Source organism: Primulina huaijiensis, chromosome 16 (genome assembly GCF_012295235.1).
Source record: "Primulina huaijiensis isolate GDHJ02 chromosome 16, ASM1229523v2, whole genome shotgun sequence".
Taxonomy (NCBI): domain Eukaryota; kingdom Viridiplantae; phylum Streptophyta; class Magnoliopsida; order Lamiales; family Gesneriaceae; genus Primulina; species Primulina huaijiensis.
Window position 1 is genome coordinate 12179457 of NC_133321.1, and position 63166 is coordinate 12242622.

Consider the following 63166-nt stretch of genomic DNA (forward strand, 5'->3'; position numbering starts at 1 on the left):
AGCTGGTCATTGGTAACCCAACCACCCCTCCTAAAACTAGAAGACAAATATTAGACGAGTTTTTGCATTTTTACATTCATTTCTCATGAACTATAACCTAAGAAATTAGGCGATGTCTTAACTGATTTTAGTTGGATAGATGCTATGCAAGAATAACCTAACCAGTTTGAACGCAATAAAGTTTGGTATTTAGTTCCAAAAGGGATAGTCAACATGTTATTGGAACTAGATTGGTTTTTAGAAACAAACTGGATGAGAGTGACTTGGTAGTATGAAATAAATTCAGATTTTTCGCTCAAGGTTACTGACAAGAAAAGGGCATAGAATTTGATGAATCATTTGCTCTCGTTGCTAGACTCGAGGCTATTATAATTTTATTTGCATTTTTCGTATTTAAAGACTTTAAAGGTCTATTAAATGAATGTTAAATTTGCATTATTGACTGGTTTAATTGCACGAAGAAATATATGTTGAACCATACATAGATTTATAAATCATGCATGACCTAGCTTTGTGTATAAAGTGGACAAAGTCTCATACGTCTTGAAAAGAGATCCCCGAGTTTTATCATCACTAAATATCTTCTTTCTTTCGCCTGTTTCTCAGACTCTTCAAGCCCTTTCAATCTTTTACACAATTCATTACTCCAGCCGCCAGTCGCTTTTTTTCCTTTGCACAAGATTCTGACTGCGAAACCGAGAAAAACTGCATCACCCACCATTCACCTATTCAAGTATTGAAGAATTTTAACGAAATCAAGCTCCAATGAGTTACACTTCCGAGTGGGGAGTTGGTAGTTGGGGATAGACACAAGTGTTTTTCTCAAGTGGAGGGGGTCAACGCTCGATAATTGTGTTATTCTTGGCGCTTCCAATGTCATTTCATCGACCAATTCTCAAATTTTTAAAAACACGTAAATATCAAAATTTAAGGGAAAGATTTTGATGGGAAATGATGGCCATGAGTTTCTTTTATTTTGAAGAATTGTTTTTTTTTTTTTTGAGTTTTTAATTGATGGAAATTGAAAGGTTTTAATTTTAAGTAAGTTAACTTTAAATTTGAAAGAAAAAAAAATCGTGTTTAATAACAATTAAGCATGTTTAATGACGTTTAATATGGTCAACATATTGTTGATCGTTTTTCCATTTTTTTGCTGAATCATAGCATTTTCGTCACGTTTCACATTTAATCCCGTTTAATCTGCGTTTTAGAACATTGATGACGACACCCTCTCGTACAACCGAGCCTAAACCAAAAACACCACAGATAAACTAATCGAAAAAATGATATCATAATAACTAATAATACTAAAATACTTACTATCAACCCAATTGTGCAGTCATCCAAGTAAGTTTTATTTCTTTGATTCTGTAATTTTCGACGAAGAAATCGAAAGACGTAATCTCCTCAAGAAAATTTAAAAATGTGTTAAGATAATTCACATAAGAAAGATTAAGCCATGAGTAATATAATTACAAGTGGATAATATTATACAATTGAATGTCAACAAGATAAAAATCGAACAAAATCATCAATGTCAGCCTCTACATCACTATTTACAAGTGAAATGAGTTTCTTCTCAATAGCAACCCACTTAGAATAGCTTACTTTTTCTCTAAAATGTCGAGCCAAGAATCTTGAATCCATCTTAAAGTCAAAATCAACTTGTTGACCTATATGATGTAAGCCAAAAACGATAGAGAAATCGCTTGAAGCGAAATGAATGACAATATCGACACCAACAATCAAAGAGCATGAACGAGTCTCAAATATTTTAAATAAGTAGTCTTTTTTGCCACTGCTGATAAGAAAAATTGACACGTCTATCAATTTAGAAATAGGAATATCTTTATCCTAATAATTTGTTGCTTCACTACCATTTGCGTAAACTCTTCCATCATTTTTTACAATAGGGAGATAGATGAACATCGTGAAAAAATTACCTTCCCATTATTTATAAACTATTTCCTTTTCCGCAGCTATTACTAATATTTCAAAAATATATAAAAAGATTAACATTAAAACAATATCAAATATACATTAAGAATAACAAAAGCATCAAATTTGGGAATAATAGAATGACATGGAGCACTATATTAAAAAAATCCCGACCTTTATGATAATATATAACCATTTCGAAAAATTGATCCAATGCAACCACGAAATACATCAACAAGCAATTTCAGAACAATTTCAAGAATCAAAAGAAATTTTAGGCAAAAAGGGATTTACCATACTCATTGAATACTTTCTAATGTATAATAAAAAAAACTAGACTTGTCAAATTGGGTCAGGTCCATCGGGCAGGCCCTCCCCGCTGTAAAAATTGAGCGGGTTGGATTGATAAAATAGCAAACCGTTTGGAGACGGGCTATACAGGCTCAGCCAGTTTGGGTTGCGGGCCAAGGCAGGGCGGGCCTAAATGGGCGAGCCAGAGTCGAATTTTATATTTTTAAGTTTTATATAAAAATTGGAAGCGCCTTTATCATTCTCTTATCTTATTTCTTCTTTATTTTTCTCCCGCGTCTCGCCTCCATCACTCACTCTGATAAAATCTGAATCTCTATGTTAATGTAGAAGATCAAGATTGAATGGAATTTAATGAGAATTGACTTTATAGTATTTGTTTAATTTTTTATGTTTGGTTTAAGAACTTTAACTTTTATGCATTATGTTGTATGCTTTTTTAACTTCTTATTTCAATGTTTTTAAGTATTTTATGAAACTATTTGACTGAAATATATTTTTCTTCTATTTTTATTGTGATACTGTGTAACATTTTTTTCTTAAAAAAATTTGCGGTTGGACTGGGTTGGCCATTTAAAGGCCCGCCAAAATGGCGGGTTGGCCTAATGGCGAGTTGCGGCTGGTGTCAACCCGTTTTGACATGTCTATCAAAAACCACACAACAATTTCAAGGACCACCACCTAAAAATTGGGATAAACACATGGAAACCAAGAACTAAAAACAAATCTATGAACTTTAAAATACTTTTGAAGTATTTCAAATAGATACTCCACTGCGACAATCAGATAAATAAATAAATAAATAAACAAGTTAATTATTATCAAATCAAGGAACAAAACCTACCAATAGGTAATAAACAAATTTAAGCCAAGCATTATAACAAAAAAAGAACTTTAGCACAATCATTCAATAATTTTGAATGAATAATTAATCAAAGAAAACAAACAAATAATATAAACAAGAAAAGTAGCAACACAATCAACATCAGAACTCTAAAATTTTGGGCAAGATTTAGAAAAATGACAAAAAAAAAACACTAAAACAATAAAACCCTTCAATACTTGCGAAAACAATGACATTTTGGTCCATTTTCAAAATGGAACAGATTTTGAAGAAATAAAGCTTCAATACTTTTATGGATTTCATTCCTTTCTTCACTTTTGTCGATTTCTTCTATTCAGTAATGTTTGTCACTTTCTCTCTTACAAAAAATTTATTCGTTTCGTCATCAATGATAACGCCTGTATTATGAAACTTTTCAATGGAGATCACTGTTGTTTTCCTCATCCAAAGAGAAGAAAATTAACCATAACGATTATTTACGCTCTTTTATTTATAATTGAAAAACAAAAAAGAGGTATTAATGAGATTCCATATTATTTGAGGAAAAATTCGTATTTAGCCCTTGATTATGGAACTCAAACAAATGACAGAGTTTGCTTAGAGGGTGAGAACAAACAAAATTTAAATTGGGACTGGAAAATAAAATTGTTGCTAGAATGATTTATTGATCATTTCTCTTTTATTTAATTAATTTAAAAAATGTAAATAAAAAATTATAAATTTTCTCTCTCTAAGATCCAAATACTGGCCGGCAAGAAGGAAAAAAAATTTCATTTCATTTCATTTCATATCATATAACTACTTGTAAGAAAGAGACGAAGCTGGGAAATAAATTTTTAAAAAATATTCTCGTGACTCCATCCCACCATATCCTCTTTCTCCCTCCACACTCTGTCTGGGTCGGGGGATCGACTTTGCTTTGACATTATTCGTGAATTATTGTGATATGTATATTTGATTTACTCTCCGTTTGCTTTTTATTATTGTTCGCAGATTGATGAAATGTATTTTTGTACAGTTTCTTGTATGTGGTTCTCTCTCTCATCATTTCCTCTCTAGTATACCTCTCTATCTATAACCAGATCTCAAACCCTTGTTGCCACCTTCGACGCCTGAGTTTGCTGCCGTTTTGCGAAATGGGTGGAGGGTTTTGAAGCCCACGTCATAAACTCCAAAATCTTGACCTGTCACCCCCTGTTTCGCGTCGGAATCTGCGCGGTTACCGTCGCTGGAAACCTCCATTGTAGGCAGTGGATAGCTCGATTTATGCTTGGACAGAAAGTTGCAAGCTTCGCTACCACCCCTTCTTGTTCCTCGCGCTCGTGGCTTTCCAGTCAAGTCCCGCCGTGCCTAGCCGTTGTCGACTGATTTTTTGAGCTTACTTCGATTTTAAGGTGTAAAGCTCGATCATTCCAGATTATTCTTGACCATTTTTAGGCTGCCCGGAAGTAAGATTTTTTTTCTCTTTAATTTAATTCGGTTTACGTTGGCTTATTAGCTCGTTATTGATGATTTATTGGGTTATTATTATTGGTACCAAAGTTGATTGACCTTGAGGTATATTTCCGTGAATCTATAAATTTTATCGATAAGTTTTGGGAAATATTTCGATACATATTATGGATATTGTTGCTTTGGGAATTATATTGTGAATTATGGAATTAATTCGGCTAGAAATGGGAATTTGTGTTATATTTGAACTAAAATTTTTATTATGGGATTTTAGTTCGAAATTATATGATTATGATGGAATCTTGGAAATATTAGTTCGACACTTGAAAACTAGTTTTGACAATTTGAGAATTTTGGATAACTAGTTTAAATTCTAGCCTGACATTTGAAATTGAAAATGATGATTTTGGGAATCTTGTTTATAAGTCGCCAACTTGTGGGAATTTAAAAGCCTAAATTGTTATTTCTGGAATTTTAGGCTTAATAGGCGAATTACTGTAAAATGATTAACTCAAATTAATAAGTTAAATTAAATTGTGAAAAAGTAAGAGTTTAATGTTATAATTATTTTATGTCACAAGTTTGGATTATCAAGGAGATATTCAAGGAATTCTGTGGTATTGTAAGTGTTGGATTGAGATACATATGAACTGGTTTCACTGCGACGACTATAATGATGTGTAATGTCGTCAAAGTGTTTTGTGATGAGCTGTGACGTGTCTTATTTTTATTGTGGATGATGTGTTGCATTCACTCATTTATGATGATTGTTAACGTGAAGGGTTGAGAATGGTCCCATTCCCTAGTTTCTTTTATAAAATAAGTCCTTAGTTTTAAATAAATTTTATTGGAAAATTAAGGGATATTCGTTAAATAAGAACATTAACTGTGTTGCATGGCATGTAGAGCCCTGAATTCCATTGATTACTGTTGTTGTTTTCCATTATATCCAATCTGTTGAGATGAATACGAGTCATCGGTGGAGCGAGTGACATAGGATTAGCACACTCCATATGATAACATGAGGCAAGTGTGTAGCTACTGTTCCCTTGATGCTACGTTTAAGGGCAAGCAAATATTTGGACGCTGCATTCTTGGCACGGGTGGCCACTATGATGATACATTATTCTTGGGCTACATTTGGTATCCGTTATTCCAGTGTTATCTTACATGCATTGTATTTCATTGCATCTTACTGGACTTTATTTCATGTTCCTTGTATTCGTCATGATTTTATTGGTTTGTCGTACTACGGTCCCTCCTCTGTTTTCTTATGATGTAGTGGTTGTTGGTTCCATAGCAGGTTTCACGGGTTGATTTTATGTGTGGTGGAGCGTCAACTAGCGTCGCCCAGTGAGTGTGTTGGTCGAGTTTCCCAGATAATATTATTATATTGTTGGGAGTCTGTGCATTTACCAAGGAGATGCCCCTAGTTGCATTCTGATTATATTTTTACTCCTTTGGATTTGAATGATGGTGTGATCAAGCCAGTGCGGTTCTGCATGTGATTTAATTTAATACTGCCAATGCGAATATGCATGCAAACTTGTTTTGTTGTTGGCCAGTCGGCCTTTTTGTTATTGGATTATGATATTGGATTTTATATTTAAGAGCGGATAATTGTTTCGAGGAGTTGTGAGATTTTTAGCATGTCCTAACTACGTGCAGGTTATGCCAAAATTTCTGCAGGTCTAGAAGGAAAATATTTACATGTTTTCGCTGTTTAAACTAATTTATCCCGATTGTTCGATAATTAAATATTAATCAGGACTCGGGCCGTCACATGTTTACTTGTAGCTATTATTACTTTACTATTATTATAAGGATCTCAGGGGTTTGTGGATTTACTTGTGATCTTTCGTGAAAGATTTTGATTGAACCAAAAATGTTTGTGAAATTTCTTGAAAATTTTGTTCTCTGATTGTAGCTTTGATTACTTTTTGTGGATAATACGTCGGATTAAATGATATGGCTTCTCGTGTTTATTACTGTACTTGTCCTGGTGTTTAAAGATTCCCACAACAGTATTTTTTGTCTTCTTTGGACAGAATCTGTACGCAGCATGATTCAAAGCTAAGAGCTGAATTATAGTTGATTGTTGTGATAAAAGGAAAAAAATATTTTCGAATATAGGAAAGTGGATATTGGTGCTTGTTTGGGGAAATGGCATCTGATCTGGCGCAAAGCTTGTTGTCAAGCAGATCTTCATTTGGATCTAGTAATGGCTTTGAAATCCCTTCCAATCACTCCTTGGCCACCTCAAATGGAGAAGATTATGATTCGGATGGTTCCAACTTTGCCCCTCCGTAAGTTTTTCTCCATTCTTTCTCTGAGGCCTGTGAATTGTTGATTTTGTTTTTCATGACAGATACTAGTTCCATTAAATTGAGTTACCTTTTTATTGAGTTTTACCTTATTTGACTTGCAGCACGCCCAATACTCTCACATCAGTTATGTCTCCGGAACTTGCCGGTGCTATACCATTGATTGATAAATTCCAGGTGAAAATCAAAGTTCTTGCCTTTTGACAATTTGTAATTGAGTAATTGACAAAACTTTGTAAGTTTAAATGTGAGTTTTTAAATTGGTTTTGGAGATACTAGACTATATTATGCAAGTTTATATTCAACACATTATTACTTTTGGTTAGTCAGAGTTTGTTATGATTGATTTTCATTTTTTTTTCAGGTCGAAGGATTTTTGAGAGCAATGCAAAAGCAGATTAATTCGGCAGGAAAACGAGGTTTCTTCTCTAAAAAGGCGGTGGGACCGCAAGTTAGAGAGAAATTCACATTTGAGGATATGCTGTGTTTCCAAAAGGTAGTTTAATGTGTTTTTTGTTGGCTTTTTATTTCATTCTTAGTCTTGTATATGCAAGGTGTGCTACCTTTTTGACAGGATCCTATTCCAACCTCGCTGCTAAAAATGAATGGTGATCTTGTGAGCAGAGCGGTTAAGATGTTCCAGATTATCCTGAAGTACACTGGAGTCGATTCCTCTGATCGATTTACACCAACTAGTTTAGAGGATCGCATCGAGCTCGTTTGCAAAATTTACAAGCAGGCTTTGAAGCGTTCTGAACTTCGAGATGAGCTCTTTACCCAAATCTCAAAACAGACTAGAAATAATCCTGATAGGTAAGTAATACGTATTTAGATAAGGTGAGGCTAAAAATTTAATAAATTTTCTTTCGTCATGTGAATTTTTCTCAATAGTTATTTTCTTGGGAATAGATTGAGTCAATTGATTGAGTGCCTTAATTAGGGTTGTACATGTTTCACCCGTTCTATCGTTTCTCGATGATATATTGATTATGCTTCTGTCATCTGTAGGAACTGTTTGATTAAAGCATGGGAGCTAATGTATTTATGCTCAACATGCATGTCTCCTAGCAAGGAAATTGGTGGGTATTTGTCGGAGTATGTGCATACTATTGCACACAGTGTTAGTACTGATTCTGAGGTCCAATTCCTTGCAATGAATACATTAAATGCATTAAAACGGTCTGTCAAGGCTGGACCAAGGCATATTATACCTGGACGCGAGGAGATTGAAGCTCTTTTGACTGGTAAAAAGCTTACAACCATAGTGTTTTTCTTGGATGAAACCTTTGAAGAGATTACATATGACATGGCCACAACTGTAGCTGATGCTGTTGAGGTACTGCTTCAGCTTCTCTTGTGTGTTTATGCATGCATATTAGATCAGATGCATCAAATGACTTTACAAATGATTGTATTATTTTTACGCCTTATCAGCGGAAATATATAACATGGCCGATTTCAAAAAGTTTTTAGTTGTTCTTCATTATATTATCTTTAAAGTTCTTTTTCTTGGGTGGCCAGGAAATTTATTTTTCCATGCCTTCTGAATTTCTTATTTTCATGGATGTTTCAGTTGTGCCATAATCTTTTAACTTTTTCTCGTTGCATTATTGAAAACCTTATCATTGATTGCATGTGTTGGTTTATTCAAACTTCAGGAGCTTGCTGGGATAATCAAGTTATCAGCATATTCTAGCTTTAGTTTGTTCGACTGTCGGAAGGCTGTAATTGGTTCGAAATCTCCAGACCTCGGAAATGGTACTTAGATTAAAATGTCGCAACACTCTTTATTTAGTTACCTTGGTTGGGTTGCAATACTTGGTTATAGTTTCTAATTACCTAAAATTGTCAAGTAACTCTTTGCTCCCTTTTTCCCACATTAGTTTAAGAAATTGTTCTTATTATATGCAGAGGACTACATTGGTTTAGATGATAATAAATATATTGGAGATCTACTCTCTGACTTCAAAGCTTCAAAGGACCGAAGTAAAGGAGAGATTTTGCATTGTAAACTAACATTCAAGAAGAAGCTATTTAGAGAGTCGGATGAAGCTGTTACAGATCCAATGTTTGTGCAATTATCATATGTCCAAGTATGTCTGTTTTGACCTTTTGTTTTGCTTTGTAATTATTTTTGTCGATTTCTATCCCCATTGTTCTAGTTCTAAAATTGGCTTCACACTATTTTCTTGGTTCACTTTTTCTGTCTTTTTCTTGTTACAGCTGCAACATGATTATGTATTAGGCAATTATCCTGTTGGTAAAGATGACGCTGCACAGCTCTCTGGTTTGCAGATTTTGGTTGAAATTGGATATATAGTTTCTCCCGAAACCTGCACGTGAGTCATCTTCCCTGTTTCTTTTTCGTGCTGATGTTTCTTCCAATTGGTCCATGATTTTTGTTTCTTAATTATACATATGTAAGAGTTTCTAATTTGCTGTTACATGGGAATTTGTGCATACTGTTTCTTTTAGAAATAACTTACCATTTTCTTCGTTTATATATGTCTAGAGATTGGACATCTCTTCTGGAAAGATTTCTGCCCAGGCAAATTGCTATTACTCGAGCCAAAAGAGATTGGGAACTAGATATTCTTTCTCGGTATCGTTCGATGGTGAGAACCATTTTTATATTGTTCCAATTTTCTAAAATTTTGAGGATCAAGTAAATTTGATCTATGAAAATGCTTTATTCCAAGTGTTCAAATAACTTAAACACATTTATTTACATGAAAACAATAGGTGAAAGTTTTTGTTTTGTATGTATTCTTCAACGGTTATGCTTCCCTTGCAAAAACTTTTGCGCATGTTTTTGTACCAGTTCCTTTCTAACGTTACCTATAAATATTATGGGAAGTTATGATATTCAATATTCAATATTCAATATTCAATATGCATAATGCTTTCAACTCTCTTCATTGTTTTTTTATACTTTACGAATTAGATATCTGCGGTAACTTCTTTTGATATATCTAAAGATCTATGAAGTAGTCCTTAAAATTATTGAATAAATTCTTGCAGGAAAATTTGACAAAAGATGATGCTCGGCAACAATTTTTACGGATCTTAAGAACACTGCCCTATGGGAACTCAGTTTTCTTTACTGTCCGTAAGATTGACGATCCCATTGGACTCTTGCCAGGAAAACTCATACTAGGCATTAACAAGCGCGGGGTATGAATAATTTTTATCTTTCTGGGTTTGACATTTATAACTACCATAGCAGATAGTAGATGCCTAAGTATGGTATGTTTGTTTATCCAGGTTCATTTTTTCCGTCCTGTTCCTAAGGAATATCTACATTCAGCTGAATTAAGGGACATAATGCAATTTGGCAGCAGTAATACTGCTGTATTTTTTAAGATGAGAGTTGCTGGTGTTTTGCATATATTTCAGTTTGAAACAAAGCAGGTTAAATAATTATTATTCACACGTAGATTCTGCCATTGAATTTGTAGATGTTATTATCCTGTTTTGTAAGAGTTCCTGATCTTGGATGATTTACCTTTCCACTAAACTCAGGGAGAGGAAATATGTGTTGCCCTTCAAACACATATAAATGATGTGATGCTACGGCGTTATTCCAAAGCACGTGCTGCTGCTAATGGTTCAGTTAATGGCCTTTCTTCAGATCATGCTAAACCACCTCCACCTATGGACGTCAATGAGAAGCGTGTGTTGGAATTGTCAAAATTACTTGAAGAATCAGAGAATAAAGCCAATCAAGTAAGTTATTAAATGCTTAGAGAAGGATCCACCCTTTTTTGTTCTTATAATGGCCTGACATTCCTTTGACCTGTCATATTGAGTTTTATATTGAAGAAGAATATGTGATTTACTGATCAGTTTATTGCCCAGATTTCATTCTCAAACCTTTTCTAAATGTTGTTTTATGTTTTCCAAGTTGCAAGAAGATCTGCGTGGAAAGCAAATGCAAGAACTGAAAACGAAAGAAGAATTGGAGAATGTAAAAGGTAGGTTGAGGTCTGAGAAGCAATACTTGGATGAAGTCATCACTGAACGTGATAAACTGCGAACGTTGTGTGATGGAAAAGATTCAGCACTTCAGGTGATTATCTTCGCGAATTCAAATTCAATTTTGATTGGTGTTTGCCTTTTTTTTTATTATCGATTTTCTGTAGGCTACATTATTGGAGAAACAAAGCCTTGAAGTGAGGTTTGCAAAGTTGAACAGCCGAGGGTTGGAAAATAACATCAGAAAAGAGTTGGTTGAAGCTAATAATCAGGTATATAGATGTGAATTTATTAACGTTGGAACTGGTGTTTGGTTTTATTATGTGTCTCTGTCCTTTACACAAGAAGGTTTACCTATATTTTAAACCTGAATAAATAGGTCTTGTGTAAGATTCAAGATGAATTAAAAGTACGCACTGCTGAGTTGCATGCAGTTGAAGAATCAAAAAGGAAACTTGCAAATGAGAAATTATCTATCGAAGAAAGACTTTCAAGGCTTGACAGAAAAAATGCAGATGAGGTAGAAAGACGAGTTTCTTTTTAATTGTTTTTAATTAGCCAATTCTATGATAGTTTACTATCTAATAACTTATTTATGTCATTCTTCAAATGCAGATTGCAATTATGAAGGAAAACTTTGAACACGAATGCAAGACAACGAAGCTTCGTGTTTCTGAACTTGAAAAGAAACTGGAAGAGGCCACACAAAGTTTGATTGTTTCTCAATCAATCATTGCAACTAAGGATGTAGAATTGTCTTCATTGCATAATAATCTGAGGGAATTAGAAGAGTTGAGAGAAATGAAAGAGGTGAAATCTTTATACTATATTTTTATTTTCTAGTGCTTGTAACTCCTATATATCATCATTTGTGCTTTAAAATCAATTGATAGTTACATTCCCAAAATATTAATAAATAGTTCCATACATAGGATATTGACAGAAAGAACGAACAAGCTGCTGCAATTTTGAAGATGCAAGGAGCCCAATTAGCTGAAATGCAGGCACTTTACAAAGAAGAACAAGTTATGAGAAAACGATATTTTAACATGATGGAAGGTTATATTTATGCTTCACAGTATAAATTTATTTATCATTTGAATCTATCATTCTTCGTTTATGAACTAACTATGCATGTCTACCCTATTTATAATTGAATGATTATGCTTTGCAATTTTGATACTTTTCAGACATGAAAGGCAAGATTCGAGTGTATTGTCGATTGCGGCCTCTTAGCGAAAAAGAAATATCAGAGAAGGAAAGAGATGTCTTAGTGAATGTTGATGAGTTTACTGTTGAACACTTGTGGAAAGATGACAAAGTGAAACAACACATGTATGATCGTGTTTTTGATGGCCATGCAACTCAAGATGATGTTTTTGAGGATACCAAGGCAAGTTCAAAGATACTTTATTTATATAGATATATTGAATAATTGTCATTTTTTTGGCACATATTCTCTTTTAACTTTTTTTTTGAGAGAATATTCTCATTTACTTTTGAATCACTTTGGTTGTGATCATTAAAGATTTCACTTGAGTGCAGTACCTGGTGCAATCTGCTGTCGATGGTTACAATGTGTGCATATTTGCTTATGGACAAACTGGATCTGGGAAGACATTTACAATTTATGGATCCGAGAGCAATCATGGTCTCACTCCACGAGCTATATCTGAACTTTTTAAAATCATGAAGCGTGACAATAATAAGTTTTCATTTACATTGAAGGTAATTAATTTTGAATGCTAACAGATCTTCCTGAAAATCATCTTTTTTGTTATGAATTTTATTGGTTATCGATGCCAATACCATTCTTTTTTACACTTGTTGAGTGGCAGATTTTATAGATTAGTCATAATAAATAATTTTGTGAGTATGTGCAGGCGTATATGGTTGAACTATATCAAGATACTTTGCTAGATCTTCTACAGCCTAAGAATGCAAAGCGCTTGAAATTGGACATCAAGAAAGACTCTAAGGTTATTGCCTTTGAATATTTATCAAAGATATATATTTGATTAGAATAAGTCTTTATTTTTTTGTTTCTTCCATAATTTTTTAGTTTATGGAAAGTTGTGTTTTCTCACATCGTTATATGCTTGGCCATTTTGTCTTAGTAGGGAATGGTTGTTGTAGACAATGTGACCGTTGTATCCATTTCAACATATGATGAATTAAGAAGTATTATTGAGAGAGGATCTGAACAACGTCATACGACTGAGACTCTTATGAATGAGCAGAGTTCAAGGTCGCATTTGGTACTCTCTGTTATTATCGAGAGTACTAATCTTCAAACTCAATCTGTTGCCAGAGGAAAGGTGCGTATTGAAAAAAATCGTATTTAACATCGTCATATTTCATTTTATTTGGGTTATAAATGGTTAATTTTTGCAGTTGAGCTTTGTGGATCTCGCTGGATCTGAAAGAGTGAAGAAGTCGGGCTCTTCTGGAAATCAGTTGAAGGAAGCTCAAAGCATTAATAAATCACTTTCCGCTCTGGGTGATGTCATTGGTGCTTTATCTTCAGGCAATCAACACATCCCCTACCGAAATCACAAGCTGACCATGCTGATGAGTGACTCCCTTGGTGGAAATGCTAAAACTTTGATGTTTGTCAACATATCTCCTGCCGAATCAAATTTGGATGAGACTTACAACTCTTTAATGTATGCTTAGACTCCCTTGCACCTATATAATCTGCATACACCACTTTTATAGTTGGTTTTGCATGTTAGTCTTCTCATTTCATCTACTTAGAAAATTACATGTAGGATCAAATGCTCATCGATATTTTGAAAGCTACAGTTGGTAATACAATGGTAGGTGGTAAGCGCTTTGATATCAATGTTAAGATCACATACGTAGTTGTAGGTTGCACGAATGACTGATGGTGGATTGGCCGATGGTATGTCCCTGTCGTGTTATATGGCACTACGATCATGATGTGTTATTTGGGTGGTTATACGATATTAAAATATTTCTTTACATGGTTATAACTGTTAATAGTTTTTGGCATACTGAAAGACGCGAAGTCCATCATCACTTGTCAATGACGTCCACATATTTAGAAAATTGAATGTTTAAGCTCCCAAAAGCATATTTTGTTCATTTTCTTGAAAGCTAGTGTGTTTCGCTTTACAGTTGACAATCTCCACTCCATGAAATCAACAGGTATGCTTCCAGAGTGCGATCTATTGTTAATGATCCCAGTAAAAATGTTTCATCAAAGGAGGTGGCTCGTTTGAAGAAGTTAATAACGTACTGGAAGGAACAGGCAGGACGAAGGGCAGAAGATGATGAGGATCTGGAAGAGATACAAGAAGAACGAATTCAAAGAGAAAAGACCGATACTCGTCATTCAATGTGAGTTTCCTTCCGTGCCTACAAAATCTTCCATATTTGATGTCATTGGCTATTCCGGTATAGTGTAGAAAGGAGGTCTCGTGGCAAAGGAACGACTTGTTTGCTTTGCTTGTTCATCAGAAAACTCGGAGATTTATGTTGTGGCAAGAGTGGTTAGTTGAGAATCTTTTGTACAGTAAAAAATTGTCCAAATATTCAAATCAAAACCAATACTGGTATTGGTTTTCTGATTTCTCCCTTTCTTGGAATCAAAAGTGTGAATCCACTGAAATATTTGTCTTCCAAAATTTTGTGGTCTATACAATTTCAACATGTCTGCTTTATTTATCTAGAATTTGGTTAAGTTGAGCTAGGCAGGTAATGAACATGAAAATTGTTGTAAATCTGACCTAATATCTTATCGCATGCACCAAAATTCTTAACTCTCACATATAATGTAAGAATATTCTGTAGAAACTTATGGACATAGCCTATTCATATTTTCCATTCATCCCTTTATATCAACACAGCACTTGAAAAAAACTACTATAATAGAGAAATATACGTTTGACTTCCCACCAGGCTTAAAATAAACAAGCAAAAATTCAATTCAAGAATTCATTTTGATGATACTTCTTAACATATGAAATTACACCATAGGGTCACCATATCGAATATGGTTCTCCGGCCTACTGTATCCAGTCGAGTCCGCCCTAATCGAGTCCCCATCAGAGTCGTACCGGCAGAATAAATATACCACTGCTGGCTTGGACAAAGGCACTGGAACAGTTTTTGACACGATCATTTGAAGTATTGCCTTTGTTTTCGGCCTCTCCCAGGCAACCATACCTAACAAAAGCAGTCTCTGTGCTGCTTCCATAACATATTCGTTGCCCAACCTCGAATCCAGTGTCTCGAACAACCTTCCAGTTACATATATATATATTTTGAAAAATTATAACTCCAAATAAAGAACCATAAATTTTTGTAACAAAGAAAAACTCATTGGACTTGAATAGTTATTTAAATTAATCGTGAAAAAAACTTAAAACAAAATAATGTTTAATATTTTAATTTTAATATCATCTCTAAATTTTTCACAAAATTTCTTCATTCTGATTGTCAAATAATTAGATTTATTTGATTAATTAATATAAAACTTTATTTTACTCACTAGTCGATAGTTCCCATTAAACTGTGACTGTCTAAATTTCTTTTACAAGGATTAATTAAATATTATCATAAATAAAATATATCGGTGTAATAAATAAAAAAAAATAAACTAATAGAAGTGGATAGTGGCAGACACAATTTAGAAGGTCATGAAATGACTGGTGTTTGACAACCTTTTGAGGATAATGTTGAAGATGATGATGTAAAATGATTGATATGGCAAATGATTTAGTTATGTGTTATAAAAATATGTATTTGACAAATATCGTGATTATAGACGATATAAAATATATATAAGAAATAAAATAACTCAGAAGTATTGAAATATGTGCTGTAAGATCGAGCGGTTGTCGTTTTACCAAAAACTAAGCTCAAAAATGAAATCGGAACGACCCAAACGACTACATGGGCCGATTCCCTTGGCCTAGTGGAGGCAACTGCCACTTACACCGGTCCATAAATTTTTTTTATTAATCAAATTGTATATCTTTATATTCTTCTTGTAAAATTTAATTAAAGTTATTAAAATAGTAAATTATCTTAGTTACGATTAAGTTATTGTAGACTTCTTAAAATTCTTAAACTTAAATATCTAACACCATATTTCATATATTTTCATTTTTTTTATTAAATATGTCATACATTATTATACAATTTACTTTTAAATAAATAATCAAATTGCTAGTGATAATATGTTATATATTAATTCTATTGGTTATGAGTGTGACTGTACATATGGTGTTTTCGATCAAATGTGTGATGATTGGATAAACGATAACCTCATTGTTAGTGTAGAGAAAGAAATATTTCTAACAATTGATAATGAAGTTATTGTATAAATGTTTCAAAATATAAAGACCCCGAAAAAAACTAATTGTAAGAAAATTATTTTGAGAAAGTTGGCACATTTCCTCCCAGTGAAATCGTCTTACAATATTAATTAGTATGCTAAGGAATATATTAAATAAATAGTTCGACTTCACAGGATTCCAGTGAATATGTTCAGATTTTGGAAGACATGTTGAGGTTTTGCGCAATGGATTTTTAGGTCAGTTGGGATATAAAGTTACCATTATCTGAATTTGCTTATAGAAAAATTATCAAGCTATGATGGACATGGCTCGCTATGAAGTTATCTATAGCCAAAAATTCAGATCACCATTACAGTTAGATGGAGTTGGGGAACGGAAATTGTTCTGGCCAGAAATCGTACAACAAATTAACATCAGATTTTTTGGAAAAATTCGAGATGGAATGCAAACAACCAAGTGCAGACAGAATTTTTTGTGTTGTACAAATTGATGTACAAATATGAATGTACACGTAGCATCACCATTGAAATAAATAATTTTTTAAAAATGTTGTAGCCGAAATCGGGTTAAAACTAAAAATCCAACATGATACTCCATACTTGAAAATATTTTCGATCTTCTTCTAAAACGTTGACATGCATGACGTATATTTTACGTTCAAGTTTCGAATTATCTATCCTTACCGATATCGAATAATTAAGTTTAATTTTTGTTTATCAATCTAATAATAGTTAATTTTACATGGTATAAATTTGAGCAAGTGTATAGTAAAATCAACCAGGATTCAAATATAGAATGTGAAATAAGGAAGAAGTAAATTGAAGGAGTGGTCGGAAAAGGCCATCTTTTCATTTTTTACTTGCAAGCAAGAAAGCCACTCTTTACCATTGGATTCTAAATTTTTAATGGCCATCACTAGTAAGCTTCCTTGAATTTCTCCTTACCACAATCCCATTTCACACAAATCAAGAACCCTCCTCTTTATATATATATGTTACGCTTGGTAGCTACATTTCAACATGCATCGTTATCGATTTACTCTCGAAAAAAATTAATTTTCATAGACTAACTGAAAATGGCTTCAAGCAAGGTTGTTTCGATGCTATTCGTGACCATGATCGTGCTGTTTGCAGCCTCGGTGGTGGTGGTTGAGGTTGCAGATGCATCTCAACCCGATACCCTTGAAGAATGTGTTAGCGATGCAATGCTTATGGGTGCAACTCGTGCCAATGCAGAGTCGGTCTGCGAAGCCTCAATGCGGCGAAATCATCCTTGAAAATGTAATAAACACATAGATATTTATATTTATCAGTAATAATAATCGTCTATACATGATGAATATAATTATATTGTGTTACTCACTTATTTTATGAAATTTAGGGTGTTCTTGTGGTAAATTGAAATAAGTATTGGTATGGGATTTCAATACAAGTTATGTTTTATTCTTGAATGTAACTGTTTGTGGGTTGTTATATAAAATAAAAGGAAAAATTTAATTTTATTCTTGTATGTTTACATAGTTTAGATTTTTGATAATATGCTTATTCAAAGTTTGGTCGTTATATGTAGTAACTTGTGTTTTTTGTTTCGGTCTTTTTTTTTTTGAAACCACTAAAACCATTTAATATTACTCATTTGACATCGTTGTTTTTCTACATAACTTATGTGAAAAGAAAAATTAAAATAAAATAAAACGTCAAGATTAATTTTCCTTTGATTTTCTTATATCTAATTTCTCGGTGATATGGAAACCTTCAAATAAAACAAATATAGAGCTCTCAATCCACTATATTATCTTCGGAACCAAGTTGTCAATTCAAGGTCCTTAACCCGACTGTACGTAGAATCGCAAGTGAATTTTGAGTACACGAAAACTCCTGTGAAACGGATATTCTATATCGGTCATCCACGAAAAAGTATTACTTTTTATGTCAAATATATTAATTTTTATTGTAAATATGGACATGAGTGATCCTTCTCACGAATAAAGATCCGTGAGACCATCTTATGAAAGACATACTCTTTTGAGTATTGGTTTTGATGCTTAGGGAGGTACTAAACCCTTGAGCAAATCATAGATTTGTTTAGGAAGCACAATTGAGTATCGATTGCATGATTAAATCTTGGTTAATTTTGAGTGCAAAACTAACAATCTTTCACCCAAAAAGTGCTTCTTCAATTCCTAGTTGTAGAAATGGTTACTGGTTGCGAGAATGGGGAAATAGATCTCTCATTTTGCCTATAGTAGCAAGCAACTTGTGAAGAGGGAAGATTAATATATATTTTCCTCATTAGTGATCTACTTTGAAAACTTGGCAGATTTTGTGTGTTCTTATTAGATTTATGAATAAAATGGAAAATATCTCAATTGATTTCTAGTTGGAAGGGCAAATGTAATGGAGTTTATTTTCTTGTCCACTAAGCTAATATAGATATAGTAGGAAATTACTAATAAATTTAGATATTTCTTTAATGAAATTGTCGGGAAAAAAAGGGATACAAGGGGTGGACGAGCTAAAACATAGGTCACGATCACTTGGTTAATTTTGGATGATAAATCATCTGTTGAATAGTAAATAGATTAGATCATGTCGAATTCTTACATAGGGGAATCTCAATGAAGTGTTTGAAATACAGCAAGAACTAGAAACAAAACAATTAGGTTTGTTGTGGTCAAGTAACACACGACATGTAACAGTATCATTTGATTTACGATTAGCTGATTTATGTGAAATTAAGTGCTTATGATTCCTATATTTGAAGTACGTTGCATACATGACAAGTAAATCGATGTATAAAATAAATATTTTATTAAAACGAAAAATTTATATACACACATCGATGTAATATGCACGTTGAGCTATGATCTTTGAATACTTTGATATCATTGGACTTTGATATTGATTTAGGGGATAGAAAACGATACTCTATCTGGCATTATGTGAACCATAAAAATATACTCATTTGTAACCCCTGTGATTGATAATTTGAGATTTGGTTGATGATGTTTGTCGATGATGTTATAAGAATATTCTCTTATACTTGATTGTGACACATGTGTCTGCTAGGACTTTGATGATTTCATTGCGGTTTGATTGATTCTGATATACATTCAGTGTATGAGTGATTGAATTAATATCATCATGACTTATATACATTGCATATCATATATCATTTTATATATAAATGCTTTATTTAATATGGTTATTCCATTGAAGTCGTTCGCTCATCCATAAGAGAGCTATTATCATCTTTCCTATGTGGACAATGACAAGTACATGTTATCAGTAGACTAGATATGGTACTTTTTGAGAGAATTACATCTGAGTTGATGTTTAAGTCTCATATCCTAATGTGTATATATATACCGGGACATGTCTCGAAAATATAAGTTGTTTATATCTTTATATATGTGTAGTTATTTGTGGACATAGTTTATATTGTGATGTGTGTAGAAGAGATTTTATATTATACTATTTTAAGTATAATAGGCATGCTTGTCGTATTTTGGGCTCAAGATGAAGAAAAAATTAACTCCTTTTTCATTGTCATTAACTAAATATGATCAAATTGCATGTTAATAACGATAAGGAGTAAAAGCCCCGCACCATCTAACCCCGAATTGAATTTTTTTGGGTAAAATACTTTTTCTCCTAAAATACAAACTATATTTTCTAATATTATATGACAGCTGTAGAATATTAATGATCCGTTATATCATGTATGGTCACAAAATGACCATATTACTCATATTTTTTAAAAATTAAAAATTAAAAATTAAAAAACTAGAAATAAAAACCATAAAGTTAAAAAATAAAAAACTAGAAATAAAAACAACAAAATTACTTAAATAATATTTAAATTAACAGTGAAAAAATTAAAAAAATTATTTTTAAAATTTTATATTTTGGTATCATCTCTAATGGTTTGCCTATAATTTCTTGATTCTGATCGCCAATTAATTAGATTGATTTGATTCATTAATTGAAAACTTCAATTTAGCCACTAGGTTATAGGCTCCCATTAAACATTGGCTGCCTAAATTTCTTTTACAATGACTAATTAAATAATATCATCATAAATAAAATATGGATATAACAAATATACAATGATAGGAAAAAAATAAACTAATAGAAGTGGGCAATGACATTACCTTAGAAAGTCGTGAAATTAATGAATCATGTTTGACAATCCCTCTTGAGGATAATGTTGAAGATGATGAGGTAAAACAGTTATTATGTCAAATGATTTAGATACTTGTCATAAAAATATGTATCGACAAATATCGAGAGTATAGTGATAAGCTCGTAATAATTTGCATTTTTGTTGTCGTATCTCTCATTGTTACTACTTTCAACGAGCTTGATTGACACATTTTTGTGTGATTTTATTGTAGGAGAAAGTTTTCTACTATTGGGATAAATTTGGACTAAAAAAAGTGATTTTATATCATAATTAAAGTTGTTGATATGATCTTCGTGGAAGACTTGAAGCAGAAAAAAATTCAGAAGTCGTCTTTCCACAAGGCGTGATCACGCCTTATGACTATTTTTCAGCTGCCGGCACAACTAAATCTGAATTCCGAAAATTGGAAAGATAAAATATCATATTTTAGACTCCTAATTATGGTATTTGATTTGTGGAAAATAATTGGAGAGATATTTTTTTATTGAGAGAAATAAAGATAAGATAGAGTTTATTCAAAAAAACTCTATCATATCTTTGATATGACTTTTTTGGGATTAAGCTTTAGATTAATGGGCTTTCCCGTTGACCAATAAGCACTACACGTACAAAAAGAAGAAGGAGGCTCACTATTGAAAAATATATAGATTTCTCTCATTCTCTCTCTACCATCGTAACTAACGTGAAGAACAAGAACAAGACGAAAGAATTTCTCATCTCCTCTCCACACCTTTAGGCTAAGTTTTATTTCTCATTCAGGAGATATTTTTACTATTTTCAATTTATCACTGTGAGACTTTTTGCATTTTAATTTAATATTCTTGTTAGTCCAAGTATTTGTTGATTTAAGATTTAATTCTCTATGAATGTTGTATATCAATTAATCTGACAATTTAATTCGATATATGATTTTCAACTGCTAATCATGAATTCAGTGATCCGTAATTGTCATGAATGATTGGTATATGAGTAGCATAGATTAGATGTGTTGTGCTATCATAATATATTTAATCTAAATAAATCAATATAACTGAATTTATCAATTGCAGCTATCTCGGTTCTTAGATTTCAGGATTAACTGTTTTCACAAATCTAAAAGTTATCTTTAATTAATATGGAACGCTATCGTGTCCAGTTAGTTATTGATAAGTTTTGACTGAATGCTGTGTTTGGTCAATTAAATTAGAAAAACACAAGGATTTTAGCGGTTATCCCTATAATTCTAAAATTAATTACTTGTAACTGCATGAACAAATAATATGTTAGCCGATGAACAGTGACACAATTATATAGTGAAAATCTCCTTGAATCAGAATTTGGTAATTTAATTCTCGTTTAGATTTATTATTTTTTCTTGCTTTCTAATTTAGTTTTAATATTTTATTTTGTTCTTATCCAACAAAACCTCTTGTTATTAATTTTTCCTAGAAAGAAATCATCTCTCATTCTCTGTGGATTTGTCCCTACTCATCATAACACTCATTTTACTTAGAGAGTAGGAATTTAAGTTTGTTTGGCTCAACGACAACTCACCATATAGACGATATAAAATATATATTAAAATAAAATAAAGAACTAGTATTGAAACATACTGAACATGGTCAATTATACTCACTCGTACTGTGAGGATCTGGCTATTGTGATCCACTAATTAAGTCATCCTAAAAGAGTTTGAAATTTGACATCGACCCAAATACGACATTAACGGAACAAGAAAAGACCAGAATGAACATAGAAACGTCGAAATAGCACCCAGACAGCAGCCCAAGCGCCGAGGCACTATACTTTTATGCTGCGACAGACGTCTCAGCGTTTGCGCACATGTGAAGCAATCACTTTGTCTTGGAACCGAATATGATTTCAGTTGGAAGAATGACTTTCTTATCTTATTTTGCACGAGAGAAAAGAGAAAAATAGAGAGAGAATGAGGTTCTATTGACAATCATTTCTACAAAGTCTACATATTTCTTCCCAAGTGAAATCGACTTACAACATGAATAAAAAAGATGAGGAGTATATTAAAGAAATAGTTTGACTTCACGGGATTCCAATGACTATTGTTTCAAACAGTGATCCTAAATTTATCTTCTTCTAAAATGTTTACATGACAAATATTTCAAGTTTCGAATTATCTATTCTTATCGATATCGAATTATTGAGTTGATTTTTTTATATAAATCAATTTAATTAACAGTTAGTTTTACATGGTATAACTTTGAGCACGTGTATAGTAAAATTTACAAGAATCCAATTTAAGGAGTGGTTGGAAAAGGCCATCTTTTCATTTTTTTACTTGCAAGCAAAAAAGCCACTTTTTACCATTGGATTCTAAATTTCTAATGGCCATCACTAGTAAGTTTCCTTGAATTTCTCCTTACCACAATCCCATTTCACACAAATCAAGAACCCTCCTCTCTATATATATGTTTCACTAGGTAGCTACATTTCAACATGCATCGTTATCGATTTACTCTCTGAAAAAAATAATTTTCATAGACTAACTTAAAATGGCTTCAAGCAAGGTTGTTTCGATGCTATTCATGACCATGATCGTGCTGTTTGCAGCCTCGGTGGTGGTGGTTGAGGTTGCAGATGCATCTCAACCCGATACCCTTGAAGAATGTGTTAGCGATGCAATGCTTATGGGTGCAACTCGTGCCAATGCAGAGTCGGTCTGCGAAGCCTCAATGCGGCGAAATCATCCGTGAAAATGTTATATAAACACATAGATATTTATATATATCAGTAATAATAATCTGTACATGATGAATATAATTAGATTGTGTTACTCACTTATTTTATGAAATTTTCTTGTGGTAAATTGAAATATGTATTGGTATAGGATTTCAATACAAGTTATGTTTTATTCTTGAATGCAAGTGTTTGTGGGTTGTTATATAAAATAGAACGAAATTTTTTTAATTTTAATCTTGTAAGTAGACATGTATTTATTCAAAGTTTATCGTCATATAGTAAATTGCAATTTTTGTTGTCTTTTTTCGTCGAAAGTGACTAAAACTATTGGATATAGCTCATTTTACGGACTCATGTGAAACCTATTCGAAACATATTAAAAAAATTCACCAAAGAAAACATCTAGATTAATGATTCTCTTATAGCTAGTAGAAATTAGCCGGAAATCGGGCGTCGAAATGATTTCGAACAAAGCAAAACTAGTAAGAAGTCACCAAAGGAAACATCAACTATCACGTCAAGGAAATTACCCCAGGACATGATCATAAGAAATTTTAACCGTAAATCGAGCATAGAAACTATTTTGAACAAAGCAAAACTTGTAGAAAGTCACCAAAACGGAAACAACATTTTGGAGTTGAAATAGAATGAACATGTTTTGCCATAAAATTGCCACCTTCGTCACAATTAAGATCACATTTTCAAGTTGAAACACAACCAAACAATACCGAAACAAGATCAAAGGAAATGTTTTTTGAGTCGATACATAACCTGTTAAGATTGAAACTTAGATATGACTCAACCCTAAAGTTAGCTTAAAGGGAAGAATTGTCTAAGTCGATATGTGCAACTCCCAGAGATTTTATCTTTGTGAGACAACTAACACACCCTCTCACGCCAGAGATTTTATCCAACCGATGTGAGACAGCTAACATATCATCTCACATCCAGGAATGAATATAGAGTGTAAGTTTACAAATGATTCAACTATAGGCAATCCAACACATAACGGTGCCACTTGAGCTCTTATACCATGTTAAGATTGAGACTTGGACCTAGCTCAATCTAAAAACTAACTTAAGGAGAGAGGATTGTCCAAGTTTATATTAAACTCTCAAATATTTTATCCAACTCATGTAGAACTCTAGCCAAAAAATACCAATAGTTTCTTGAATTTTAAAATCAGTTTCTGCTCCACATTATTTCATAAAACACCAAGATTTCTGCAATTTATCATTTCAACAAACAACGATAATTATAATTATAAATACAGAAAAATTCATGCTAAGAAAAAGAAGAAAAATAAAAAATTGGAGGCTCGGATCTTCAGAGGAAACACAACCACGCCATGGCTGCAGATCTCCGGTTGCATCACACCGCTGTCCGAGATCGCCTCGCCAAGATACAGGTCGGATAATCCCGTGCCCGACCTATTAACTCAAAAAAATTGGAAAAACTGAAGAAAAAATCATCGTCACAGACTCTCAGGTACTTCTTCGCCACACCAATTAACGAATAAAGTGTTGGGATATCAGAGAAATAAACGAGGTAACATCGCAGCGGAACATCATAAGTGATATAAACAACGAATAAGATGGACACCAATATTTATAGGGGTTCACCCCAAGATTGGGTTACGTCCACTCTAAACCTCTCAATAAGATCACTTCTTTATTAATAACAAAGAAAACAAGAGAATTGAGAATACAAAATATTTCACTCAGAACACTCTGATTTTAACACTCACTTTCTCTCCACTAATCCTATTCCTTCCAAGGATAAACACTCCTCAAGAAATCTCACACTAAATCATTTGTCTCACTTCTACACTTATGATTGTAGATGAGAGGATTTTGTATTTTGGTGTGATTTTGGAATGAAGAATGAATGGGTATTTATTGGTGAAGTTTAGGGAACAAAACAAAAATTAAAACATCATTGCTTATATAATCAAACCAACCATTTTTGACTAACTCAAACTGTCACATCCCGAGACCGGGGTTAGTCGACACCGACGTTGTTCAGCAATCATATAATCGTCAAACAACAAGTCTCATAGTTTAGTATAAACCAAAACCAGTCTATTTCATAATTAACTCAAAATAATCTTGTCTTACAGCGATAAATTCCAAAATGAAATAAAATGTGCGGAAGCGTTGTACAAATTGAATCAAAACTTAGAAAGAACATAAGCAATAAATCTTCATATCTCGAAACTTCATCACCAATCCCGAAGCATGTCTTATTCATCTTCGTCTACTTGATCTTCGTTCTTATCTTGGGAGATACATAAGGAGTGAGCATTTTGGAAAACACTCAGCAAATGGAGGCCGATTGATTATCACAAATACATATAAGTATAATTTAAAACCCATATTGCAAACTGATTTTCAAAACGTAGTATATTATATCAGATCAGAATCGAAATCGAAATGCGAAACAGAGGTTATCAGACAATTCAGAACATAACGAATCAGAACAAACGAAAGCACTGTTATTCATGTCGTTTTCCATGGTCAAATTGTCTCCCATATATTAGTCCTCTAAGGGGTGAGGCCAGAACACAGTTTTATACCCACTGATGGGGGCCAGACAAAACACAGTTTTATACCCACTGATGGGGGCCATGTAGAACTTACAAACATCGTTCCAATGCCCACTCGAATCATAACAGTGCACCACAGAATCAGATGTATCAAACAACACTTATCGGAATTTCGAATGAATTCAGCGGAATCAAATAACATCGAAAATCGAAAGAATTATAGTACTTCGATCGAGATTTTATGAAATATATAATAGCATTTTCGGATATGGTTTGACAAACATACAAGAATGTCATGAAATACTTATACAAAGTTTAATTTACAAAGAAATACATAGCAAAAGCCCACTTACCTGGAAGATTGTTCCCAAAATCTTGAAATGAACAAGTTGGAGCTTGACAATGAAAAACCAGTCACCTTGCAAAAATGTTTGCGTCTAATTGAACCGTTGGATCGATCTGAATTTTGGAGATGTTGTTCAAAACACGTGTAAGTGTATTATAAATGGTGGAGATCGGATTTGAATGTATAAAAAAATGAGCAAAACTTTCTGAAATTGGGCAGAATTTTTGGTACTCGAAAATTGCAACTTTTGGAGAGAACTTTTGAGGTTGTTTTGGTACGATTTCACTCATTCTCTTGCCACTATTTATAGACACCAATGTGACTTTAGGCCTTCCCTCTTCATGTCAAATGTTGCATGATTTATGGCATTAATCACCAATGTGACTTTAAGTATTCCCCCTCCATGCCAAAGGTTGCATGTAATTTATTCTTCTCCATGACATAATTCATCTTCAATGCAAAACTAAAATCAACTTGGTACTTTGTCTCTTAGTATAGTAAAATTTTGGGTCTTCAAAGTTTCATCCTCGAAACTTGAATTAGCTTGGTCTTTAAAAAGGTAGGGGTGATGTCTGCGCATTCTTTCTTCAAGTTCCCAAGTAGCTTCTCTTTCGGTATGATTAAACCATTGTGCTTTGACATATAAAATGGGTCGGTGTTGTAGCACTTGTTCATTGGTGTCGACTGTACGGATAATGACTTCTTCATATCTCAATTCTTCATTCAGGTTGCCGTCAAGTAGTAGAGGTGAGACCTCAAGGAAATGACTCGAGTCGAGAATGTATCTTCTCAGCTGCGAAACGTGGAAAACGTGGTGGATTCTTGACATGTCTGACGGCAAGGCTAGTCGATAAGCTAAGGTTCCAACTCTTTCAAAAATCTCGAAGGGTCTGATGTATCTTGGGTTCAATTTTCCTGATTTGCTGAAGCGGACCACTCCCGTCATAGGTGAAACCTTGACAAAAGCCTTTTCTCCGACTTCAAACTCCAAGGTTTCTCTTCAAGTCAGCCCAGCTCTTTTGTTGATCCTGTGCTGCTTTTAATTTCTCCCTGATAATGGATACCTTTTCAACCGTTGCCTGTACCAGTTCCGGTCCGGTGATAGTTTTCTCCCCGATTTCGTTCCAATACAGCAGAGTTCTACATTTTCGATCGTAGAGCGCTTCATAAGGGGCCATTTCTATGCTACTATGGTAGCTGTTATTGTAAGCGATCTCTACTAGCGGTAGATGCTCACTTCAACTTCATTTGAAATCTAGAGCACACACTCTTAACATATCCTCCAAGGTTTGGATCGTCCTTTTAGTTTGGTTGTCTGTTTGTGGGTGATAGGCCGTGCTGAGGGTGACTTTGGTTCCCATGACTTCTTGGAAACTTTTCCAAAATCGAGACACAAATCTTGGATCCCTATCGGATAAGTATACTTGCTGGAACTCCATGTAATCTTACTATGTTGTCCATGTACAGGATGGCTAGTTTATCTAGGTTGTATTTCATTCGCACCGGTAAAACGTATGCTGATCTGGTTAGTCGGTCGATGATAACCCAGATTCCATCATTGTTTTGTCTTGACTTTGGTAATCATACCACAAAGTCCATGAAAATGTACTCCCACTTCCATGTTGGGATTTCTAGTGGTTGTAAGAGTCCTCCAGGTCGCTGATGTTCGGCTTTGACCTGTTGACAGATTTGGCATTTAGCGACAAAGTCAGCTACATCCTTCTTCATTCCATTCCACCAGTAATTTTTTTTCAAGTCTCGGTACGTTTTTGTGCTTCCAGGATGAACTGAGAATTTTGACTTGTGTGCCTCAGACATTGCTTCTCGTCGAATCTCATCGAGGTCTGGTACACACAAGTGTCCTTTCATCCATAGGACACATTTCTCATCAGTTTGAAATTCTTGGACTTTTCCTTTTGAAGTTGTTCCTTAATCTTTCTTATGAAAGCATCGGGATTTTGCTTCAGCTTGATGGTTTTTTGAAGGCATGGTTGAGCTGAAAGAGCTGATAAATTTTCTATTCCTATGTCTCTTCGACTCAAGGCATCTTCTACATTGTTGGCTTTACCCGGATGGTAGTTGATTGTTAAGTCGTAATCCTTCAAGACTTCAATCCACCTTCTTTGTCTCGTGCTTAATTCTTTTCGAGAGAATATGTATTTGAGGCTCTAGTGATCAGTGAATATCTCGCATTTGACTCCGTAAAGGTAATGTCTCCAGATCTTTATCGCAAATACAATTGCTGCTAACTCAAGATCATTGGTTGGGTAATTTCGCTCATAAGGTTTTAATTTCCTTGATGCGTAGGAAATTACCTGACCTTCCTGCATAAGCACACATCCTAATCCTCCCTTCGATGCAACACTATATATCATGAAGTCTTTGCCATCTTCAAGAAGTACTAACACCGGTGTAGATGCAAGTTTTCTTTTAAGAATCTGAAAACTTTTCTCGCATTCTTTGCTCCAAATCAATCTAAAGTTCTTCTGTGTGAGTTTGGTGAGGGGTATGGCTATTGAAGAAAATTCTTTAACGAATTTCCTATAATATCCAGCTAAACCCAGACAGCTTCGAATCTCAGTTGCTGATTTTGGTCGAGGCCAGTCCAATTGCCTCTACTTTCTTGGGGTCCACTGAGACACCTATTTCAGAGATTATATGTCCCAAGAAGGCGACACTTGTTATCCAAAATTCACATTTCTTAAATTTTGCATACAGTTTTTTCTCCGACTGTCTGTAAGGTGAGACGAAGATGTTTATCATGATCCTCCTTTCTTGGTGAGTACACCAAGATGTCGTCTATGAATACAACCACAAACCTATCGAGGTATGGTTTGAAGACTTTATTCATGAGGTCCATGAATGCTGCTGGAGCATTGGTCAGTCCAAACGGCATTACCGTAAACTCGTAATATCCGTACTTTGTCCTGAAGGCTGTTTTGGGAATATCTTTTGCTTTGACCTTCAGTTGATGGTATCCTGACCTTAGATCGAGTTTTGAAAAGACCTTGGTTCCTTTCAATTTATCGAAAAGATCATCTATCCTCGGGAAAATGTATATATTCTTAATTGTGATCTTGTTCAACCAATCAATTCCCAGATTACACTGAATAAAATCGGCACTGAATATATGCGTATCCATACTTATTTTATTTTATCTTAAAATTATCACGATTACTATCTCAAAAATTAAAACCAATATAGAATCTTAGAACATAACTCCTTATCAGTCTATTGACTCAAGTCCCAATAATTATAACCTAGTGAAAATTTCTTTCAACCTTGTATGGAAGAAACTAATTTATCAAACAATTCTTCTTTTACTAAATTTGTCTTTAATCAAGACTATGAACCCAGCATGCTTTAATACAAACAAGTTACGTTGGATGTCTTTCTCCTCAGATATTCCATTTTTTTTTTGTACAATAAGAAGAGTCAGAACTTATTATGTATGCTACACTTCCTCAATCTCCATCAATATCTTACTTTATTTTTATAAGAAAATGCCCTAAAAATAATATAAATTTCTTACCTTCATAAGATATTACAAAATCCTAAATATTTAAATTTAGCACTTAGTATCCCAAATTTAATGTACGTACCATTAATTTTTGAAACAAAAATCAACTTCTACATTTGAATATCAAAGCTTATATAATTTTTATATCATATTTTCATAAATAATTTATTATCCCCGAGTCAAACATTTCATTTTAAGTCGGAAGCTTATCTTCGAGAGGTAAATTCCCAAAAATTTAAGTCAACTTATATCAGATAGGTGTATTCTAAAAAATATAATTCAATTTATCTTTGTACATTCCCAAAGAAATGTTACACTTCTTTTTTTTTCGTATCATATAACCATAATACCAGTATAGCCTATCTTATCATCTCTCCATCATCACTGCTCTTTTTCCACTACATCCATATGTACTTCTTCTTCTTCTTTCACGTTTTCCACGACAAGGTGCATATAGTTATTTTGTTCTTGCAGTCTATCCATAGCACCATGAAACTTGACAATTTAATTTTCTTGCTTGCTAGCAAGGTCTTCTTGTTGATGATGAGAGCGGTTAGAAAGAACCTTCTCAGTTTCAATCCTTACTATCAACTTTCGGTTAGAGGAAACTAGTTGTACCACGTGAGATAGGTTACGTAGGGTTAGGGCGAGCTGACTCTCTGCTCGATTAAGATGATGGGTGAGACATTGTACATCAATTTGAAGCAGGTTCCTAATCTCCAAGAGTTCTTGTTCATCTTGTTTTCCTCTAGCGAGTTGAGCCTTTAGGGCGGCTTGAGCACAAATACGAGGGGTGGCCATTTCAAATACATATCGAATGAAAAAAGGATCAAAGTTTCATTATCAGATAAGCAATGTATTTGGATCGAACATAATGGGATTTTCCAAAAGTGGAAAGAAGGGGTAATTTCGCACATATTGAAAGCAGTTAAAAAGATTGAGTTTCGAGAATCTATGCGAAAGTATAAGCCGTCTAATTATGGTGACAACTTAAATTTGAAGATTTAAACAAACGGAGATGAGTATGATGTATCAGAATGATTTGGATAGAAATGCATGGGCATTTGCCAAAATTTGACATCGCCAAATTTTTCCTATCAAACTCCCAGTCGGATTGTGAACCTGGCGGTTCTGATACAACTTAAATGTCACGTCTCGAGACATTAGTGGGCACCGACGTTGTTCAACAATCACATAATCGTAAAACAACAAGCCTCGTAGTTTAGTATAAACCAAAACCAGTCTATTTCATAATTAACTCAAAATAATCTTGTCTTACAGCAATAAATTCCAAAACGAAATAAAATGTGCGGAAGCGTTGTACAAAATGAATCAAAACTTAGAAAGAACATAAGCAATAAATCTTCATATCTCGAAACTTCATCACCAATCCCGAAGCATGTTTTATTCATCTTCGTATACCTGATCTTCGTTCTTATCTTGGGAGATACATAAGGGGTGAGCGTTTTGGAAAACACTCAGCAAATGGGGGCTGATTGATTATCACAAATACATATAAGTATAATTTAAAACCCATATTGCAAACTGATTTTCAAAACGTAGTATATTATATCATATCAGAATCGAAATCGAAATGCGAAACAGAGGTTATCAAACAATTCAGAACAAAATAAAGCACTGTTATTCATCTCGTTTTCCATGGTCAAATTGTCTCCCATATGTTAGTCCTCTAAGGGGTGAGGCCATAACACAGTTTTATACCCACTAATGGGGGTCAGACAAAACACAGTTTTATACCCACTGATGGGGGCCATAACGCAGTTTTATACCCACTGATGGGGGCCATGTAGAACTTACAAACATCGTTCCATTTCCCACTCGAATCATAACAGTGCACCACAGAATCAGATGTATCAAACAACATTTATCGGAATTTCGAATGAATTCAGCGGAATCAAATAACATCGAAAATCGAAGGAACATATCGTACTTCGATCGAGATTTTATGAAATATATAATAGCATTTTCGGAAATGGTTTGACAAACATACAAGCATGTCATGAAATACTTATACAAAGTTTAATTTACAAAGAAATACATAGCAAAAGCCCACTTACCTGGAAGATTGTTCCCAAAATCTTGAAATGAACAAGTTGGAGCTTGACAATGAAAAACCAGTCATCTTGCAAAAATGCTTGCGCCAAATTGAACCGTTGGATCGATCTGAATTTTGGATATGTTGTTCAAAACACGTGTAAGTGTATTATAAATGGTGGAGATCGGATTTGAATGTATAAAAAAATGAGCAAAACTTTCTGAAATTGGGCAGAATTTTTGGTACTCGAAAATTGCAACTTTTGGAGAGAACTTTTGATGTTGTTTTGGTGCGATTTCACTTATTCTCTTGCCACTATTTATAGACACCAATGTGGCTTTAGGCCTTCCCTCTCCATGTCAAATGTTGCATGATTTATGGCATTAATCACCAATGTGACTTTAGGTCTTCCCCCTCCATGCCAAATGTTGCATGTAATTTATTCTCCTCCATGACATAATTAATCTTCAATGCAAAACTAAAATCAACTTGGTACTTTATCTCTTAGTATAGTAAAATTTTGGGTCTTCAGACAAACCATGTGTCAATTGTGTTCCCCTCAAGCCCATTTTGTGAATTCGATCAAACCTGCAACAGCTCTACAGTATTCCAACTTCCATTTTGACAATGTCTTGGTCATCATATCAAATCCATTTTCACCTGTGTGAATCTTTTCAAGCTTTAACAATTTCTTCTCCAATACATCCCGTATCCAATGCTAGCGTACTTCAATATGTTTTGATCTTGAATGCATTGAAGGATTCTTTCCAAGATGAATTGCTCTCTGACTGTTACAGAACAACTTGTATTGATCTTGCACAAAACTTAATTCCTCCAAAAACCCTTTCATCCATAACAGCTTTTTGCATGCCTCAGTTACTGCAATGAACTCCGCTTCAGTGGTTGACAATGCTACACATTTTTGCAACTTTGACTGCCATGACACAGCTCCCCCTGCAAATGTAATCAGGTATCCTGATGTAGATTTTTGGGAGTCAACATCTCCTGCCATATCTGCATCTGTGTAGCCTACAAGCTCAAGTTTGGATCCTCCAAAACTCAATCTATGTTTAGAGGTTCCCCGTAGATATCTGAATATCCATTTTAATGCAGTCCAATGTTTCTTTCCTGGTTTTGAAAGGAATCTGCTCACTACTCCTATAGAATGAGCTAAATCTGTCAAGTACATACCTTGGCATACATCAGACTTCCAACAGCTGAAGCATATGGAACACTTTTCATTTTTTCTTCCTCATCCTCTGTAATAGGACTCTGCTTTGAGTTCAACTTGAAGTGGTTGGCAAGAGGACATCCAAACGCTTTGGCATGGTCCATGTTGAACCTATGAAGTACCTTCTCAATATACTTCTCCTGCGACAACCAGGTCTTCCTGGCATACCTGTCTTGATGGATTTCCATGCCAATAATTCTTTTTGCTGGCCCCAAGTCTTTCATTGAAAAATTCTTGCTTAGTTACTTCTTAGGCCTTTGATTTTAGAAGCATCTTTGCCAACAATCAACATGTCATCTACATAGAGTAGAAGCACTATCAAATCATCATCAAAGGTACCTTTGACAAACATACAATGGTCTACAGTAGTTTTCTTGAATCCCTGTTGAGTTATCACCGATTCAAACTTCTTGTACCACTGTCTTGGTGCTTGCTTGAGACCGTACAAACTCTTCTTTAATCTGCAAATGAGGTCCTCTTTCCCCTTTTCTGCAAACTTCTCTGGTTGCTCTATGTAGATTTCTTCCTCCAAATCCCCATGAAGGAATGCGGTCTTGACATCCATTTGTTCCACCTCCAGATCAAGCTCAGCTGTTAACCCTAGTACAATCCGGATGGATGTCATCTACCACAGGTGAAATATTTCGTCAAAGTCGACCCCATGTTTCTGTCCAAAACCTTTGACGACAATCCTAGCTTTGAATCTTGGTTGACTACTTTGTTCTTCGTGCTTCAATCTGGACACCCATTTATTCTTCAAAGCTTTCTTGCCTTTCGGCAACTTCACCAGCTCAAATGTCTCATTCTCATGCAATGATTGCATTTCATCTTGCATAGCCTCCATCCACTTATCCTTATGTTAACTGGTAATAGCTTCCTCGAAGCTCTCTGGTTCTCCCCCTTCAGTTAGCATGATATATTCATTTGAAGAATATCTGGTTGAGGGTCGCACTTCTCTTCCAGAACGTGTGGTCATTGTACCACGAGAACTTTCTGCTGGTGGTTCACTGTGAACACGGATCTCATCATCATCCTCATGATTGTTCTGCAATTCTTCATCTTCAATTGGTTGTGGATTTACCATTGAAGTCCACCATTCCAGATCTTGTTCAGATCCAGAATTCTCCTTGTTTGCAGTCTCTAAGAATTCATTCTCCTGAAATATGGCATCATGACTTCTTATAGGCTTTTTGAGATCTGTATTGTAAAACTTGTAGCCAAGTTGATCCTCTCCATAGCCTATAAATATGCACTTTCTTGTTTTGATATCCAACTTCTGTCTTTCATCTTTTGGTATATGAACATTAGCAACACAGCCAAATACCCGCAAATGATTATAGGAAACTTCTTTGCCTTGCCACACCTGCTCCGGGACATCATAATTGAGAGGAACACAAGGGGAGCGATTCAATATATATGCAGCAGCAACCACGGCCTCACCCCAAAATTCCTTAGTCAGCTTTGCATGTGAAAGCATGCTTCTGACTCTTTCTGCCAAAGTTCTATTCATCCTATCAGCTAATCCGTTGAGTTGTGGTGTCTTTGGTGGTGTTGTTTGATGTCTGATTTCGTTTCTTTTGCATATCTCATCAAAGGTTCCAATGTATTCTCCTCCATTATTCTTTTGAATATATTTGAGTTTAATGGATGTTTTCCATTCAACCAAGTTTAGAAAATTGTTGAATGTTTCCGCTACTTTGTCCTTGGTTTTGAGTGTCCACACCCAAATTTTTCGGGAATGATCATCGATAAAAGTTAACCAGTACATCGCTCCTCCGAGCGACAATGGCATCGAACTTAGACAAGCTTGCTCAAATAGAACAATTTGTTGTTGCCACTTTTGGAGGCATATAGTGTCTCCAACTTCGTCCAAAGCGTACGAGCATGTGTCTCGTTAGAGATATGATTATACACGTTGTCATCAGCAAATTGTCGTATGTACCCACACACTTGCTTGTGCTCGAAGTTCCATTCAGCATCTGACTTATCATCTGGTTTAGACTCGCTGAACAGCGGTAGGTGCATCATAGTGACGAATAGAAGATCTTTCATCTTACTTTTCCAAATTTGATAATTAGAGCCATTAAGGCTAATCATCTTTCTTGTGCATACCTCCATCTTTTATGACTGCTACCAACAAATTAATCATCAAGGCCTGAACACAAAAGAACCTCTTCCCTAATACTGTCTAGAAAGCCTTTTCTGATGTGGAAGTTCAGACTAAGCTGTAACCACAGAGCATACAAGGACTTCCTATAGTATTTGAGAACCTCGCTCTGATACCAGTTTTTGGGATATCAGGGAAATAAACGAGGTAACATCGCAGCGGAACATCATAAGTAATATCAACAATGAATAAGATGGACACCAATATTTATAGTGGTTCACCCCAAGATTGGGCTACGTCCACTCTAAACCTCTCAAGAAGATCACTTCTTTATTAATAACAAAGAAAACAAGATAATTGAGAATACAAAGTATTTCACTCAGAATACTCTGATTTTAACACTCATTTTCTCTCCACTAATCCTATTCCTTCCAAGGATAAACACTCCTCAAGAAATCTCACACTAAATCCTTTGTCTCACTTCTATACTTATGATTGTAGATGAGAGGACTTTGTGTTTTGGTGTGATTTTTGAAAGAAGAATGAATGAATATTTATAGGTGAAGTTTAGGGAACAAAATAAAAATTAAAACATCATTGCTTATATAATCAAACCAACCATTTTTTACTAACTTAAACCATGTGTTAATTGTTTTGTTGAATTCAAAAATGGTGTGTTTTGAACTCAAATTTGGCTTGCTTTGAATTCAATCTTGGCCTGATTACTTAACATAAAGACAGCTCGTGGGAACTCGCAGAAACAGCAAGATTCAGAAGGAAGCAGAGCGCCATGTTCTTTCCATCGCAATCTAAAATATAAACCAGCAAAATCATTTGCAACAAGAAGGTCACGTTCTCTGTTTTTCATTATTTTTAGGAGTCCATCCAACCTCGAATTGATATTTTTTTGGGTAAAAGATTTTTTCTTCTCGACATAAAAATATATATTTATCATCCCAATATTTTATTTATGATACTATTTAGTTATTTGGAACTTATAGTTTTTCTTGTAAACGAAATTTAGGCCACCACAGTTTAACTGGAGCCTATCACTAGTGACTAAAATGAATTTTTAAATTAATTGATCAATAAATCTAATTAATTGAAAATGAAATTTTGCGTAAAAACTTAGATATGATGTCATGCACCGAGTTTGGGATTAATCGACACCGACGTTGACAACCACACAATTGAAAACAACAAGCTTTGTACATGGAAGTCTAGCCAACCAGTTTATAAATCATAATCAACATTGTCGTTACAACGTAAAAATTTTCAAATATAAATAAACTTGTGGAAGCGTCTTACAACTTGAACTAAATAAAATTTAAAAGAAACATAATTAAAATAGACTTCTTGATTCCTCTCTATTACTAGTCCCAAAACTGGTCATATTCTTCTTTTTCGATTTGCTCTTCAGACTTATCTGAGGATGGAGAGTAATGAGTTAGTAATATGGTTGTCACTGAGCAAATGAGAGTCATTCGAGTACATACATAACAAATATACATGATCTTTAAAAAACAGCATATCATGCATAACATTGTTCGTATAACATATATCATGAGCATAAACGTAAACATAAAATTAGACTAGACACTGAGATTTCTCTATATTTCATAGTTTACTGATATCGTTCCCTAATTTTTACTCTTTGAAGGAAGCGATGCAATAGCGGTTGTAATTACACCGTGTAAGAGCCACAAACTTATCGTATGTTAGGATTCTCATCCATATTCAGTTGAATTCCCATAGTGTCAAAACATAGGGTAGCGTATCACAAGAAAGGAGAGAAGAAAAATAATGCCCGACCAAAGCTTTCAAAAACGAATTAAGTAATAAATGGAATTTATAGTTTTAAAACAAGCCCACTTACCATTTGTATTCGTTGAATCATTTCAAACCATAGAAGAATCATGCAAACAACATTTTGAAAACACAGCAACACTTTGGTCGAAAAATCAGCATTTTTGCCAAATTCTTTGTGACTTATTAAACCTTTGTATCATGCTTAAACTTTTACAGCACGTTTTCAAGTAAGCCAACTAAATTTTGCAAAGTGAAGATCGAGTTTGTAAGTTGTTTGTACTATCTTATAGACAAAAAACAATAGGTATATTATTCTCGTTTAAAATATAAGCATTTTTCTTTTGCGGAGGTTGTATACAAAATATTAATCGTTGGATTTTTTTGAATTTTGGATGTAGTTTTCAAAACATTCGATAGGGTATTCAAAATGGTGAAGATTGGACTCTGAGCAATAAAGTGGTCTCAATAATTTTCTGAACATGGACAACACTTCGATACTTGACAGAACGTTGACTCAAAAATTTTACAGCACTTGTTGACATGATTTTTAAAAACATAGAGTGTTGGAATGGTGTATATTTCTAGACCTCTCATATTGTATAATATAATGTAGATAATATATTTTTATGATTAAGAGAACGGAGATTTTACGGAAAAAATGGCAATTCGAGGTTGGATGGAATTTTAAAAATAAACAGTGAAAATGACGTTTTTTTTAGCAAGTGTTTACCACTAGATAAAAAATTATAATGGTTATTAAATATAACTTTATTTTTTATACTTGTGTTGCACCTATTTGGGTTCATATGAGTCTAGTTGTTAGGCCTGTTACTCCAAGTAATGACATGCCTCACATTCTCACATATGCCTACCGTCTACCCTCAATAGACATACTATTACATGTTAAGATCATGCGTCCCTCTTTTACAGCTCATCTAGCCAATTAAATAAAGTGGTACAACATCAACAACTTAACGTACGAGAGCTTCCTAGGAACTCACATATCCTAATATATTATCTCACTCATTCAGGCTTAAACATGAGGGGCTACTATACCTATTTGGATGTCGATGGGTCGGGCAATTAGGCCCATTAATTTAGTAAATGGAAAACCACACTATAAGTGTTATCGCATATTCTCGAGATCAATCTTACTTTTTCTCTACCGTCGACCCTGTTTTTAACACACACAATATCATACATTAAGATTCGGTTTCCCTCCTTTATAGGCTCATGTAAACTTCTTCTAATCAAATGTAAATAAATTTTACAAACTACTTGGGAATCAATATAAAATTAAGCGTCGTTTATTTATTTATTACGTGAATTTTAATATATGTCATAGTTTTTTTTTCTTATCACATGAGTCATATAACAAAGCAATAATGACAGATGAGCAATATCCAATAGTTTAGTGGCTTTTGGCAAAAAAAATAATAATAACAAAAAAATATAAATTGTTGTATGACGATCAAACTTTGATTAAAATGTATGATATATAAATTTACCTTACTAAAATTGAAATTTTCTTTTTTTATTTATATAAAAACCCACAAAACACTTGCATTCAAAAATAAAACATAACTTGTATTGAAATTCTAAACAAAACGATATTTTATCGCTTTTTACCAAAAGAACGCCCTAAAATTTATAAAACAAGTAACCAACACAATCTAACTGCAGACATCATGTATAGATGCTTATTATTACTGATATATATGTGTGTGTATTTATATAACATTTTCAAGGATTATCTCTGTAAGGCCCGAGATTTTGATTACCGTAATATGAGATTAATCTTAAATGATGTAATGATTAATCTCGGTAATTATAGACGGAAAGGATTAGACCGGGAAAGACAAGAAAAGACGTAAAATATGGCGAGGATGAGCCCGCGCGCATATGCGCGGCTTGAAGGCGCGTACATGCGCGAGGTGTCCAGTAGCCAAAGTGAATATCCAGAGAATCTCGCGCACATGCGCGGAAGCGAGGCGCGCTTATGCGCGAGCAGTACGGATAGAAGAATGCCGAGACAGTAGGTCTCGCGCATATGCGCGGTGTTAGTGCGCGCATATGCGCGAGCAGTCCAGTAGTAAAATACCGGATAGACCTTCCGGCGCATATGCGCGGATTTTAAGCGCGCATATGCGCACGACATGCAAAAGGAAAATAAGCCACTTGGTCTTGGAATGCTCGAGGGATATATATATATATGTATATCTCATGAATTCGTTTCAGAATTCAGAAGAAACGAAAAAAAGGAAATTGAGAAAGCTTCTGAAATCCTTACGCCTTTTTATTTCGATCCGTCCGTCAGATTTTGAATCCGACTTTAGTACTGAGTTCCTATCGACGCAGGCTACAACTTGACGTAAGTTTTGCTACGTTGTAATATGTTTTGAAATTATGATATTGTTAGAATTGAACAGAATTCATGTATGATGTTCTTGACATCGTAGAATCGAAACCGGACTGAAGAATAGATACCGTATGGAATTATTATGATTTTCGGAAGGAATTGACTGAGATTTGATATCAGATTTGTATCATTACTGATTATGAATTGAGATTTGATGATTGTTATGTGTTCTGGATTTACTGATCAGTATATAATTGAAGTCAGATCGAAGAACAGACTGTGTATGCAATTGATATGATTTTCAGAACAGTTATGATAGAGATTGTACTGAATTGAGAGTATGATCTATTATTGTTGAGAGTATGAATTATACCGATATTGATTATGAGTTCTGGTAGTATATCTGTGATGTTGAGATTGACGGGGTTATCGAGACTGTAGTGCTATGCCGTCGACACATCCGCAAATTGATATTAATCAGATTCTGTAGTGATTGAGATTGTATCGTTGTATCGTTGATATTGACATATTATATTGTGCGTATTGATCAGAACAGGTCTTAAATTGAGTTATATACTGATATTGTATCTATTCGATATTGTCATTGCCAGATTGGATATGGACAGAGTTGAATTCGAGACTTCGTCTTCGTCAAACGGAGAAGATAAAGGTATAAATTAATGTTGAGTTGGGACTGCACAACTCGAGTGAGGTTTGACTCGAGTTTCCCAAAATCACATACTTTAATTTATTGCATTGATATTTGCAATTAAATGAGATTGATATATTTGAATTATTGAGTTACGTATTGAGTCATAAGCGGATACGCCTAATTGTAAATGAGTAATCTTGTGACAGTAGTGCCGTATAGTGATGGAATCGTCACTGGCACATTGCACATTGTCACAGGATAGGATATTGGTGAAAATGCCAAAGTCTGTGACGGATAGGTCAAGACACCGGATGTTTGGTCATATCGAAGTGGATAGAATTGGAGTTGCTTCTATTACTGATGTTCGATATGGAAAGGGCCAATGTCCGTGAATAAGAACGTACCAACACCCCGATCGGGAGTGTAGGTGGGTGTATGTTCTTACTCAGATCGGGATCCCTAGATTAGGACTGAGTCGAGTCTGAGTCTGAGAATCACGGAGAGGGATTCATTGATTGATATTCCTGGTTTTGGTAAATGTTTAGAATATGACTTTTTATTGATATTGATCCATGTTTCGGATTGTGATACATGCGTCGAATACTTTATTCATGTTTTGATTAGGATGCATGTTATGAATATCTTTTATATGCTTTTACATTTATTATATGATTGCATGTGTACATGGTTTATACTGAGAATATAATTCTCACTGGAGTTATCCGGCTGTTGTCTTGTTTGTATGTGTGTATGACAACAGGTGGGACATGATCAGGGTCAAGAAGAGAACGAGACATGATTAGTTAGCGTGGAGATCCGGGCTCACAAATAAATTAGGATTCATCACTGATATGTAGTTGGACCTAGTCGAATTATTATAGACAATACAAGATTTGTATGTTTATGTTTAATATGTATTTCAGATCGATTTACATTACGTTTCCGCTTTGTATTTTTTTAAAAAAAATTTTAGACCCTGTTTATTATAATTGATTAAATCGTCCCAAATGACGATTAAGAACATGATTAGCGTCCGGGTCCTCACAATCTCCCCGCCGCATTGCGGCTTCGCAGACCGACTCTGCATTGGCACGAGTTGCACCCATAAGCATTGCATCGCGAACGCATTCTTCTAGGGTATCTGGTTGAGATGCATCCACAACCTCAACCATTGAACCTGTGAAGAGCACAATCATGGTCACCAATAGCATTGCGACAACCTTGTTTGAAGCCATTTTACCTTGTTTGAAAATTTAATTTTTTCGAGAGTAAATCGATATCGATATATATTGAAATGTAGATAACTAGTGAAACATTTATATAGAGAGTGTCTTCATTTGTGTGAGATAGGATTGTGGTAAGGATAAATTCAAGGAAATTTACAAGTGATGACCATTTTAGAATCCAATGTTGAAGAGAGGCTTGCTTGCAAGTAAAATTGAGAAAATGATGTTGGCCTCTCCTTTACTTCTTCCTTTATTCCTTTTCATAAAATTTAATACAAATCCACTTCACAAAAACTGAAAACAAAGAAAATAATAATAAAATAGAAAAAAGAAGAAAAAGCACAATCCCCATTTTCTCCACCCTGGATTTGGTAGGAGACCACATGTTTTTAGGCGGGACTCGAGCCTCTCGGCCTATCACTTGAAGTACTTGAGGACTATATTGTATTTGGGGGGAAATTAACAAAATTGGTAAAAAAATAAACTTGATTAATCGATGTCGATTTGAGAATATAATTCGAAACGTGATTTTAAAATGTGTATGATTGAGAGAACAAAGATTTTATCAAAAAAAATTCAATCCGAGGTTGGATGGAATCCTAAAAAGAATAAAATACTGTGAATATGACACTTTTTTAGGATCAATTGCTTACCACTAGGTCAAAAATCAAGATGAAACTTTATTTTCTTATATTTATGACAGCGAAAAGCCCAATACTAAACGACATTTGGACATGAGGGGTTACACTTATTTGGGTGCAGATGAGTCGAGCTGTCAGGCCCATTAGTTCAAGTAATGACACATGTCACTGTTGGTGGCTTGGTGTGTAAGAAAAAATGACACATATCAGAAAGAAAGATAAACGTGTAGGAATTGGCGACGGCCATTGCCTACATAATTTGACGAAACTTGCGTATGCAACCTCAAAATTGAGATGCGTACACGATTCTTCTTTTGACATCCAGACTCCCGATTTTTCTCGTTGATGGTATGAGATGACTATAAATAGCAGCGATTGAGGTCCCTAAGCACACACCTCATAAGAAATATACACCATCTACAGAGAGCGTGAAGTGTTTAGAAGACTTCAACCGAGAGGAAAAACAGAGAAATCAAAAATTTTCAATGGCCAGAGATAATACTCGATCTATTTCCGCATATTGATTATCATGTTTATATATGTGCAGAAACATGATTTTTAAGAAAATTCTAACATTTGGTATTAGAGCAGTGATATCTCTGCCTTGAAAATATTTATTTTCATATCAAGAACTTTAAGAAATTATTTTTGGAAGTTTTACGTAAGAAATTTGAATTTGAAGTTCGAACATAAAAAAATTTACCAGAAAATTTCTTCAGAGAATTTTGTTGTTGGTTGTGCTTGAAGTTCTACTTTGAAGTTTTGAAATTTAAATAAATCTTATGAGGAGAAATGAAATGAGCAATTGAAAGAAAATTCACTGAAAAAGAAAGCTTGAAGAAGATGATAACTTTTCTGAAACAATCATGTATATGCATTGTGATAAATTAATAAGAGGATGGGTTCCCACGTTGAATGACATGCATCCACACATTTAAAACAATGAATGAATTGTCTTTCATTTGCTACCAATAATTTATTGTGTCGGTAATGCATTAATTTTATTTATTTTTTAAAAAAAAAATTAATTAATTATTGTGAGACCCACGATAATAATTTAGTTTATTATTATTATTGTTTTTAAAATAAAAAAATAATAATAATAAATAAATAAATAATAATGTGTTATTAAGTTATATGTATAATTCGGTATATACATATAGCATTTGGTTAAATAATTTGAACACATTAAAATAATTTCAAGTTCGACGTAATTTTAAATACATGTTTAGAAATTATTTTTGCATGTTAGATAAAATGTCAAATATTATGGATAAGTGTTTGATGTGTACATGCAAATTTAATATTATACTTGCATTTATTTTTGAAGTTTTTTAAATGCAAATTGTATTGAAAAATATTTTAGTAAATCAATATTCACATTATGTTCATATTAAATTATATTGAGTTGTTTATAATTTGAAATGAACATATCAAGTAAGATGTGAATATAATATTATAAAATATTTCATATGTTCACAAATGAACAAATAATCCTCACTCTATCACTACTATGTTAAAAGAGAAAAACTGATGAGGAGTCCACATTTTCACGTAAATGTGATCCTCACTTTATCACTACTCTGATTGAAGAGAAAAACTGATGGGGAACATATTTGTTCATATTAAGTAAAAATGTGAATATAAAGTTATTTAATGAAAAAATTTTGGCTTATAAAGATTCACATAAATGTGGATAATTAAAGTGAATAATAATTATAAGGTGACATGAGAAAACATGATCTGAGGGAGTTCTTCATAGATCGGTTTAAACTGCCTTGACTTTCCACTGGTCTCCCTGAGGAATGTTGCTCTGACTAGGAGTTAGGTATTTAAAGGGCCTTAGCACTACATATCTTTCCTCGGAGCACTCTTGGAAAATGTTGATTATGTTACTAAATAATTATTATATAAAGTATTAAAAGTAAAGCCAAAATTTTGTCCGGTGAACCGTATAATTTTAAATAATTGAGAAATAGCCACGGCATCCTTAATTATGAAAAATTATGTATTAAGTAGATTTTGATCACATAATGGACAATAATTGTAATTAATTATATAAACATAATAAATTTTACCCCATAGGGAATTTTATTATATTTATATAACTAATTAGGTTAAAATATCAAATTATATTTTTCTTAATTTACGCACAGGAGTTAAGGAAAATACATTTTGATAGTTTTATCATAAAAGAAAAATCTTATTGAATTAAAATTTTAGCCCACATGCAAATTTTATGTCACTAGATTTTTAAAACATGAATTACATTGGTAAAACATGATATTGTCTCAAAATTTTAAGCATATGATATTTTGTGCGGTTATGCAACCTGCGAGTTTTTTTGATATGAAATGTGACATTCCCGAACTAAAGGGCGATAACTATAAAATATGGAAAGAAAGAATTCTTCTTCAATTAGGGTGGATGGATATTGATTATGCTATACGGAAAGACGAACAATCTGCTATTACTGAAAACAGCATTCCGGATGATGTTGATCTTTATGAAAAAATAGGAGTGATCTAATCGACTCTGCGTAATGTTCATAAAGATCAAAATCTCTGCTGGTATGCGTGGTTCTGTCGATCAGCATAATAATGTCAGAGACTTACTGAAGGCTATTGACGAACAATTTCAGTCTTCAGATAAGGCACTAGCAAGCACCCTAATTATGGAATTCTCTTCATTAAGGCTCATCAGTGTGAGAGGTGTGCGAGAGCACATAATGAAAATGCGGGACATAATGGCTCGGCTCAAGATACTTGAAGTGGAAATGTCTGAAACTTTTCTTGTGCACTACATTTTATGCACTCTTCCACAACAATATGGACCCTTCAAAATTTTCTACAATACACATAAGGACAAATGGTCAATCAATGAATTAATGAACGTGTGTGTTCAAGAGGAATGAAGGCTTTTGATGGAAACAAGTGATAATGTATTTATGACTACACAAGAAAAGTATAAGAAGCAAGCCAAAGTCAAGGGAAAAGGGAAAGGAATAATTCAACCTCAACCTGACGTTAAGAAAGAATCCAAGTGTTTATTCTATAAAAAGACGGGACACATGAAGAAGGATTGCAATAAATTTAAGGACTTGCTTGAAAAGAAAGGTATTCCTACTTCATTTGTCTTTTATGCATCTAATACGATTGATATGATTTATAACACATGGTGGATTGATTCTGGTTCTACAATCCATGTTACAAATACCTTGCAGGGTATGCAAAACCTAAGGAAGCCAATAGAAAATGAACGGAGCATCTATTCAGGAAACAAGATGTCTTCGCATGTGGAGGCTATTGGGACTTGCTGCCTAATGATGAACAATGGTTTTATTTTAAAATTGGAAAAGACCTTTTATGTTCCTAGTTTTTTTAGGAATTTAATTTCAGTTTCAAAACTTGTATCCCTTGGTTATTCATTTCAGTTCTTGGATAAATCAATAAATTTGTTTTATAAATCAAATCTTATTGGAAATAGTACAATGGTTGATGGTCTTTTCTCTATTTCTTTCCAAAATAATAACACCACTATGCATGTTCAAGGAGGTATTAAAAGATGTGTTATAAATGAAGATTCTTCTATACTATGGCATCGGAGATTGGGACACATCTCCATAGAGAGAATTAAACGATTAGTAAATGATGGAGTACTCAGTACTTTAGATTTTACTGATTTTGAGACTTGTGTGGACTGAATTAAGGGAAAGCAGACCAATAAGTCTAAAAAAGGTGCCAAGAGGAGTACAGAAATATTAGAAATCATACATTCAGATATTTGTTGTCCAGATATGGACATGAAAAGTCCGAAATACTTCATCTCCTTCATTGATGATTATTCACGATACATGTATATCTACATGCTTCATAACAAAAACGAAGCACTAGATTCCTTTAAGTTTTTTAAGGCTGAAGTGGAGAAGCAATGTGGAAAACATATTAACATCGTGAGAACTGATAGAGGTGGAGAATATTACGGTAGATACACTGAGAATGGACATGCAACTGGTCCGTTTGCGAAGTTTCTCCAGGAACATGGGATTGTTGCCCAATATATTATGCCTGGTTCTCCGGACCAAAATGGTGTAGATGAGAGGAGAAACCGAACATTATTGGATATGGTGAGGAGCATGATTAGTAGCTCTAAACTTCCTAAATCTTTGTGGACTGAAGCTCTTAAGACAGCTGTGTATATATTAAACCGAGTTCCAACTAAGGCTGTCCCAAAGACGCCATTTGAGTTATTTAAAGGTTGGAAACCGAGTTTGCAACATATACGCGTTTGGGGTTGTCTTTCTGAAATAAGAGTTTACAACCCACATGAAAAGAAACTGGACCCAAGAACTATAAGTGGATATTTCATTGGGTATGCCAAAAAATCCAAAGGGTACAGATTCTATTGTCCATCTCACAACACTAGAATTGTGGAATCAAGAAACGCAAAATCTCTTGAAAATGACTTGATTAGTGGGAGTGATCATGACATAGTTTTTAGAATTATCACATTAATGCACAACCCTCAAATGACAGATTGATTGTTATTCACACCCCTCAAGACCAAATGGGTGTTAGACAACTAGTTACTGATGTTCCACAAATCGCTGATGAAAATCCAGTAGATCAAGTTTTTAATGAAGAACAACAAGAAATTGTTGATCAACTAAACAACCTTATGAAATCTACTAGAATAAGAAGATCAGCTATATCTAGTGATTATGTTGTGTAATTACAAGAATCGGACTTTAAAATCGGAGCCGAAAATGATCCTGAACCGTTTTCACAAGCCATGAGTTGTAATGAGTCAAAACTATGGTTTAATGCTATGAAAGAAGAGATGAATTCTATGGCAGTTAATGGAGTCTGGGATCTTGTTCAGTTGCCTGATGGTGTAAAAGCCATTGGATGTAAATGGGTCTTCAAAAGAAATAAAGACTCGTTAGGCAACATTGAAAGGTATAAAGCAAGACTCGTTGCTAAAGGATTCACTCAGCAGGAAGGAATCGATTATAAGGAGACTTTTTCTCCTGTATCTAAGCAAGATTCTCTCCGTATCATTCTAGCATTGGTTGCATATTTTGACTTCGATTTACAACAAATAGATGTAAGAACAGCTTTTCTCAATGGAGAACTAGAGGAAGAGGTTTATATGAAATAACCTGAAGGATTCTTCTCTAGTAATGATGAGCAATTGGTTTGTAAGCTTAAGAAATCTATATATGAATTGAAAAAAGCTTCCCGTCAATGGTATTTAAAATTTCATGATGTTATCTCTTCATTCGAATTCGTTAAGAACCCGATTGATCAATGTATATACCAAAAGGTCAGTGGAAGCAAGATTTGTTTCCTTATTCTATATGTGGAAGATATATTACTTGCAATTAATGATAAGGGTCTGTTATATGAGGTAAAACAATTCCTCTCTAAACACTTTGATATGAAGGATATGGGCGATGCATTTTATGTCATTGACATTAAGATACATAGAGACAGAATTCGAGGTATTATAGGTTTGTCTCAAGAAACATATATCAACAAAGTTTTAGAGAGATATCGGATGAAAGATTGTTCACCACGTATAGCTCTCGTTGTGAAAGGTGATAAATTCAATTCGAGCCAATGCCTAAAGAATGATCTAGAGCGGGAACAAATGAAAAACATTCCTTATGCTTCTGATGTCGGAAGCTTAATGTATGCTCAGGTTTGCACTAGACCTGACATTGCATTAGTTGTTGGGATTTTGAGAAGATATCAGAGTAATCCAGGTTTAGAACATTGGAAAGCTGCAAAGAAAGTAATGAGATACCTTCAAGGGACCAAAGATTATATGCTTATGTTAAGAGGAATTAAGAATTTGGAAGTAATTGGCTACTCTGATTCAGACTACGCTGGCTGCATTGATTCACGAAAATCCACTTCAGGATATATTTTTATGCTAACTGGTGGAGCTGTATCTTGTAGAAGTGCAAAGCAGACATTGACTGCTACTTCTACTATGGAAGCTGAGTTCGTAACTTATTTTGAGGCAACCTCACATGGTGTATGGTTGAAAAGTTTCATTTCGAGGCTTAGAATCATGGATTCTATATCTAGGCCATTAAGAATATATTGTGACAATTCAGCTGCTGTTTTTTATGGCTAAAAATAACAAAAATGGTAGTTGAAGCAAACACATCGACATTAAGTATTTAGCCATACGAGAACGTGTTAAAGATTAGAAGTTACTTATCGAGCACATTAGCACTGAATTGATGATTGTGGATCCTTTAACTAAGGGCATGCCACCATTGAAATTCAAGGATCATACAGAAAAAATGGGACTTAGTTCCTTTATGTAATTTTGTTGTAAGAACAAATTTAATGAAACTATGATGTGATATTTTCTCATATTTATTGTGCACATATTCATTGATTTGAGATATATCAATAAAGTTGGACCTCGAATAAACATAGGGTTTATTCATTAAGTTATTTGAGAGATATAATACATTATAATACATAGAAGATAATATTCATTTTAAGATGACCTATCGCCAGGATTCATGTATTTTGTTTTCTCCTATGGTAAATGAGATATATGTGTCAAGTGGGAGAATGTAAGAAAAAAAATGACACATATCAGAAAGAAGGATAAACATGTAGGAATTGGCGACGGCCATTGCCTACATAATTTGACGAAACTTGTGTACGTAACCTCAAAATTGAGATGCGTACACGATTCTTCTTTTGACATTCAGACTCCCGATTTTTCTCGTTGATGGTATGAGATACCTATAAATAGCAGCGATTGAGATCCCTAAGCAGGCACCTCATATGAAATATACACCATCTACAGAGAGCGTGAAGTGCTTAGAAGGCTTCAACAGAGAGGAAAAACAGAGAAATCAAAAATTTTCAATGGCCGGAGGTAATACTCGATCTATTTCCGCATATTGATTATCATGTTTATATATGTGCAGAAACATGATTTTTAAGAAAAATTCTAACATGGTGTCGTCTTTTATCCTCGAGATCATTCTCTTCATTTTCGTACCGCCGACTTTATCCTCAGCAGACATAGTAATACTGTTAAGATCTGACATCCCTCTTTTACGACTCACCTAATCAACCATGTAAAATGATGCAATGTCAGCAGCTTAACGTACAAGATGTTTCATGAAGTCACCTATCTTAGTATATTATCTCACTCGTGCAGGCTTAACTCAACCTCCAAGAAGTATATAAATATATTTCTTGGAAAATTCGAACTCATGACCTTGTTGATATGGATTGTTAGGATCAAATATTTGCCAATCGACCAAAAACTATAGCTATTAGTTAAAACGTAATTTTATTTCCTTATACTTGTATCAGCGCTGAGTCTCATACTAAGAGATAAGTAAACATGAGAGGTTGTACCTAGTTTGATGCCGATGAGTCGGGATATTAGGCCCATGATTTTAGGGAATAGAAAACTAAATATTGGTATTGTCTCATATCCTCGAGATCAATCTTACTTTTTTACTATCATCAACCTTGTTTTCATCTTAGCTGAGCCAGTATCATACATTAAGATCAGGAGTCTCTATTTTATAGGCTCATATAACCTTCAATGTAAATAAATTTTACGAACTACACGAGAATTTATGTAAAATTAAGCTTGTCGTTTACCTTATTTTTGCATGTGACTTCTAATGTGTCACATAGTTTTTTTCTTGACACATGAGCCATATAGCAAAGCAATGATGACAACTGAGGAATATCCAATAGCATAGTAGCGTTTGAGGAAAAAAATACGACCGAACTTTGACTAAAATCCATGATATGTAAATTTATCATACTAAAATTAAAATGTTCTTTTTTAAAAAAAATCTAATATCTATTATCTATTATATTATATTATATTATATTATATTATACCTTTATAAAAGAGCCAATATTGATCATTGTGAATTGTCATTTATGTCCTTTGGTGTGGATGTTTTGTACGAGTTAATGTGGATAATGTGTGGACAATATGACTTAAGATTAGGGTTTTTGGTCAAATAAAAATTTCATGATTAATTATTATTATTAATAGCCAAAAGTGTGTGTGTATATATTGATTTTTGGTCAAAGCATGTGTGTTGGTCAAGTCAAAATTTCATGATTTAATTATTAATTACTATTATTAATAGCTAAAAGCGTGTGTGTATATATTTGTTTTTTTGTCAAAACGTGTATATATATTTTGAGAATGTGAATCATCATTAAATTTAATGCGGATAAAAATTGTGAGATTCTCGAGTGTAATTCAAATGAATCCATCTCAAAAATTGAATTTAATTAATTAATGTTCATTTCTTATTCTTATGAACAAAAACCAAGGGACGTTCATCTTATCTAATTAATATCATCATTATTTTGTGTTTTCCCAAGTTAGTGACCGTTGATATTGCTATTATTCATTGTTCTCTTCTATATAAACAATTTGGAGTTTAACATATTATGTATACTAAATATGGCCCATATAAAATGTGTCGGGATGTGGTTGTAATCCGTGACGTCGCATGCATTTTCGAATCACTTGTCGCAAAAGTGAGAGCAATGATATTCTCGATTATTTAGAGCATCATCCAGTTGTCCGAAGTTTTTTTTACAATATCTTAGGCGACGTTGGGCTTGTCCAAGATCCAATTTGTGTTATTACGGTTACGACACACAATAATAATTAAATAAAAGCATGTAGTATGATGTTTATGCAATATGATCCGTATGAGGAAATATGTTTTCTTCTTATTGTTTTTGATCCTGTATGTTCTCGTTTTTTGGTAAAAGGTACAATAACTCGGATTATTACCTATGTGAAAGAGCCAATATTAATCATTGTGAATCGTCATTTATGCCCTTTGGAGTGTGTGTTTTGTATGAGTTAACGTAAATAATGTGTGGACAATATGACTTAAGGTTAGGTGTTTTTGGTCAAATCAAAATTTTATGATTAATTATTATTATTAATAGCCAAAAGCGTATGTGTATATATTGGTTTTTGGTCAAAGCTTGTGTGTTGGTCAAGTCAAAATTTCATGATTTAATTATTAATTAGTATTATTGATAGCCAAAAGTGTGTGTGTCTATATTCATTTTTGGTCAAAGCGTGTATATATATTTTGAGAATGTGAATCATCATTAAATTTAATGATGATAAAAAAATTATGAGATTCTAGAGTATAATTCATATGCAATCCACCTCAAAATTTTAATTTAATTAATTAATGTTCATTTCTTATTCTTTTGAACGCAAACCAAGAGACATTTATCTTATCTAATTAATATCATCATTATTTTGTGTCTTTTCCCAATTTAATGACCGTTGGTATTGCTATTATTCATTGTTCTCTTCTATATAAACAATTCAAAGTCTAACATATTATGTATACTAAATATGGCCCATATAAAATGTGTCGGGATGTGGTTGTACTCCGCGATGTCGCATGCATTTTCGAATCGCTTGTCGCGAAAGTGAGAGCTATGCGATTCTCGAGTATTTAGAGAATCATCCAGTTGTTCGAAGTTTTTTTTTACAGTATCTCAGGTGACGTTGGGCTTCTCCAAGATCCAATTTGTGTTATTACGGTTATGACACACAATAATAATTAAATAAAAACATGTAGTATGATGTTTATGCAATATGATCCATATGAGGAAATATGATTGCTTCTTATTGTGTTTGATCCTGTATGTTCTCGTTTTTTGGAAAAAGTACAATAAATCGGATTATTTTTTAGATTTAGTCGTCGAAACTCAAGAAAACTGCCGAGTTTTGTTTAATTGGCATCGAATGTCACCTATTTGGCACATGTTAACTGTGATATGGTATAAGTTTGTTCCACATAAACAAAATTTGTTTATTTTTTTTTTTAAAAAAAAAAACAAAGATAAACCTAAACAATTTCCGAGGAAAAAGTTCTTTTCCACCAATTCCATCTCCTTCCTAACCATATAACACGCCCCATTCTCCATATTCACTTATCCTCCAACTTTGTACTAAATCTGCTCATCCTCCAACATTTTTTCCACGAAAAACAAAGCTCAAGCAAGATGTCATCAATCTCCGAATCTGGAATTAAAATTCTGTAATTGCGGGAAAGATGCATATACGAGGACTTCTTGGACAAGTGAAATCCCAGGTATAAGAATCTTGTTTGCTAATATTATTTGTTTTGGAATGTTGTCTGGTGTCACAAAGGATAGTAACAAGATGATTTCTTGCCGAGAGTATTATCGTTATAAATTTCAGATGAGAGAAAATATTTCATCAATACTTTTACGTGGAGGCAGATTGCTGCAGCAGTATGATGTTGATATGTATATCAAATTCAAGACAACACATTTGAACTACTATAGAAGAAATCAATATGAAATGCAATCAGAATTTTATCAAGCTATCATGGAGAGTGTTAACGGAGGGGAAACAAGAGGAAGTGAAATCGGTAAAAGAATCGTGCTTCATGCAACGTTTATAGGTGGGCCAAGGGATATGCACAGACGATACTTAGATGCTATCGCATTAGTTAAGGCATTTGGAAAACCATATTTGTTTATTACAATGATGTGCAATCCAGAGTGAAAAGAAATCATAGATAATTCGATGAGTGGTCAACGACACCAGGATCGTCCATATCAAACCGCGAGATATTTTAGAGCAAAAGTCCTAGATTTGAAAAAGGAAATTGTTCAGCGTGCTGTCTTTGGGCAAGTCAGTGCTTATGTCTATGTTGTTGAATTTCACAAAAAAGGTCTGCCACATATCCATATGATGATAATATTAAATCAGGAGTTTAAAATAAACAGCCCAAATTTTTTTGATCAATATGTGTCAGTTGAACTACCAGACAAACAGGAGAATCCTAAACCATTTAGTTTTGTTGTCAAGCACGTGATGCATGGACCATGCGGGGTTTTAAATAGAGGAAATTCATGCATGGTTAGTGGTCAATGTAAAAATCTCTATCTCCGAAGTTTTTGCCAGAGAACAATTCAAGGAGAAAATGGTTATCCCATTTACCGCTGAAGAAATGATGGTCAAGTAGTTGATGTGCGAAAATCAAAATTAAACAACCAATGGGTTGTACCGTATAACTTTTATCTTCTTCAGAGGTATAATCGTCATATAAATGTGGAGGTGTGTTAGGGTTAACGACAGTTAAATATTTGTACAAGTATATTTACAAAGGACATGACAAAATTGGAGTGCAAGGTTGGTTCATCCAATGAAGATGGAGTTGATGAAATAAAAAATTTCCAAGATGCAAGGTGGGTTTCGACACAAGAAGCCATGTGGAGAATTTTTGAATTTGATTTGAATGAAATTTCTCCTGTTGTAATTAATTTTCCTCTTCACTTACCAAACAAACAATGTATCACGTTTTGGAATAATCAAAATCTTCAAAATATTCTGCAGCAAGAGAATAGTTCGAAGACCATGCTGATCGAATTTTTCCATATGTGTTCACATAACTCTAAAGCAAAAACATTGTCTTATTCTGAATTTCAACTATTTTATGTTTGGGACAAAAAGACAATTTTGGTTTGACAGGAAAAAGAAAAGAGTGAGATGACGAATCAATGGTGCTAATCCTATCGAAGGGGAAATATATTACTTGAGAATTATTCTCAATCATGTTAGAGGGCCATGTTCTTATGACGATCTATTAACTGTAAATGGACACATACATTCTTCATTCAAAGAAGAAGAGCAGAAAAAAGGATTACTTGAATCAGATCAAAGCAACTTTGAATGCTTGAATGAAGCTGTTAACTTTCAGATGCCTCACTCACTTAATTAGAAAATTATTATTTGCAACAATTTTCGTATATTGTGAACCAACCAATGTTAGATTACTTGAGGACACCTATGCTGAGGCAATGTCGAACGATTTACAAAAACAATATTCTTCAAATATGGAACTTGTTGTTTCTAAAACATTGCAGCTTATCGGAGTTATTTTAGAGAGTATGGTAAAAAACCTTGAAGCATTTGATCTACCACGAATTTTTCTGTAAATGAATGCTTGTATTGATAATATTCCAAGAGAAATGCAGGAAGAAATGTCTCTGCCCATTTCTCTAAATGATTTAGAAGCAAAGAAGAATTTGAATGCTGAGCAAAAAAAAAACATTTTCAGCAATTATTGAATGCTTAAATCATGGTAGATGTGGTGTATTTTTTATAAATGGTCCATGTGGAACTGAGAATACTTTTTTTTTTTGTTTGTACAGAACACTTCTTGGAAAGATACGAAGCAAAAAGTTGATTGCACTCACAACGACAACCTCCGGAGTGGAAGCTTCAATTTTACGTGGAGGTCGAACTGCCATTCAAGATTCAAGATTCCAATTAATTTACATGAAGAGAGTTACTGTACGATCTCAAAACATAGTGGTCTTGCAGATTTATTAAGGCATGTAACTTTAATTATATGGGATGAAACACCAATGTCAAAAAGAACAACAATTGAAGCCGTTGACAGAACACTTCAAGACTTGACAACAATCCAAAAGCCGTTTGGTGGCAAAGCAGTTGAGCTTGGAGGGGATTTTATGCGAGTATTACCAGTGATCCCAATAGCAACAGTGCAAGAAACAATAAATGGCAGTTTGGTGAAATCGTATCCGTATCCCCACATGCAGCAACTATCATTGACTGAAAACATGAGGGCGAAAACAGATCCTGAATTTTGTGAGTTCTTACTTCGAATTGGAAAGGGCGCTGAGCATACTGACCTCGATGGAAATGTTCACATTCCAGAGAATATGGTCATAAGATATGATATTGATGATGAAGAATGATCATAACAAAAATTGATTGATAAAATTTTTCCGCATCTTGAAAAGAATTGCCATTCGTCAATGTACATGACAACTCAAGCTATTCTTGCATGTAAGAATGAAAATGTTGATAGACTGAATGAGAAAAAAAATAAAGTGTTCCCCAGAGAAACACATATATTTACAAGCTTTGATTGATGAAGCAGTTGATGATGCTAAGAATTTTTACCCTCAAGAATTTTTAAACTTGCTGACACCAAATGCAATGCCTCCCCATCGATTAATACTTAAGAGAAACTGCATTGTCATGTTGTTGAGAAATTTATATCCATCGGATGGTTTGTGCAATGGAACAAGAATGGTATGCAAAGCATTTAAAAGCAATGTGATCCACGCAGAAATCAGCATGGGGCAACGTTCAGGAAAACAACGATATTGCTACGATGTTGATAGGCTCCTCAGTACAAGATTTCATCGACAAGACATTGAAGGTACGTAACATATTTCATAATATAACAATAGTTCATCTTCGATTTCACATCGATAAAAAAATAACATTTTTTTAATATCCGGATGAAATACCTGAACAATATCTCCAACAACTTGAGGAGGAAAATAATGTCAAACACAAATTCTTGTTTAAGTTAGACAACAATGTAAAACAACATAATGACACAGTGTCCATAGCGGAAGGATTAGTGACATATAAAAATTACAAGCCAACTCCGAAGATGTTAAGAAAATGAAGAGTACTTTAACTTCAAGTCCAAAGAAAAAATAGTTCACCACATACTAGAAAAAGCAAGGAAAAAAGGTTAACACAACAAGAGCACAGAGAAGCCGAAAATCCAATCAATTGACAAGGTATTGAAGAGAAGCTATCAACATTAACTCGCAGAAGTCGAAAACAACCCAAAACACCAGAGACACCAGAAAAGCAAGATATTAAGATCAAAAAGAAAAAACTATGAAGGATTGTAATATTGATAAACTTTGAAACTAATCTACTTTGCAATAAAATTATTATCTTTAATGTTGTGCATATTGTTTGTATTACCGATAATATACACTTACAATCTTACTTGCATGTGTCTTTACCTAGTCTATATAAAAACATGAATAATTTTTCAATTCTAAATTTACTTTTGTATCCTTGACATTTTTAATTCTCAATATTGCCCGTTGTTGATTGGTCTTTAACATTTTCGTGTTCCCGATAATTTCAAACCAATCCATCTTATTTCAAATTCACTTAAAATATAATATTAATTAAAAGTTAATGATTAATTGATACAAAATTCATTGTCGACAAATATTCTCTTTAGGTTACGAATTGTCATTATGAGGATTAAAATAACATTAATCGCTTGAATTAATTTTGATAATATCCATCCAAATATAAGTACATAAATTAAATTGAATTGATTGATATCTTAATTATTTATCCTTTAATTATAATTATTGTATTATGCATTATTTTATCTGTTAGATAATTAATATATCTTATAAAATTTTAATAAGATTAATTTTTTAACATGATAAGATAAAGAGTTGAGGTTATTATTATTTTCTTTTCCATGGATGAATTGAATTATATTAATTAATTATTAAATTTATTTAGGCTGCGACATTTATTTTGTTCATTAGTAGAATTCTTAAAACTGGTTATTAATGATTGACTTGGGATATGTTCTCGTAATTGGAGTCTTGAATTACATGATTCAGTGACAACTAAGAAAACTCGCATCCCAAAAATAATAATAGTAGAATATATATTTTTTTGAAAAAATAAGCATAGTAAGAAGGGAGAGAAAAGAGCGAAGTAGGACGAAAAAGCAGAAAACCTGCAACAGATACAACAAGTAACTCTATATGCTAGATAAATTAGTTTGTATATGGTGATTACTTTCTTCAAATTCATACTTTCTACAAAATATACGATTTAATTAACTGGATAGTTAATGAATTAATTTTTTGAATTTTGATGGATTAAGTGTTTTTTCTTATTTGAAAAATTGTAAATGTAGAAGCTATATATGGGTTGTAAATGAGAGGACGGAAATATATGGTTTTACAATTGGATGATATATCACACATTTATTAATGATTTCTGTAAATGAATGCATGTATTTGCTGTAATACTTAGTCCTATTCAAATCTTTAAATTTTCACTTCATCTGCGTTTTTTTACTATCATTGTAAGTTAAGAAATTAATTTAAATAAAATTATTTTACTCAAATTGTTGGAAAATTTATGTTTTTGTGTTAACAAACATTTTAAAGCAAAACTGAACTAGACTAAAACTGAGTCATCAGAACCAAACAGAACTGACTATGTCTACAAGCTAAACTGGTTTACCGTAACTGGACTAGTCAAGCAAAACTGCTAAGACCTAAAATCAAGCAAAACTGCTAGGGCCTAAAATTAATTACATCAGAGCAATTTTTATCAAGTTCGGTTTAAGAGATCATCATTCATTCTTAAGTACATCATTTAACTTTTTCGTACTCTGTTAAAATTATACTACATTTTGTATGTATGTCAGAGAATGATGACGTGGACAAAAGACAAACCAATATACATTTTTATTTGGAACATATCTTTTTTGAAACTCGAGATCGTTGGACTTAGAGTCTATACATAGAGAAGGAGTTCAGTTTGGTACAACTCTACGACCTTTACACAGATTCAATCATTCGAGTATTTGGGCAAAACATAGTCATTCGAGCACACTTTACAAAGAATTGTACCTGATCATAAGTGATGGATATTCACAGTAACTCATTTTATTTGAGAAAAAATTGTTTATTGTTTTTCATTCAGTTGAGTGGACTAGGAGTTTAGTTTAGGTAGTATTAAGTCCAAACTAAACTGGGCTCTTACAAATCGCCTGTAAAGATCAAAGTCTTTTAGTGTGAGATTTAATTATTGATGGAACAATGTCAATTATGAAAGAAAATATTGTTCCTGTAACTGAAGGGGTACCTCAAAAAATTGAAAAGCTCATAGATGAATGGACTAATGATGATAAAAAAAAAAATGATCTTGATAATGTGGCTAAAGAAATTTTGAATAATATGGCTAAGGAAATTTTGAACAAAATTTTTGACAGATACACATTTAGTGAATTCAAAATGTATAAAACTGCCAAAGATATTTGGAAAAAAATTATTCATTTGTGTGACGATAATGAACATACCAAAGAAAACAAACTCTTCGTGGTCATACAAAAGTTTGACAATATCAAGATGAAACTTGGAAAATCAATGTCTGACTTTGATGAGAGAGTCAGTGGAATCGTGATTGAACTCAGTGCACTTGGAAAATGTGCAGCAACTGAGAAGTAATCTTGAAGGTGATGAGAGTACTCCCAAAAGAATGGGATGTCAAGACTATAACAATGCATGAATCCAAAGATTTGAGCAAGATGGTACTTTGTGACTTGTTCGCGGATTTAAAAGCTTATGAATTCAAATTGCGAACCAAAGAGAATAATTAGTCTATCTCTCAGTTGACTAAGGGTCTAACTTCTGTGAAACTGGAACCATCTGTTTCAAATGAAAAATCAGCTTAAAAATTAAACAATGATGTCATGTCATTGTTTGTTAAAAAGTTTGGAAAGTTCATAAGGAAGAATCAAAGATCTCACCGAAGATCTTATCAAAATAGGGAGTCATCTGATGAATCCAATGTCTATTTCAACTATGGCAAGATTGACTACTTCATAACAACTGCCCTAAACCTAAGAAAGATAACAGGAGGTCATCTGAGAAGAGCAAACGATGTTTTGACAAAAAGAGGACATCCAAGGATGAAAAGAAATTTTTCAAGATAAAGCCTGACCAGATGGTGTTGGTGGCCGGGGAAAAAAATCAAAATGTCCTGACTTAGATCTTGAGTTATCTGAATCAGAAGATTCAAGCAGTTCCAATGATGATGAGGAAGTGAAGTGATTGATGGTTGATGATGCTGGGCTGGAATCTACCAGTGAGCAGGTATTTGATTTTAGCTCAATTTTACACAAGAGGAATTTATCAATGAACTTTATGACATCGTCAATAAGTACGCAATACTTTTTCTTTCATTCGAAGAAATTAAAGCTAAGCAAACTTACCTGCTAAACAACAAAAATTGAACCTGACTGGGAACAATCTAATGAAATGTTGAGTCTAAAGGTAGAAATTGCTAAACTGAAAATTTAGAATGAAATAATACAAGATGAGAACCAGAGTTTAAAATCTGAGAATATGAAGCTAACTGAACTAGTTTCATCCTGGAACAAGTCTTCAATTTGCTTAATTGAAATGCAAGAGTTGCATAAACCATTTGGAGACAAAACTGGTATCGGTTTCAACAACATTGAAAGCATTGCTGAGACAAGTACTCAATCAAAATTGGAAATCGCAAAGGAAAGTATATTGATTTTGTTAAATCCGGTTTGGTATATGAACACAAATAACACATCCCTCAAGTTGCAAAGCTTGTTGAAAATATGAGTAAAAGTAGAAAATTTGGTGTTAGTTATGTGCTTGAGAATTCCAATGCTAAGTCAAACTGGAAGCCTAACCGAACCAGTTTAGCCAAGCATAACTCGGTGAAAGGCAAGTCTAATCGATACTTTAACAACAAGCATGTTTAGAAAAGATACAAAAAAATCGATGAAGTTTGAAGGGCTAAACAACATTTTGTATCTACTGAACACAGAACACACCACACACATGCATATACACAAACTATTTTGAACACAACAAGTTTTCAGTCAATTAAACTAATCAACGTCTGAGTTCCAAAAGGACTAATCCCGTTTGAACCCAATTAGGCATGACTACCAAGAGTTACTCTTCATTTGTGATTGCAGGGCACATGATGTGAATAATCAATAAGTCAGTTTGATACTTGGAAATTGATCTACATGTTGGCGGAGTTGAACCCAGGCCATCGAGTCGCCCCTGGGTCATCACTTGCTCCGCCACCTCCTCTACAATCTTTCTATCTCCGGCTCCTGTATTGTTTCCAAAAAAAAAAACAATGAAAAACTTTTTCTGTTGGGATAGAAGTAAGATATATTTGGAGTTGACGTGTGAATTCTTAAAAATATAATCCAGATTATGATGAGATTAAATGGGCAGGATGTATAATTAATGTTGTAAAACGATACAATTAATTAATCACAAATACTTTTAAATAACTATGTCATGTCTCAATTTTGTGATACATGCGACTCCTGTCCCGTGTCACATTATAATTAGTGTTATAATAAAGTAAGGAGCAGAAAGCAAATTTATCTGTGTTTACTTTTTTCATTTATTTTAGAATACAACACTGACCACTGTAATTACCCATTTCCAATTATTAAGATTTTTAAATAACATATAAATAATAAATTATATTCTGAATAAATAACTTTCACTCATCGAAATTTATTTATTAATCTGTCTTCTAAATTCTAGAACATGACTTCTTTCATGCTCGCAATTCTAAATCATTTATAGATATATATTTTTTTTTAAAAAAACATAATCACCTATGTATACAAAATATATGTTACAAAGAGCAAACGAACTTGACCAAACCCAATATAATATGGCAAAAATTTGTATGAGACGGTCTCACGGGTCATATTTTGTGAGACGGATCTCTTATTTGGGTAATCCATGAAAAAATATTACTTTTTATACTAAAAATATTACTTTTTATTTTGAATATCGGTAGGGTTGACCCGTCTCACAGATAAAGATTCGTGAGATCGTCTCACAAGAGACTTACTCATATGATATTCATACCAAACTTTTGACAAGTTAATGGAACATAAAAAAAAAAACACGACAATTACCAAACGAATTAACAATTTTCCCCGAAAACAATATATACTTACGAAGCCGGCGATTTGTGTCGAAGCCAAGAGCTGGCATTGATGCAAGCACAAGGGAAGCTAGAATGGCAAGAAGGAAAGTTTTATGGTGGCGCTGTGAGACTTTCATTTCTGGAATTATAAATGACAGTAATTAAATTAACAATATAGAAAAGATTAAGTTATATACAGGTACTATGAAATATATCTGTTGGATTTATTTTATTCTAAAAAATCTGCTAGTTTGAGTATAAAATGAGGAATATTTGGGTGAAAAATTTCAAGAAAGTCGAAGAAGACTTTGGGGGAGGAAGAAATATATAATGAAGCTTATTAAATGAGAGGAGCTGGAGCTGGAGCTGGAGCTGGAGCTGGGATAGCTTGAATTAAATTCTGGTGCAAGCGTGCGAGTGCGAGTCCAAGTCAAAGAGACATCGTGCATTAAAAGCTGGAACATTAGGACTTTTTTTTTTGCGTTTCTTAGGTTAAAAAAATTTCTAAATTATCATTTTAGGTAGTCGACTCGATTCAGATTTTTCGTAAAATTAATATTTTTGATATAAAAAATAATATTTTTTATGAATTGAGTAAATAGAAGATTCGTCTCACGAAATTGACTCGTGATACGATGTCATTTTTTTGATTGATTTAAAGTTCGGTTTTAGTGCACTAACTTCGATATTTTTGTCGTTCGGCTCTATTTTTCCTGAGTTCTGACGTGTCACTAGAAAAGATTGAAATGACAGCGAAAAATACTGACGTAGCACCGAAAATTCAAACTCTTTTGTACGATATCACGTCAGCAATTAAATAAAAAAAAACTCAAAACTAATAAATGTATAAAAACAAAATTTTGAAAACTTAACGTATAAAAACCAAAAATTAGATAAATTAATGAAAAAAAAATTAATTTCCCGAAAAAATCATATGTGACTATGTGTATATAATTGGATCAAACCTTAAACATTGTCAGGACATGATCAATTGATTTTTTTGTATAGTCAGCTATTTTATAACATGTCTCCACTATCCATCATTATATTAGCACAAATTTTGTCTGATTAGATCATCAAATCCCAATTTAGGTCAAATTATTTGTTTTTTCTTAAATTCTAAAAAAGGGGTTGTCCCATAATTTTTCGTATGGTATGCTCTAGTAATAGTACTAATATTCTAAAGTAAATTTTAATATAAAAATATGAACTTTATCGTATAAAATCGTATTAGTCTATACATCTTATAGGACAAGTTTCAATCTGTCCCACTCAAGGGTGAGGAAATTAATTAAAAATTTAAGGAAAAGATTGTTCATTTCAATCTGTCACACGCAATGTATCCAAATTAACTATTAATTTATTTCAAGAACTATCATGTATATATCTGAAATATATTTTAATCTGACCCTCAGTATTTTTTATTTTTGTTTTTTAAAATATCCTTTTGAAGAAAAAAGATATTAAATATCTTGTGACTTTAATTAAACTATATTTTATATTAAAAAACCATTCCGTCAATTATGTTTACGTACTTCCGTCATAAATGTGACTAGAAGTGTAAAAAGGAGAAGGGAATACAACATATTTTTTTAAAAAAAATTAATTTTTTTATCATTTTATCAATCAATTCATAGATTTTTTTAACAAATAATTTTCACAATTTTTCAATTTGATATCTTTTATTGAAGTACTGATGTGAAATCGGACATGTCATCAATATCAGACGTCAAACCCCCCTCCCCCAACTTGTACTAAAAAAAACATCAATGAATTTCAGATCCGCACTAGTTATTATTTGAGTTATTGTGATTAATTTCAAATCAATACCGACACAAAATTATTTAAAATTCAAACACAATGTAACATTAGCGTCTATTTACGTATATATGTCTGTTTATGTTTTGCGGAACTAAATTTGTTATTATACGTATCAAGTCATGCTAACAAGGATTTTGATAAAATAAGCAATAGATCCAAAATTTTAAGATGTAGCATCCGAATATTTCTTAAACTTGACATGAGCTAAACCAGAGTACTAAACAACTGGGAAAATGTCCGAGAAATGTTCAAATTTTTTTAGAAGTCGGAAGCTTCACAAACTCGGAGTTCGCGTTTTGGATAAAATGTCATTCTACAACAGCAAAATTAGCGAAAATGATCATCAAACCGGAGGCTATTCAAGTAAAAGAGTAAGACGGGCAATGGTTTTGGTCGCTCCAAACTCGAAAAAAGGCATAAAATAGTAATGCCACCCTGCAGTAGAGAAAGCCAAAATAGGCGAACAAAGCAAAAATAAGAACAATTATTTGGAAAATTACTTTTGTATTATTTTGTAGTCCAAATTAAAATATGGAGAGTAGGAAATGGATTGAACTTTGGTGGACCAAAAAAGGAGAAGTAGATTGTTTTCTTTTATTTAGAATCCATATTTTCTTCGTTGAAAAAAATTAAAGGGCCCATACCAATTGAATAATTGGTGCAGGTGTACTGTTCTCACGTCTCATATGATATTATTTGAGGGAATAAATAAATCATTTTTGAAAGATTAACTGCGGGAATATCTTTATCCAGTAATAAAATTCTAAATGTGTTCGAGTGATTAGAGTAAGAGCATTTCCAAGGCCGCGTTGTTTCACCAAAATTTCACCAAAATAGCGCTATTTCCCCCCTCCAATGGGGGCTGCGCTATTTCACCAAAATAGCTCAGTCCCCTTCCTCTGCGCCTGCGCCAAATTTGGCGCAGGGGTTTCTTTTTTTTTTTTTAATTTAATTTTTTCATTTGTATTTATTATAAATATTTGTATTAAAATTTATAAATATTATTTAAATAATAGTATAATATTTAATTTATTATTTTAATAATTAGATATTTAATCATAAAAATTTTTAAAAAATAATTGTTGATTTTTAAAATATTTATTTATTTATGTTAATTATTAATATTTAAAAACTAATTTGATTTAATGATTTTTAATTAATATAAATTA

General features: G+C 33.4%; 1 protein-coding gene and 1 long non-coding RNA gene across 2 annotated transcripts; both read left to right on the forward strand.

Moving 5' to 3' along the window:
* Positions 1 to 3936: 3936 nt before the first annotated feature.
* On the forward strand, positions 3937 to 14532 carry LOC140960805 (kinesin-like protein KIN-14I). Its single transcript, XM_073419086.1, has 24 exons — positions 3937 to 4539; positions 6592 to 6849; positions 6972 to 7044; positions 7232 to 7363; positions 7442 to 7680; positions 7876 to 8203; positions 8526 to 8625; positions 8779 to 8960; positions 9091 to 9206; positions 9380 to 9482; positions 9889 to 10041; positions 10132 to 10278; positions 10390 to 10593; positions 10772 to 10936; positions 11010 to 11114; positions 11222 to 11362; positions 11458 to 11652; positions 11775 to 11901; positions 12033 to 12235; positions 12388 to 12570; positions 12726 to 12821; positions 12963 to 13160; positions 13237 to 13508; positions 14014 to 14532. Exons 2-24 carry the CDS (start codon positions 6707 to 6709, stop codon positions 14207 to 14209), a joined length of 3801 nt encoding a protein of 1266 aa, XP_073275187.1. The 5' UTR covers positions 3937 to 4539; positions 6592 to 6706; the 3' UTR covers positions 14210 to 14532.
* An 8248-nt stretch (positions 14533 to 22780) lies between these two features.
* LOC140960882 (uncharacterized) lies at positions 22781 to 23351 on the forward strand. Its single transcript, XR_012172270.1, has 2 exons — positions 22781 to 23066; positions 23197 to 23351. It is a non-coding gene; the product is annotated as an uncharacterized lncRNA (long non-coding RNA).
* The last annotated feature ends 39815 nt before the right edge of the window (positions 23352 to 63166 follow it).

Excerpts from the sequence above, each read along its gene's own strand:
- LOC140960805 (XM_073419086.1), top strand. The coding sequence starts at position 6,707 with ATGGCATCTGATCTGGCGCAAAGCTTGTTGTCAAGCAGATCTTCATTT. Across the intron at positions 7,681-7,875 it reads ACTAGAAATAATCCTGATAG|GAACTGTTTGATTAAAGCAT; the intron begins GTAAGTAATACG and ends TGTCATCTGTAG. Across the intron at positions 11,115-11,221 it reads TGGTTGAAGCTAATAATCAG|GTCTTGTGTAAGATTCAAGA; the intron begins GTATATAGATGT and ends CTGAATAAATAG.